General features: G+C 31.0%; 3 protein-coding genes across 4 annotated transcripts; 1 reads left to right on the forward strand and 2 right to left on the reverse strand.

Annotated features, from left to right (window-relative positions):
* Positions 1–3,822: 3,822 nt before the first annotated feature.
* Positions 3,823–8,926, reverse strand: LOC139510397 (uncharacterized). Its single transcript, XM_071296978.1, has 8 exons — positions 8,662–8,926; positions 7,469–7,613; positions 6,765–6,862; positions 6,258–6,387; positions 5,724–5,809; positions 5,192–5,334; positions 4,798–4,936; positions 3,823–3,936 (listed from the first exon to the last, which is right to left on the reverse strand). The coding sequence occupies exons 1-8, from the start codon at positions 8,866–8,868 to the stop codon at positions 3,823–3,825; spliced, it is 1,062 nt and encodes a 353-aa protein (XP_071153079.1). The 5' UTR covers positions 8,869–8,926.
* A 213-nt stretch (positions 8,927–9,139) lies between these two features.
* On the forward strand, positions 9,140–24,715 carry LOC139511198 (uncharacterized). The gene is made up of 19 exons (XM_071297775.1): positions 9,140–9,170; positions 10,462–10,640; positions 11,064–11,112; positions 11,456–11,638; positions 12,387–12,505; positions 12,933–13,013; positions 13,447–13,565; positions 14,334–14,464; positions 15,097–15,296; positions 15,790–15,888; positions 16,178–16,296; positions 16,610–16,648; positions 17,549–17,612; positions 18,132–18,281; positions 18,540–18,652; positions 19,195–19,365; positions 20,562–20,687; positions 21,673–21,790; positions 22,646–24,715. Exons 2-19 carry the CDS (start codon positions 10,469–10,471, stop codon positions 22,714–22,716), a joined length of 2,124 nt encoding a protein of 707 aa, XP_071153876.1. The 5' UTR covers positions 9,140–9,170; positions 10,462–10,468; the 3' UTR covers positions 22,717–24,715.
* Positions 24,716–27,466: 2,751 nt separating this feature from the next.
* On the reverse strand, positions 27,467–52,745 carry LOC139511199 (uncharacterized). Of its 2 annotated transcripts, none has more exons than XM_071297777.1 (10): positions 52,668–52,745; positions 52,229–52,422; positions 46,567–47,652; positions 45,411–45,570; positions 43,957–44,104; positions 41,672–41,775; positions 40,962–41,081; positions 38,873–39,013; positions 34,673–34,784; positions 27,467–28,173 (listed from the first exon to the last, which is right to left on the reverse strand). In XM_071297777.1, the coding sequence occupies exons 2-10, from the start codon at positions 52,400–52,402 to the stop codon at positions 27,681–27,683; spliced, it is 2,538 nt and encodes an 845-aa protein (XP_071153878.1). In that variant the 5' UTR covers positions 52,403–52,422; positions 52,668–52,745; the 3' UTR covers positions 27,467–27,680. The 2 variants fall into 2 exon arrangements, with proteins under 2 accessions (XP_071153878.1, XP_071153877.1); XM_071297776.1 differs by having other exon boundaries at positions 52,637–52,745.
* Positions 52,746–60,743: the final 7,998 nt, after the last annotated feature.

The following is a 60,743-nucleotide window of genomic DNA, read 5'->3' on the forward strand; positions in this document are numbered from 1 at the left end:
TTCCTGTTTAGCCTTTCTCATAAGAACATCAGAGTGTATTCGAAATCTACCATCTAATATTTTTCAGGTATTCGAAAGACAAAAGTCTGACATATATCAGTATTTATCGGTATTTCAAAATTTGCGTTACATATTTTCAATAAAACTTCAAACTTCTAAAATATGGTACGATCTGCCAAAACAGCTTAATTTTAAGGTCTTGTAATTAATGTTAATTTAAACATTTGACATGCGTCGTGTGCGCTTGTGCGTTATTTTCGAAACATCAATTGTGTATTGATTCCATGAAAATTTGTGACGTTATCAAATCAAAATGAACGTTGCAAATGCAGTTGCATTAGAATGCCGAATATCTACATCTTTCAAACTGTGCAATGTACACAAAAACATTAATTGTAAGAGCAGGTTAAAACTCTATTGAACATGCGACATTAGAACCAAATATAGACTCATTTACATGTACATAATATATAACAGTTAATTGTGTTAAGAGTTTGTAATTACATACTTTTATATATTTTTTTCAGATATAGTAACAGATATTGATTATCAAATTAACTTTATAGCTATTTCATCTACACAGCAAAAAAAACCCAACATAGACTTGTATTTATATAGGACACACAGGTTAAACACAAACAATAAGATTGGTCTAACAAAGACAAAATAGCACACCCTATCGAAATGAAGTTTTGTCATGCGTTTAGTTAGGAAAAATGAGGCGAAAGATACCATTAAAACCAATAAGTGGTAAATAAAATGACAACACTATATCTATAAACTCCACCAGATTATACCTTCTTCTGACCACTGGTAATGAGTTCTCAACTAAAATTTGTAATTCTCATATGCTAAAAGAGAACTTTTTGACAATTTTTGAATTTTTAAGGTAAAATTATGTTGTATTCTACTAAATTTTTCAATGTCCAGAGAAAATGTTACGGTCATGTTCCATATTCGGAATATTTCTACTATATTGCATTTGTTTAAGTATCAACAAATGTTCATTTTACCAAAAATCATACTGATTCATTTATTTCTATGAATAGTAGATGCTACATAATGGATTTTATTGGGTCTTAAAGATTATGGATGCTCTCTCGATTATATTTAATAACTTTTGTAGTTGTGAATTTTTTTGTATAAAAAGCACTTCTTATTTCTGTACATAGCATAATTCAAAAAAGTGTATGCGGATAATAAAGAAAATGATTAAAATTGCATCTCCACCTTTGATAGATGCTGATGTAATTCTTTTAATTTCATATTGAATACCTCAACGTCTGCATGCTGGCTTCCAATTATTTATAGATTCTGGCATCCCAATATATACGGAAACTGACATCCCAACATATCTGGATGCTGGCATCCCAAAATATCCGGATGCTGGCATCCCAATATAGTCTGGATGCTGGCATCCCAAAATATCCGGATGCTGGCATCCCAAAATATCCGGATGCTTGCATCGCAAAATATCTAGATGCTGGCATCCCAAAATGTCTGGATGCTGGCATCCCCAAATATCCTGATGCTGGCATCCCCAAATATCTGGATGCTGGCATCCCAAAATATCCGGATGCTGGCATCCCCAAATATCTGGATGCTGGCATCCCAAAATGTCTGGATGCTGGCATCCCGGAATGTCTGGATGCTGGCATCCCAAAATGTCTGGATGCTGGCATCCCAAAATATCCGGATGCTGGCATCCCCAAATATCTGGATCCTGGCATCCCAAAATGTCTGGATGCTGGCATCCCGGAATGTCTGGATGCTGGCATCCCAAAATGTCTGGATGCTGGCATCCCAAAATATCCGGATGCTGGAATCCAAAAATGTCTGGATGCTGGCATCCCAAAATGTCTAGATGCTAACATTAAAAAATATCCAGATTCTAGCATTCCAAAATATTGTGATTCTGATTTCACAACTATTCAAACATAGCTTTTCTTCATGATGGCTTACACATTTAAATGCTGTTTTATAATCAACTGTCTTTTAGTATTAGTCCACCAAGATAGCACCAACTACATTTCCTAAGATATTGAATGCACACGAAAACAAACCAGTAAACCAAGAAATGTAAGAAACTACTGATGAATGCCTCTAGAGAATCAGAAATCATTGGTCACAGAGTGAATTGTATACTTAACCAACATACCGATTCTGATTTGAAAGCTAATGCCAACAATTTGATATTATAAAACTATGTCAATGTTCTAACTTTTACAATAAATGGCATATTCTAATGCTATTTTTCTTACTTTGATTACCATTAAGTGAGACATGTATACAGGGAATTGTGGTCTGTAGACTACACATTTATGTATGGTGACAAATTACAATTTTCCAGTCTAACATGCATATTTTTATAGAATCAGAGATAATTGATTAATCGAAGTCATAAATAACAATGATAATTTTACTTTGTTTGCCTATCAGGGTCGAAGAAATTGATCAAGCCTTAAGCACTTCAATGAAATCTGTAGATTTGTTATTTAAAGTGTAATAGGAATATAGGCTAGACAGAATAAAACAAATATGTTTGTCTACATACCAAATTTTATTGGGTTACAAACTGTAGTAATTTTTACTAGCATGGTATTTTTTAATCCTGTGTTTTATTTCACATAGATAATATAATGTTTTACATGCTCAGAAAACAGTACAGCTTTTTTTTAATCTATATTATCCATAAATAACTGAAAGAAAATATTGTGAAACTTCATTATTGGTACAATAACTACACTGACATTTTTTGTTTTACAGTTTATAATTTCTTATTTGATATACATTTTTTTTATAAAAGAAATGCTATCTACAGCACTAGAGATGATACATAAATAAAAAATACACTATTAATAACATAAAGTAACAGTTAATATTTTATAGTAACCATTTAAAAAAAAATAATTAAGTAACCACTTACATTCTTGTGTAATTATAAATAAAATAAAATAAAATTGTGCCTTTTGCTTCATTCATAAACTGGTTATATTTCCAATCTTTTTCATATCTACAAATACTTTAAATTAATGCTACTGTACATTCAAACATATGACTAAATAAAAAAACTAAATTCATATATTGCTAAGATAACTAGTTTACAGATTCATATCTTTGGTATAGTTTTGCAGTGTTTCATTAATCAAAATTGAGAAAGGAAATGGTGAATGTGTCAAAGCGACAACAACCCGACCATAGAGCAGACAACAGCCGAAGACTATTTTTGTTGAAACCACAAAAACAACCTCACTAGCAAGAACATTTCTGATATTTTGGGATTGGGATCTTATATTACAAATTCAACTGCAAAAGTTAAAATTTCACACCAAAAAAATTTATTCAAATGTTCTAAATGTTTAGAGTTTTTTTAAAATTCCATGAGAAATAATTTATTGAAAATTTGTCTGAAATTATGGTTGAATCATTCCAAATAATGATTTGTATCAGAATTTTAAAAGTACATCAATTAAAAAAAAAATATCATGTTTACAATAAAAACTTAATTTGACTTCAAGATAATACAAAAAGTTCAGCTTCATTTAGAATTAGTACTTTTTAACATTATTGTTAAAACTTACGTAACCATTTAATTTGTTGCGGATTTGATATATATTTTATCATATGGTGCAACCAATACTTTGAACAATACTATAAAAAAATGTATATGCATCTACCATATGTTAAGCTGTTAAAAGTGTGCATTCCTTTACAATCTAAAAAATTCCCTATGCAAATTTAAACCTACACTTGTAACTGAGCACACATGAGCACACAAGACTACAATCCCAGTATACATTTTAATAACCAAAAATCAACTTTTCAAGTATGACATATATGTATATATATTTTAATACTTCTCCATTCCTTAATAATATTGACATCGGTAGTTCTCTCAGATGTTTTGGGGTTAAGCTGACGTCTCAGCAATAAAATCTGTAAAAAAAAATAGTATTTAAGGATGTACTAAGGTGAGGTTAAGTAATCTCTGTTCCATGTTGGGACTCCTCTTTTTTTTTCTCCAAAAAATACAAGGAAAATAATTTGCCCCGTAACACCCTTTTATCATTTCATATAATTAAGGAATAACGGTACTGTAGTTGAAGAGTTGCCACCGTCAATTGTAGATTTGACGGTCGCAAATGCAGTTTTACTGGCGACGCGTAGCGGAGTCAGTAAAACGGAGATTTGCGACCGTCAAATCAAAATTGACGGTGGCAACTCTTCAACTACAGTACTGTTATTCCGATTCTAATGCATTACAAAAAGAAATAATACGATAAAACTTGAAAAAAAGGTCTAAATTTGACAAATAAAAAAAGTCCGCGAAACTTCATGAATGATTTTGGCGCAAAGACGTCTAGGCTAAACCTGTACGATTCAAATTCGGATAAAATTACATTAAAACGGCGTATTCGAGGTAGGTGTTGCTTTATTTTCGATTATATAGTAGTAATCGAACATTTTTTGATTCAACAATTCAAAATGGCGGGATCATCCTTAGTTACGCCTGGTCAACTGTGGATTTGACGGCAACTTTTAGCCAATGAAAAAAATTGTTACATACAAATTGCATTAGAATACTTAATAGCTCATCAAAGGTCATTTAACAAAATTTAAACAGAGACTTGATTTTTTCTTTCTTTTTAATTGAGACCCAAATAATAGCAGTGCAAATACCAGGTTTATTGAGGCATTACTAAAGAACAGTTAATGTGATTCCACCAAAATTTGGAATTCATTTGTGTTTTGTTACATGTAACATGCATTATGTTTTCATTGTTAAAAAGTTATTACCAGGTCAAGGTTGGTCATCTTTTTTATAAAATGACCCATGTCATTATACACTCGAGAAACAATTAGGCATTCCTCATCAGTAAGACCTGTGTAGATTTTTGCATCAGCAAATTCTTTACCGCACAACTGATAGGCACTTCTGAAACATTAAATATAAATTCAATAATTTGTCTTTTAATATTAATTAATGATAAAAATTGCAGATTTACTTTATGTTTTTTAAATGAAATGTAGACATCATCCACTTTGTTTATTCTATATATATTGTTTTAAAATGTTGAGCATTCAAAATGACAAGAGTTGCACAAGTAACAGAAGATTTATATGTTCACAATCATAAAATAATTTTATATAAGAAAACTAAAGAATGCAAGTAGATGCATTCCATTGTTACCGTAAATGATTGCCACCAATGCACACATATTTCTCATCATTGACATTGGTTAAATTTCCTGAATGAACATCTAAATTTGACTGGTTGACCAATAGCAAGGCCAATGGTTGAGGTGATGAAAATTCTTTTATATCATTTTTCATCTGAAATATTAATTCGTATAGATTTATGTATAAATAACACATACATTGTAGCTGAGAGGATTTTAGAGTATAATTGTTAACCAAAGAGTACATTGTCAAATGAGTAAAATTTATTACTGAATGTTCAATCATGATTACTCATTGTTAAATTTTAAATCAAAAGCACAAATATGGCATTTTAACCTAAAATATAATAATGTAAATTCTCGATCATATCACCTTCATATTATCAAATAAAAAGTCATGAGTTATTTAGATACCAACCAGTTAATACAATATGCTTTCACATTTAATGAGAGATAACTCAATGATTTGCTCTGACATGTTGCTGAACACACTTTTGTTAATAAATTAGTTATAATTGAATAATACTTAACAAAATGAATTACCTCCTTAACAAACATTTCATCCACATCCTGAAACCTTATTTCATCAGGGGCGTCACTTATTTGGGATAACTTCACTCTGTATGTTCCTACATGTGAATATAAGATAGAAATATATATAGAGAATAATACATGGCAAAATCTGTATCATATGTCGTATCATCCCGAGACACCAATATCAGCCCATATCATTAATTGATTTGACAATTATTTACAATACTACAAAGGTTAATATCTAACCATTTTCAATATATAATGTTTAATTGCAGTTCATGAAATCTGAAATGATAGTTCCTATTCTTAATTTTTTGTTCTGTTATTGATGACCAGATAACTTGATATTTTTTACACATTTTAACATAAAACAAAAATAATCTCAGAAAAGATATGTTATATTTGTCATTGGTTTGGCACGTATTTACAGGTCTATTTGCGATTTTTGAAAGCAGTTTCAATTTCCCAAAATTTATCATCTTAAACTGACAAACATAATTAAAAAAAATGTAAAAGGCAAAATATATTAATTTCTGAAATTACCTTCAAAAACCTTGTTACAAATTTCATTCATTGATTGTTCGTTTTCATGAACATCTACAGAAGTGTTGGCACTAACAGGTAATGACATAATTGGTGGTATATGTATTTTCCTAGTCGACTGTGGTGTCTTCTAAAAAAAATAATAGAAAGAGATATTTCATGATAATAGTTTTTTCATGTTAATAAAATGAGTATGAAAAATAATTAAGCAGACTTAGCCTGTATGTGTTATGGGATTTGCTCATTGCTGAAGCACATACATCGATGTATTAGTTTCTACTTCATTCGGATTCATGTAAAGAGTTTATCCATTGGTCACATTGTCATTATTATATTGTTATAAAATGGGAGATAACTCAAATATTTTGAATCAACTAGCTTTAGTTTGTTTGTTTCTTGTCTTCATTTAGGCACATACAAGGAATATACAATAATTCAGAAATTCAAGGGATATTTAAAAAACAACAGAAAGCCAAGAATAGTGCATAAGAGGTAGTTTAAACTTACTGCACAATGCTGAGTGTCTGGAATCACTTCAGAATCTTCTGTCATCATACATGTACTTATACCAGTATCATCTAAGTCATTTGCATCTGGAATAAGCTCTACAAAGACAGATAAATTCTATTCAGTAAGACAATAAAATAAAAAAATGTCTTTAAAATCATAATTTAAAATGGTGGCATTCTATTAGGAGAGTAGCTTTTTACTTATAATATTTAATTAAAATATTTCCTTGGACCTTATAAAAAGATGTATTGGAATTATCATACCTGTTTAAAAACATTCAAAATATATGCTTAAACAAGAATGTGTCCACAGTACACGGATGCCCCACTCGCACTATCATTTTCTATGTTTACTGGACCGTGAAATTGGAATAAATTCTCTAATTTGGCATTAAAATTAGAATGATCTTATCAAAGGGAACATGTACACTAAGTTTCAAGTTGATTGGACTTCAACTTCATCAAAAACTACCTTGACCAAAAACTTTAACCTGAAGTGTAACAGACGGACAAACGAACAGACGGACGAACGAAAGAACGGACGCACAGACCAGAAAACATAATGCCCCTCTACTATCGTAGGTGGGGCATAAAAATGAAAGATGAATTTTGCAATATACATATATAATAACACTTGCAATGACTTTAATCATAATTTCCTAGAATGACAATACATTTGTAGTATACTGAGATAAATCTTACCTGAATTTGTAGTTGTTAAATCTAAAAATACTTTAAGGAATGTAATGCTCGTCTTTGCATTCTTGAATTCTTCTGTAAATTCCCCTTTTGTAGACCTGAAGTTGCTTACTTTCAGTATTACTTGTTTTTGGTCTGCAAACATTATCTAAAAAACAAGAAACAAATAGCATTTTCATTCAGTAACTGAAAGTGTTTGAAGACCTTGACTGTGTATACAACTAATTCTTCTAATTTAAGGATTTAATCATGTTTATGGGTGTTGCTTGTATTCTGATTGGCTGACAGTGCTTTAATAATCAGCTCATAGACATATTGTATTGATGTGAATGGAATTCAAGAAATAACAGTAACATATTTTTTGTGCACTTTTTTAAATAACCTGCTAAACGAGTTACAATGTATTCAGTGAGCACCATATTTCTTGTGATATTTTTTTTATTGTCCTGTGATCACATCTGAAGACGCAGTGTGTCTTTCACTTATACTTACAAGTAATAGTCATTTGAAATAATAATAATAAAAATAAGAAGAACTGAGCAAAAACAATAAGTCTCCAAACTTTGTTTGGGAGATTTAATAAAATTTAAAAAAAAAAACCACACTTGGTTCCAGTTATATATTATATATAATAGCCCAATTGTGATATCATCTATATATATAGCCAATTTTCATGTATCATTACTTTCATTGGTATGAATGCACTTTCATTTTACAAAATTTTGACCAAGTAAGTGCAGAAACAGTAACTTATCAATTGATAACATTGTTGTTTTATTTTAGAAAAATAATTTCTTTGATCATTACACTTTTTTTTAAGCCGTGTATTCATGAACATGGTTTAATAAAATGAAAAAAGGGAAGTAACTCTTACTAAATTTGAACAATGTTCAGAGTATTTCATGATTACTGATTACTTCAAACTTGGAACAGTATTTCTACGTACTAAACTAGTTAATGTTATTATGAAGAAATGTTGTTTGATAAGGAATACAAAGAATGCCTGTTTCAAAACCTTTTCACTGTCAAAATTAATCAAAAAAAGTAAACGCATATTTGATAAAAACCGTACAACTGAAACACCGTCGACTGGCTTGAAATATTGAATTGAAATGATTATTTCTTATCAATTTCCTTTAACAGTTGTTACATGCAATTATAATTTTTTTTTGCAATAGATGTGAGTAAAAACTTACATAAATCGCGTCACTAATGGGTATTTCCAGTGAAGTTTCCTGCAGTTGCTCCTCCGTTACCAGTTCAAGACTAATCACTCGCGGAAAAGTATATCCGTTCACTTCCATTTTTTTGCCAAATCTAAAAACAAAAACATTGTTATCTTCGTCTGAAATAAAAGTCCAACACGGTCCTTTTGCTTTCTTACTGTATGATAATGATGCCATGTCTAAGCAGAGAAGTTCAAAGATGCCGCTGATGACGCAAGAACTGTCAGTTGCAGGTAAAAATTACTCCGCTTTATTTATGTTCTGTGGATTTTACAATTAAAAGCTGGGAAATAATAAATCCCAACAGATAAATACTTTAAAAAATATAACCAAAAAAACAAACATAAGATAACCTGCATTTATTCGTATTTAACCGCACTCTCAAATGTACATTTTTCTCTCGGAGGTTCACGTGACGCCCTTTTACACAACAACCGTTGAAATTTCACTTCCGGCTGTCAAAATCAGCTGTTTCAACTGTACACATCTATGCCGAAGATTTAAGAAATAGTTTAGACAAATGGATATGTTGATTTACAGTGGAAATAATTATAACTGTAAGTTGTAACAAAATAATGCATATCAAAAGTTTAATTATGATTTGCTAAAAAGTATTTAATCAAAAGATCCTTTAAATTATTAGATGATGATTTAAAAGGGGGGGGGATAGACGGAATTTAATTAAAAATCTTTAACTTAAAAATATGAAGTTTTCACAGTAGTAGAACTTTAATTTCACCTTTTAAAACGTTGTTTATTGACCACAAAAGAAAAAAGCTTGTGAATGAAGTGAACAACTTGGGAACACCTGCATATTTGGGGGGGGGGGGGGGGGGGGGGGGGGAGTGTAGGTACATTGTACATGTAGGAGGGGTCCTTAATCCTAAATTACGTGCTTTAAATAACAAAAACCCGAGCTCCTAAATTTAAATCAATTAAAATTCTGACATCCCAAAATTCGAAAAAAGAATTCCCAGATCCAGAAAGGGTCAATCCCCAAAATCCTGGGCTAAAAACACCCGATCCCGAAGTCCTGATAAAGGTCCGATCCCCCCCTATATACTATTAAAGTACTTATTATGAAATTTGCTGTAATTTTCAATTTATAGTTTTATGTATCTTTTGAAATCTTTGTTTTAATAATACATTCAATAATTGCATTATTGTTTTTTATTCTTAATGTTAAAAGTAGATTTCTCAATTACAAATAGATAACATACATGCATCATACATTTAGTAGTCATGTAAATAAAAAAAAAAGGAGTTATTTATTTTAATAATTAAGTGCAATAATCTACATATACATCCTAACGTGTGTATTTGTTATTTATAGTGGTAATGAATATTGTTAAATTTTCTTAAATTGTTGGAAATGCTTGATTAACAATTGTCAATAATAGAATTGATTTTTAATTTGTATCAGATAATGCATATCTTTTAATTGCACCACAGCAACTCAAACCTTTAGATTTGCCTTTAATACAGTGGCGGATCTAGAATTTTTCATAAGTGGGGGCCCACTGACTGCTCTAAGAGGAGGCCCGCTTCAGTCACGCTTCAGTGATTCCCTATATAAGCAACCAAATTTTTTTCCAAAAAAAGGGGCCCTGGGCCCCCCCCCCCTAAATCCGCCTCTGACATGTACCTTAATTATATCCTGCTTGGGTCTGGAACATAATAGAAATACATGTGCATTATAAGAATGTGTTGTATTGTAAGATATGGAAAAAAAAACAGTATTACTTACTAAAATTCTGGTTTGCTTTACAGAAACACTATGGAAGAAGACAAGGAAAAAATAATCTTCCCAGATGAAGATTCTTATTTCCCCCACGATAATGAATTGGAAGATGGTATTTTTTTCCCTGATGAAAATGCTATTTATTTCCCTGATGAAAATGGTATTTTTTTCCCTGATGCAAACTTATCATCAGATGAAGAATGTTATGGTAAGACATATTCTAAACACAAGCAGTAATAGTGAAGGTGCTATTTGTTTTTATCAATTTGGTTTTCAAAATTTGTAATATGCCATGTGATCGCATGCTTTAAAGAAAAATCAAGTGCATCAGTCAAAGGATATTTGTGCTCAAAGATAACACTTTATAATGTAAATGGTTTATTACAATTGTCTTATGTTCAGTAATGTATAATTAGATTCTGTAATTTATATAAGCAGAACAATCTTTGTATCATGACATGGGTTACATGTTCATGTATGGCCATACATGTAGACAATTAATGGGCTATATATCTACAATTTATGTTGATTAATTATGACCTTACATGTATGTTTTTAAAAAAAATTATAACATATTGCAATGAATGGTGGCACTTTGATAAAAAAAAATTACCTATGTATTTTATTTCAGATGAGGACAATTTTTGTTGCTCAAATATGTGCTCTTTGAAATTGTCAAAGTAAGTTTATACAAACTATTCTTAGCTATGAAGATATATGATTATTTTTTAATTTTAAAGAAAAAAGTTTGAAATTTATATATCAAGATTTTTGAATTACTCAAATATTCTTATAAGAAAGTACTAAAGATGTAATAAGAATTGATTATGCATGTTATTTGATATTTCAATTGTTAACTCAGGCGGGATTATTATTTTTTAAACTTTGCATGGTGATAAGATATATCAAAATTTGCATAAATATCTTGAATTGAATTGTTCAATGTATATCAATTAAGAAAGTACTGGGGATGAAATAAGGCTTGAATTTGCATAATATTTAAAATTCCAATTTATAATTTAGGCATGATATCAGAACTGCAAAAGGGAGTTACCCAGCAGACAGTGTGTCACAAGCTAACTGGATAGTACAGTATCTGAATATGCATTCTACCGTTTCTAATGAAGTTTCAGAAGGCAAAGTGGTGATGAAATTCAAGAATAGCTTTTTTATATGTGGAAAAGTAGTATGTGAAAAAAACTGGAGGTAAATTACTTTTACTGCTAAAATTATTTTGTTCATACATTGTATTTTAATCAAATAATTATTATTTACAAAGACATTTCTTTTTCAAAAAAATGGGTTTTTTTGGTAGTTAAATGAAATTGTAATTGATGCAACATTCATTTTTATAGTTTCCAGAGACAATAACTTTAAGTGAATTGATATCAAAGAAATTTCAAGTTAATGTTTGAAACCACAAAAAAGAAGGTTGCAATAATGTCCAGGATAGTTTGATCTTATAATAAGTCTTAAAGAGTTATTGCCCTTTATAGTAAATTTTTAACAATTTGCATTAATTTGGTAACTTATTGTAAATACTTTTCTCTGTATCTAAAGGGCCAAGTTTATATAGATAGAGGAAATTGTAAGTAGCAAGAATGTTTAGTAACATTAAGATCTACAAACACATCACCATCACCAAAACCCAATATTGTCATAAATCCATCTGTGTCCTTTGTTTAATATGCACATATACCATTGTGAGCGGCACAGGCTCCAAAGCACAGGCTCTTTGGAGCCTCTAGTTTTAGTTTCTGGACAATAACTTGTGTGAAAGTGAAAGAATCCTTTCTGAAATTGTAACACAAGGTTTTAAATTATACCAGAAAAGGAAGGTTGGGATTGATTTTTGGGGTTATGGCCCAAACTGTGTATGAATTAGGGGCAAAAGTGAGTACTAGTATATAAGTATTATAAACAGTATTTATAAACATTTCTTTTTTTTTCTCAGAGAAATATATGGTATTTCCGATTTTCGATTCAAAAAGTACAGACAGATGTGTATAAGTGGACAAACCCATGTAATCCATGGTAACAGTAGTACATTTAAATTACAACCAAATTCTTCAGGTAAGAATTAATGAAAATAAAAATTCAAGGAGGGATAAAAAGTAAACTGGCTTAGGCAGAGATCCTTTGTTTAAGATAGGAGAACTATTTGGCCCTGTTGTTGTAAAAAATAAATATCTGGACAGCAATTGGATTTGAAACAAAATTCTGGAGCAGTTTTGTTAATTTTTAAAAAAATAAATATTTTTCCAAAATTGAATATTTAGGGAAAAAATCTACAGCCATACACACAGTTCAAGTTATTTAATAATCACAACAAAACTGTAATTTTAAGGAAAAAGTAGTTTTATAAACGATGATATTGTGATAATATTGTTATAATCAAACTTTTGTAAGTCCAATCAATTAAAAATAAAAACAAATTGCTATATAAAAATTGCATTTGAATTATTCATTTTTATTAATGTTAAATATTTTTAAATTACAGAATGTCTGGGATGGTTGCTTAATTATGTCTCCTCCATTGGGGAACATTTGCCAAACGAAAACAAGATAGAATTGCCTGCAGGTAAAGACTTTCTTTAATTGATCTTAAGATAAAAAACATATGGCTAACTTAGTTTTTTGGTAATCTTTTCAAAGCATTGTCTAAAAGCTATCTTTCATATTTTGTTTTACAATTCTATCATGTAAAACCCCATAATTGTACATGTATTTGTGTATAATTCCCTACAAAATGTGTCAGTTTGTAACAACCTGTAGCAGGAGAAAATGCTGCTATCAGTGGCGGATCTATAACTTTTCCTCTCCAGTCATGCTTCAATGATTCCCTATATGATCAACCTAATTTTTCCCTATATGATCAACAAAATTTTTCCCTATATATATATGATCAACAAAAATTTTCCCACAAAAGAGGGGGCCCAGCCCCCCCCCCCCCCCTATCCGCCTATGGCTATACAAGCACATAAACATTATTAATTTTTGTTCAATTTTAACAGGAATGACCAAAAGAGATGTTTTCGAGGCCATGGACAAAGAATTGGGAATAGCATCTGTGCCAGAAAAGTCTAAATACAGACTTTGGAATAAGTTTTGTTCAAATGTGAAAACAACAAAGGTATACTTATACATTACTTAAGAAATAATTCATGGGGGCTTGAATATATCTTGATTTTACCACAGATGTGAAGTAGCTCATTCTTAAAAAAAAATATGACGTTGGATTACGATCAGAACAGCACAAACAATATATTCATATTTTATCACAGGTGTGTACTCGAAGCGTTTGAAGAACGTCATGTTAGAATTATTTATGTACAACTGTTATATCAAATAATTAATTTTTAGGATATAAGAAGTTGATTCAGTTTTGTCTTTATATGCCCCACCTAAGATAGTAGAGGGGCATTATGTTTTCTGGTCTGTGCCTCCGTTCGTCCGTTCGTTCGTTCGTCCACTCGTCCGTTCGTTCGTCCTGCTTCAGGTTTAAGTTTTTGGTCGAGGTAGTTTTTGATGAAGTTGAAGTCCAATCAATTTGAAACTTAGTACACATGTTCCCTATGATACGATCTTTCTAATTTTAATGTCAAATTAAAGTATTGACCCCAATTTCATGGTCCACTGAACAAAGAAAAAGATAGTGTGAAGCTCAGGTTAAAGTTTTTGGTCAAGGTAGTTTTTGATGAAGTTGAAGTCCAATCAACTTGAAACTTAGTACACATGTTAACTATGATATGATCTTTCTAATTTTAATGCCAAATTAAAGTATTGACCCCAATTTCACGGTCCAGTGAACATGTAAAATGATAGTGCGAGTGGGGCATCCGTGTACTATGGACACATTCTTGTTCTCTATACATTTGAGACATTTTTTTCTTTCTTGTAGGGATCAACCTTTTCGAAATGCCATTTGTGCATAACCATGAATGACCAACTTCTAAAATCTGTGTTGATTAAAGATCACCTAAAGACAGATCTTTTGAGGGCTCAAAGACAGGAACATTGGAATGATATAAGGTAAAAAAAGATTAAAGATATATAATACTAGTACACATGTATTGATGTAATAAAAAGTGATATGATTGCCAATAAGACAAATTTCCATAAGTGAAAAATATGGATAATAAAAGAAGTAATAGGCCACAATTTACAACAATTAAGGGAGTACCTAACACTTTTTTGCCGACAGTGCAAGGGCTGTATAGCCAGTCAAGGTTGTTAAAAACTTCCATTTGTTGTGATTAAACGTTAGGTTCAATTTTTTTGAAATTTTTATATTTTTGTCAAAGGGTCAAAGTAAATCCTTTGTCAAAATTTAAAGATAATTAAACGAGCTAAATTAATTTTAGTTCAGGTGTTGTGTACCACCTTAACAAGCAAAAAAAACAAGTTGTTGAAAGCAGTTGCCTAACATCAATGCATATGGAAAAAAAAAAGGCAATTACTGTATTTTTTAGATTAAATTTTCAACCATAACTTTTCCATTTGAGTTTTCTCTTAGTCTATTGTGCTTCTTCCTTTATCAATATGTAATTTAAATAAAGACCTCTTTATTGGTTTAAAGGATTTTTCAAAAACTGAATGCCATTGTTTTTTCTCACAAAGAGATCATTTTAATATTAAAATCGGTATGCTACTTGTTTTGTTAGAGCAGAGAGAATAGAGTACTACAAAAGAAGAGATTTTTCAAGACAGGATCCCTCTGAGATGATGTGCATCATTATTGATGCCATGGATCAGTGCAAGACAGCATTACCAATATTGAGACGAAGGGTGTCTAAAGACATCAACAGCAGAGTGGTTCAACCAATAAAGACTTACCTTACAGGGGCATTAATTCATAGGCAAGGTATGAAATCATGTAGTTTTTAGGCTCCTACCTTAAAGTCGAAGGGGATTTTAAATTTGCACTCATCTGTGTGTCTGGTTAACCGTCAGTATTGCAAATAATTGGTAAATTGTTTTATCCATAAAATGTACACATCATGAGTAAGCATTTTGTTCCAGTACAATTACTTTTTTAACCAGTAGATGACTTTGTATTCGCATGCAATACTCTCATAATGCTTCTTGTTTTAATTGTTCATTTATATAATATCAATTCAGGTAAATAAAAATGTTATTTATTAAGGCAAATTAATTTCTTTATATCAATTAGATCTCCTATATCTGAAAGTTATATAATGTATAATTTCATTTGTAACATAGTGAAGGTACTCTAGATCTGAAACAGGGAGATAACTCTTTAAATAATAGCTTTAAAAATAAGTTTATACTTATTTCAATGAAAACAATATATATCATTAATTAGTAAATTATGTATTCATTATTATTAATTTTAGGTAACAGTAATAATAAAGTTGGACATTGTTATTTTGACTTTACTCAGTATTGCCATGATACTAATTTGAATATAAGTGTTTTGATGGAAATATTAAGAGGTAAGTTGAAATATTTTGATTACTGGTAATAAAAAAAATGAAATTTAATCTGGATAAATAACTTTGTGGAGTATATATTAAATGGTTTCTTAACATTTTTATAAATGACTTTAATAAATACTCAGCATATATATTCAATTTAATAGATTAATTCATGATAGAAACTTCTGAATTGAAAATCAACCGGAGACTGAATACATTTAAGCAATATATAAATGGTAAGGGCATTAGTCTAAGTTATTTACTAGAAAGTTGTACATATCTATTTAATTAAACAAACTAATTACAGATTACAAGAATGAATTGGGGAATCAATTACACCTTCAGATGGACAGTGCTTCCAATAATAAAAACAGTTTGATGATAGCATTTGGTGGGATGCTTGTTCATATGAAGATATTTAAAGAGGTATTTATTTTTTAAGAACTGTTAGTTAATGTTATTGTAGCAAGTTAATGCAACTGTTTTTTATTCTTAAATGATTGTTGTTATAAAACGTCAACATAGTCATTTTTTAATGTATTAATCACCGCTTCTAAATAGAATTCATTTAAGATAATACTTTCAATGCTTACATCAAAACGTTGTGATTGGTAAAATATTTTTTTTTTAAAACACTTGATTTACAACTAACAATGTAATGTTACTTTCTTTTTGGTGTACGAAAATTGAATAGTTTAATGATTGTTTTTATGCAAATAAATGTTATTCAATATTTCAGGTCTACTTCCATATGCTACCAGTTGGACATACACATGAGGTAGATATATATTCATATGTTCTTTCATGTTGTTACCGTAAGATCAATTCTATCTTATATTATAAAGTATTGAATTTCTCTAATTAAATAAGCTTTCATTAGCAAGAAATGTCTGGTTCAAACATGATCATTTAGCACATAAAGAGCCAATTTTTGTCCTTGCATCAATGTCTGTCTTGAGAAGTCTGAGTTCTATGTCAAGATGTTAAGAAACAAAATAAACAAAATTACAATAATACATAAATCACAACAGACTATTAACAGTTAACATGACATGGCAGCTACAGACCTCGGTTAAACTTATTAAAAGATTATGTCTTCAATATATAATACTAATGCAACAATGCTTGTAACATTCATTTTGATTGGATAACGTCATTTATTTACATGGCATCAATTGACAATTGATGCTATGGGACATTGGCGCAAGCGCAGACGGCATATGACAAATTTTAAATACATGTTTTAACGTTGATTTCTGTCAGTTTCATTAGAATGGAGATAACAATATTGTATTTTAAGCTCCAACGGCATCAATTGGGGATTTGAAAGTCGCAAATACCCGTTTACTGTCTCCGCTAACGCATCGCCAGTAAAATTAATTTGCGACCATCAAATCCCCAATTGATGCTGTCGGAGGTTAAAATACAATGCAATACAGTTTTCTCCTAAATATCAGGCACAATCCCTCCTGTTAGGGGTTTAGTATCATACCATCATAAAATATATGAGAACATAACCCGTGTCATGCGATTTCCATCATGTTTGTGTTCTCATGAGTTGTTGGAATTGCAGATTTTAAAACTTTTTGAGACTGTGCAATTTGTGTAGTTTTTAAAACATGTAGTTCTTTATATTATGTTGTATTAAATTTTATGCAGTTTTATATTTTTTTTATAGGATGTTGATGCAATGTTCCACAATATTGCTGATGTTTTGAAAGTAGATGTTTTTACTTTCCCAGGTAAATAAAATAAATAGTTTTTAAAATCTTAAGAATTCAATCACTGCTCTATTTGAAAATATATACTATTAGTTTTCTAATTTGAATTGTTTTACATTGTCATATTGGGGCCTTTTATAGCTGACTATGCGGTACAGGCTTTGCTTACTGTTGAAGGCCATGCGGTGACATATAGTTGTTAATGTCTGTGTCATGTTGGTCTATTGTGGACAGTTGTCTCATTGGCAATCATACCACATCTTCTTTTTTATGTTATTACCATATTTCATTTTGATTTAAAAAGAATGGATTTGAAGATTAATTAACTGTAAGGATCAATTAAAATCACCTTTTATTATGTTTTGTCTTTTTTATTATAAGTTATTGCTGCACAATAATTGAATACAATTTATTAGTATATATATGACAAACTGAGATAAAAAAAAATAATATAATTATTGTATTCTAAATAAATATAAACTGGTAGTAATAAGTTGGTGCTTAAGTACAACACAGAATGTTGTTTTTATTTTTTTACAGATCTGAAATCACAGATTGAAAGTATATCCTTCATAGAAAAAGTAAAGCAGATAAGAAATATATGGGATGTGAAAAAGTGGTTGGAACCTTTTATAGTTGGAAGCCACAGTTTCAATGATTGTTTCCACATTCATGTTCACTATAATAAAGGTAAACTAATTGTTTCATTTATCAATAGATTTTTGTATTGAGAAGTAATAAGAATTGTTTCCCCTTTAAAAGTAATTAAATTACAGTAATATTTATACATGAATTGAGAAATATTACATGGGAATTTGAATTTATACAGATTTGACCACTGGTAATTAAGTCCTTTGTGATTAATATTTTATCGTGAGCGATAACTTCCATATTCATTATGTAATAGTTTTGTTTAACTTAATGTAATATAAATTATATTTTTTTTAGGAAAAATAGTTTGGCATTACAAGAAATGGAGCAAAAGTCCTTGGTTTCCAGATACCAATAACTCTAATAGTTATTTAGACGAGAAGGATAAGGATGGATTAGTAATATTTAAGGTACAAAATAATTTTTATTTAAGGTGGTACCTAACACTACAGGGAGATAACTCTGTAATATCAGCTATACGTTTTAATTACGTTGCGTTGTGAAGGCAATATAAAGCTTCTCAATGATCAAAATTAGTGTTTGTCAAACTGCTTTATAACCAGTGTAATATATCTGATAAAACGCTTGGTTCAAATTTGTTGATTTTTTTATATTTTTGTTAAAGGGTCAAAGTAAATACTTGGTTAAAATTTTATGAAAATTAAAGGAGCAAAATTAATTTAAGTGAAAGTGTTGGGTACCACCTTAATAAGCATATGTTTTATGTTTTAATCTCAATAATTGTTGCTACTAATAATGATCAATCAATTTTAGTGAATAAGATTCTCCCAAATAACAACATGCATTAATTAATTGGTATTTATATTGTTTTTTCGAATTTAAAAAATGATTTTATACCCTAAAAACTATTTGACAAAAAATTTGAAAATGAAAGACTGGGCAATGTTAAAAATTAAAGAAATATTTACTGATATATCATTATATGAAACAGGGATTTCCAGAAGACATGCCAAGACCAGTTCCTCCATCCTGGAATTCTGATCTGGTAAGGCAGCTCGATTTTGTTGGAAAGAAACTGATTAAAAGTGGGCTGTTAACAGTAGAAGAAGAAAAATGGTGGAGCGATTTGTCTGTGGCTAAAATACAGGGTGGTGATTATGAGGTATATATAGATATTAAGTTTGACAGTTTAACTAATATTTGTAGGAAGGAATATTGTTCTTCAATAGTCATAAATAGATGAAGAGTTAACATGTTGGGGCAAAAAAATAAATAAGTTGGAACTTATCAGATCTTATCAGAATCAAGAAGAACAACATAAACACAAAATTGTAACTAATGTGCACAACAAACTGAATTACATAACACTCTCTGGTAGCAGCTGCCATATTCCTGGTAAAGTTTTAATGCACATTCTATATGGCTGATTTATTTTGAAAAAAAAATTAAACAACAAAATCTATGCTGAATGATTTTTCTATTAAAAGTGCTGACCATATTTTTTTTCTTCTTCAAAATTACGGTCAGGTTAAAAAAAGCGACATCAATTGCTTGTCTGTTGTTAAGCTTTATTCAGGTATACAGGTGATCTACAATTTGTTTATGGTTATAGAATGATTGTAAAGGGTCTATATTTGTCTTTGAAATTTCATCAGAATCCAACTATATTTTCAAGAAACATTTGTCAATGTTTTTTTTTTAATTCTATAATTTGGCATTTATTAGAATACTATATATAGATAGTAGAACTAAATTTAGATTATTGAACGCTTTTTTTGTGTCTATCTTGCATGTGACATTTGACCTTATTTTAATGGTTCATTGATTAATATTATATACTTGTTTTATTCAACCTTGATGCATGATACTATATGTCCTTAAGTATGTTTGCGGTGTGTAAAACCATATATTATGGTGCTAGTAGGTCAAGTTTATGGTAGTCAAATATATTTTGCTTTTTTTTAGTATAATTTTGTGATTAGGTCCTTTTATGGTAAGCCACTACTTGTTGATCAATAATAATTAGCATGCAGTTGTATTAGCATTGGCACATCTCATTACCTTGGACATTTTTTTTTATCCTGTTCCCCTCATAAATGCTTTATTGACTGACATTTTGCTAAGATATATGTATTATAGTTTGTGTTTAGATTAGTTGACATTGAACTTATGATAAGTCAATGGTTTTTGGTATGCAGTTGTATTAGTATTGGCACATCTCATTGCCATGGTTCATTGACTGGATATTTGCAAAACTTTCATGTTTAAGTGGCGCTGTTGTATTTTCAACATTTTAATTATTGAAATTACTAATTTTTACAACTTGCAATTGATACCATGCAGATTTATTTTTTTTAGAATGAGATAGCCCAATGCCCATTGTTGGAAATAATTGAGACTGTGGCAGCAAGAATTAGTCCAGAAGAAATTTTAATACCAGAAGAAATCCAGAATTTGCAGAATCAGCAAAAAAGAGTAAATGTGGTAGGTTTTATTGATAATTTTACAGGAACATTTAAGGTGGTGCCCAACACTTGCACTAAAATTAATTTGGCTCGTTTAATTTTCATAAAATTTTGTGAAAGTACTCATTTTGACCCTTTAACAAAAATATGAAAATTTCTAAAATTTTGAACCAATCGTTTGTCAGAAAAATTACACTGGTTATATATCAGTTTGACAAACACCAATTTTGATCATTAAGAAGCTTAATATTCCTTTTACAACACAACGTAATTAATACGTTTAGCTGATTTTACAGAGTTATCTCCCTGTAGTGTTAGGTACCACCTTTTTAGGAATGTCTGTAATCTTTTTTCTGTCTATGAAGAAATAACATAAAAAATTTGGTGCACACTGAATAACGCGTGTAGCGGGTTATTTAACAGTGTGCACCACATTTTTTATGTTATTTCGAATAGACAAACAAAATATTACAGTCATTTCTTATAATTTAATTCTGAATTCCATTTTAAACTGTAGAAAACCATGAAAAAACGTTGATGACGTCACGGTTACATGACTGAATTATGTCTATGGGCTCATAAAAAAATTATGTCAGTCAATCAGAAGACGCGTTACATCCAAAATTAAGTTATTATAGATTGTTCATCATGGTCCACATCTTGCTCAGAAAAGTTTCAACTGACCTCATTATTCAAGCTGTTTTAAGGCATTTAAAATAATATTTAACTCATGCTGAATCCAACTTCTAATAACATACTTCCTCTTTATAGGTTTGAAGAATTTTTTTTTACATGTTTTCCCAGACTCTAATAAATTACAAATGATCAAATTACTACATGTATGTTTCCTGTTACAACCTAGAAATACACTGCATTTTTACTTGTGTCAATCATCATGTGATTTTATTTGTACAATATTGTTAGTGCCAGCTTTCCTTTGTGTTTTAAGCATACACATTAAAAGGGATCATTCATTTATTTGCTTTAAATATTACAACTTGCAGGCATATTCTGGGAAATATATTAATCCTGCCAAAAGAGCAAAAAAGAATCAAGAGGACATTATGGATAACACATTGGACCTTAATACAGAAACTGATGTGTATGTCTCTACTGAAGCAGGTAATAGGCATAAATTTATACAATTTCTTAACCCTTTCCTCCAGGTTTTTTTTATTTTTACATATTTAATTTATAAGGAATTTATTCAATGTAAACAATTATCAGGTTTAAAGTCTTGATGAATTGCGAAAACAAATATTTCATAAATGCAATTCAAGTCGGATGTTCTTATGAATATAATTTTAAATAAGTGACAAATATTTATAAAGTCTGATACAGAATTTTTGTTTGAGAACTTTTCAAATCAGGTGCTACATAGGCGTCAAAAATCATCATAATGGAGTAAAGGGGGCGCATCAAAGGCATCATTATGGAGGAAATGGGTTAAAAAACTGAAATATTTAATTCCAAGATAAATTTAAAACAGAAAGTCTGTTAATGAATGGAAAAATCAATTGATACAACACATCAAACATTCAATTGAATGGACAACAACTGTCATATTCCTGACTTGGCACAGACGTTTTCAAATGTAGAAAATAGTGGATGAGTTCCATCTGTACCAATCAACTGTAGTCTGCTCTACGGTTGGGTTGTTGTATCTTTCACACATTTCACATTTCAGTTCTCAAATTAATGAATGAAATTATATTTTAATGGTATTGTAATTTATTATTATGTGTAATATGTCTAAGTGATAACAATACACTTGGTACTGATCCACATAGAACAAAAATAGTATTTCATGATTATTTTTTTTGTTAAAATCCAAGTTCTTAGTAAAAATTTAAATTATGGATTTAAAACTGAATGAGAAGCACTTTCAATGCTGCTTATTCATAGATATGCTCAGATTTAAATATAATATTGAACAAAAAAATCAATAACAAGTAAAATCAATATATTGTTTTACAGAAATGGCTTACCAGTTTCCAGTAACAACAAAAAGTGGACGAAAGGCTACAAGATTTGTAACATGCACTTGAAAAGAATTTATCAATAATATTACTGCATATATATTTATATACCCCTGATGCAGGTAGTACTAAAGGACAATGTATATGTAATGAGATGGGTTTTTTTGTGTTTTTTTTTAAGTTTAGATAGTGAAATTTTTATAATGATAAAAAGATAATGGACAAATATACTAAAGTAGTAATGAAATTGTGAAAATATTTAAATAAAACTGTTTGTTATAAATTATTTCTATTTAGAAACAGATGTTTTCTATAATAACATTAGAAATAATGAAATGTTTGGCTATATTAAATTCGTACAAAATAATTTACTTCTTTTGAGATTTTTTTTTATACTTAAATTAAAAAAGAAATATGCATTGGTCTGGTCAACTTCCTCATACAGATGCAGGTTTCATGTCATTGAGACAGATTTTTGTGATTATAAGTATTGTATTCAATTTTCATAACATTGGATTTAGGAAAACTAGGAGAACAGAAATAACAGATTTAGCATGTTTCCATTTATAAACGACTGAAATCAAGAACAGTAAAAATAACACCACCTAATTCCTGTGTATTGTTGTTAATAGCATTGTGTATAAGTTTTTTTTTCAAATTTGGTTAGGGGAAACTGAGGTTAAATGAAAGTAAATAACAAATTAACGAATTGGTTTTTTTAAAGGGGCATAACTCTTGAAAGGTAAAAGCGTTGCAACCAATTTTTTAAATTGAGTTGTGTTTTTGTGAACAAGTCATGTGAATAAGATTGGTAACATTTGATTGAGGCAGAGTTAGGTAGATAACAGAAATCAATTTCAGGATTGACTGAGAGTTTCGATCATAACACTAAATGCCCTTGATGACTAGTTGCAGGTGCATTATTAAAAAGAAAAGAATCATATACTATCAAGTGCAATTTTAAAGCAAACATTTAGTATCAATTGTTCTGACAGAATGACAGTTAGCATAAAATTCTAAATCTACTTGTCTGTAACTAAGGAAGCCGACATTTTGAATTGCTGAATGTCTTGACATGTTATTTCTACAATAATAAGCAACAAAAAAAACTCACATTTTGCACCTGAAAATTATTGTAGGTTACTATAAAGTTTGATTTTTATATGCCATAGAATATTTCTCTTTTTTTGTTGAACTACATATCTAATGCTATAAATTATGTTGTATGTAAATAATAATATCAACAGTTTTTTTATTTATAAATACTGAACATTTTTCATTAATGTCATCTTTTGTAAAGTTGGGCATATCTTCTTCCAAATATACTTGAGATGTAATAAATAATCTGCCTAGTCACGTAGAATTGTTAACAATTGTTACTTGTTACAACACAAAAATAGTTACAGGAGACTCAGGCTCAGCTCTGGCTGGACTAAGTCTGAAATGAAAATTAAAAAACATATAATTGGCATACATGTATGTACTGAAAGAAAATTTTGTACCGGGTTATATGTTTTAATTGAATATGACTAATTTGTAAATAAACAATTGTTAGACAAATTCATATCATTTTTAAGATTTTATTGCTGGAAGTTGAAACCAGAAATTGATGAACAGTGTAACTCCAAAACAGATCAACATTTTTGGTTAATGACTGCTATTTAAAAAAAACAAATTAGGTTGGAGTACATTAAACAATGTTGATATCTACCCTCCACCTAAAAAATATATATGAACTAAAATTTCTAATTCATATTCTTCTTTCAAATTGACTCATAAGGATATACATGATTTTTTTACCTTGTGGAAATGGAAACCAAACATATGACTTGTTTTGGTTGTATCTAAGTTAACTTATTGTTAGTGTTTTCAGTAATTAAGTATGTGTTTGAAACTATATGGCCTTTTCTTGCAGTAATATTTATTATTGAGGTTATACATGATTGAATATATACCTGTTTATTTTACATGTCTGTAACTTTAAAGAGAAGATACACACGAATGTTCAACTATCAGAGTTATAGCTATGTTGTATCTTCAATAATAAAAAAAAAAATGATTACCTTTATATTGGAATATTGCCTTTTTATTAGATTTGCTACAATTTTGCTAGAAAAAAGGACAACTGTTAAAGAGATGTTAAGGTTAAACAATAGTACACAAAAATAAGAGGTAGTTTATAGAATTATCAAATGATAGAAACACAATAGAAACTTCAAAATCAGCCAGTCTGGTTTCTTTCGTTTAAAAAAAACAACCACCTGATGGTATGATTGAACAAACCCTGTGACATTAGGAAGGACAGGTACAAACTTGTTAGCTGTTATAAGCTCCTTGATAGAACATCACAAATTACATTACATATAATTACTAGTACATGACAATCAGAGAGAGTACAAAATGGACTGCTACAGTAAAACATTTAAATAAAGGTAGTGGTCAGACATGGTTGCTTTCCAAAAGTAACATTTACTGTTACTGATATAAAAGGATTCTTCTTTCATCAAATGCTAGATATTTACCAAATCTTAAATTTGAGTATTCAGAATTACTTCCTGTTATCGAGAATTGTATATGAGATGAATGCCTAAACTTCAAAAATATGGACACATACAAAAGTTTAAGTTAAAAATTCAGAATTTGATGAATCATGCATACTTGTATGTTAAAAATGAAGCATATTGAAGAGTTCGGATTCATATCTTTAAAGGTATTCATACATTCACACAGAAACAACAAAAAAGGGTATGAATATAGTTGCTAATTTCAGTAATTGTAAAATATAAACATGTAGCACAAAGATGAAAGTCTGCAGAAATTAAACTATAATGAGAAGGAGGCATCTCAATAAAGCAGGATGTCATAAAAAATGATGGGATGCCAGCATCCCAATATAGCAGGATGCCAGCATCCCAAAATAACAGGATGCCAGCATCTCGTCATAACAGGATGCCAACATCCCGATATAAAAGGATGCCAGCATCCCAATATAGCAGGATGCCAGCATCCCAAAATTACGGGATGCTGGCATCCCAATATAGCAGGATGCCAGCATCCCAATATTACGGGATGCTGGCATCCAAATACAGCAGGATGTCAGCATCCCAATATAGCAGGATGCCAGCATCCAAAAATTACGGGATGCTGGCATCCCAAATATAGCAGGATGCCAGCATCCCAATATTACGGGGTGCTGGCATCCCAATATAGCAGGATGCTAGCATCCCAATATTACGGATGCTGGCATCCCAATACAGCAGGATGCCAGCATCCCAATATAGCAGGATGCCAGCATCCAAATATGACGGGATGCCAACATTCCAATATACAGGAAATCCAGCATCCAAAACAAAATACAAAATATTAAAAAAAAATAAAAGGCAAAACTAGCATTCCAGTAAAAGTAAGATGCTGAGGTATATAATTATTTTGACAACAGCATCTACATTTAATTTTAATGCTGGTAGCATATAAAATCAAACAAACAGCATATGTACTATAAAAAGATGCTACCTTATACAAAAAATGAAAGCAGTTAATAAATTGAAAAATACTTGAACAAATAATTTAAAATTAGCATCTTTTCATTGAAATATGCCATTTCCTAGTTTTTTCACAGAATATATGAAAAAAACGGTACATGAGAATTTAAAATTTTAGTTGAGAACCCGTTTGGTACACTGTCTCTCAATCCACCATTTTCTACATTTGAAAATCAGTCAGGAGTGTGACAGTTGTTGTCCATCCATTTGATGTGTTTTTTCCTTTGATTTTTCCATTTGATTTGGGACTTTTCGTTTTGAGTTCAGTATTTTTGTGACTTTACTTTTACACAATTCGCCTGTATGTTGCAACGGAGGAAACCATCCTTTTTAGTTTGTCTGACCAGTAATTTGACATTAACAGCGGGTTTGAAATACAGAGCAATTACTGTCTGTAAGTTTACTTGACATATGCTTAGAAATAGACTGATATTTATTATTTTGTTACAACTTTACTATCATATCAATTCTGTTATTTCAAATCTCATTTCTATAACCGACATTATTAAAAAGAAATGATTTACTATTATTTGCAAATACCATGAACACGAAGTATAATCAATTTGCAGCTGCATTATCCCCTGCGCGTTCGTGAATCAGCTCTAATTTCGAGACGTGTTACCGTCTAATAGTTATTAAACAAGAACGCGTGATCACAATACACGAAATATTTAAATGTATAAGGATTATCATCTACTCATCTCTTTAATATAATTCCTATATACTACTTTTAGCATACACGCTCTTTGAATTTATATTTATATCTAAAGACATATCTACCTATGTGTAATGACAACTGCAAATTATACTTTTCCATTGGATTTGATATAAGCAAAAAACGCATTTGCTTTTATTTATAGATAACACTAGAAAATCCAACTGGCATGGTAGGATTAGACCTTTAAACATATTGAAAAACTGCAGAAGAACAAATTTGCTCTAATTTGAGATCTTTCTAATAGAATAAACTCATAATAGATACCAGGGTAGAAGCAATAGTCTGACCAACAAATATTTTGATAAACGTTCATACCAATATGTTCATCTAATTAAAATATTTTGAGTGGTAATGTTATCATAGAAATATCAAAGACTTTTTTAGCGGATTATAGTATATTTAATTGTATTTTCCAATGTAGCAATTTTTTCGATAGTATGATTTATGGTGGAACAATAGCATAGTATGGGATATATGTGCTAAATATTACCAGTTTGTATCATACGTTATTTTTTTTTTTTTTTTTTTTTTATCTTAAAACAACAAATTATGGGGTTGATGATGTTATATAATTTTATCCTCTTCTTGTTTTAGATGCCAAACTATAAAAATACCATTATAATTGTTTCTAGTACAGAACAATAAAGTAATATCACTAAGTGTACAGAGCCATCCTCTGGTTTTTATAGTTCCTTCCTTTCTCGCAATTTGTACGAGAAGCCTCACCACCATTTATAATTGATTAAGCTGTATCATTCAAACATCTCCAGTGGTCATGGCAGCAAATCAACATTTATCAGGGGACATAATTTACAGTTTTTTCTTACAAGTTCTTGACATTTAATTTTGTGTATATCTTTTGTATCTACCCTCTTACTAGTAAAAAGATGTGATATTTCATTTATCTTCTTACACAAATGCAAATATTTGTCGAAATCGTTACATTTAAACGCCAAATCTCTGAGTCGACGCACTTCAACCTGCAACTCGTTATATGCATTGTCCCATTCATCGTCGTCATTCAGGAACAGCGCGTGAAATAAGATATGCATCGTCTGCTCGCCACGTTCTGTGTTCTGACTATAACGTTTCCTATCGATCATCATCATCCTGAAATCGTCTTTGGCGGCTTCCAAGTCTTTAGAAGGTAAATGGCAATGGAACCGAAGAAATATAATCTCATTTAAAAAGAAATGTCTCGGTGTACATTCCATACATATTTTAAAGGCTTCGTCACATAATTGAATGGCTGATGTCTGCTTTCCTCTGAAATGATAAGTGTAACAGTATACTGATTATATGTATGAATGAAATAACGAAGTCATTTTGTTTTTACCATAGAACAGTTTTGAATAGTTCACTTTTAAACATTTTTTGGACAGTCCTTAACTAGAACAGCTAATTACAGTTGAACTCCGTAACAGTTTCGGACACTTCTACTTCACAATTTATTCGAACAGTTCTAACCAAGAACAAGTTCTGACAGATCTATCTCTAAAACAGTTTTGGACAGCTCTATCTGTTATGTATTTCTTAAGTTTTTTATTACAAAAAATATTAATTCATTTGATCTAAATATCTTCCTACTGATTTTATCTTTTTTTGTGTTCATATTTTCAATTTTGTTTCTATTTCACTAGTTATTTAATGTTGTAAATTTTATCTAAAACATAAGAAACCGGATGTCATTGTTATCATTCATTATTTATTATTTTATATTGTTTATCCTTTTTTAATTGTATTCTTTTTTGTTTGTTTCTTTACGAACTTTATATATATCAAACCACGTATGTTTCGTTATAGAGGGCTGAATAATGATATCGGGTAATAATAGATAGATAGACACATAGATATGAAATGAATATTAATCAAATGTACTGTAAGTAAAAGGTTCGTCTTTATTTATCATCATCATTAACCCCAAAACTGAACGTTGAGCATCAACGTAATTTAGAGGCGACTGATATGAAAGTGTATTCAAGCAATTTAGAAATAGTTTATCATAACTCATCACATAACTAAAGCCCTGACTACGGAGCTGATGTGAGAACCAAGAGTTTAAAATTTAGTAAGTCTGGTATACTAGGTTGAATCAATCATTTCAGTTTTTGACTTATCTAAAATTCTTGATTAGAAAGATTATTATTGAAGGACAGTAACTTAATTGTGGAATCATTAGATGATTTACGTCAAATTCATAAAACGTGTGTTTTTTCTAATATTTCTGCTATGACACATCGTATTTCTATTCTAGCTCTCATGATGGATTTGTATGAAACAAATCACCTTTTTGGACTGAAATACCGCATGGTTTCCATTTGATATATATACCTAAAGTCGTATGCAACTTCAAATTTTAAATACTTGAATCCCTTAGTTTTACTACCAAACAAGTGTATTTAAGTGTACGGGAACTTTCTTGTAAAAGACAATTCTTTATAATGTCACGATGTTCATAAATGTACTGCGATTATAGGATGATCTTTTCGTTCACTAATTCGCCTACATTTTCCCGTATGCAATGACCTTAAATACAAGGTCATTCGATAGACATTCGGCCACCGAAAAAGCGCAAGTTTGAGGGGGGACCCGTGATGAAAGAAATGTAAACACCCATGCTCTTGGAGGTAAGTAATAATAACTGATTTTTAAAGAACAAATTGTATACAACAATTCATTAAACTTCTGTTTAGGAAAAGTTTTATTAACAAATGGCAACGCATGACAAATTGAAAAAAATATCATGGCTATATCCATTCACTATTTTTCCATGTGCTTCACGTGCTCGGTTTTGATTTATTATCAATGCCACGAGCTGGTAAATAAAGGCAACAGTAGTATACCGATGTTTAAACGTCCACATAAACGTGAAAGCTTTTGAGCTTGCGATCAACAATTACTGAAGTACACAGTATTTGTTGATGCAAGTTATATATTCGTAATAAATATAAAATAAAGACATAATAGTTATCAAAGGTACCTGGATTATAATTTAATACGTCAGACTCGCGTTTCTTCTACACAAGACTCATCATTGACGCCCAGATCAAAATAGTTATAAAGCCAAACAAGTAAAAAGTGTAAGAGCATTGAGGACCAAAAAATTCCCAAAAAATGGTGCCAAATACGGCTAAGATAATCTATTCCTGGGACACAACAACGTGCATACATTTATTAACTTAGTATATAAGCGTGCATTAGTATAATATTTTCGATAACATTAAAATTCCGAGAAAGTCGTTGCATACGACTTATATTAGAACTATTTGTAAAGTGTATTTAATAATCAACGATTGTATAGCATTTTTTTCTGAAGTTATTCAAACTTTATTTTGAAACGAAAGACATACTGAAGGTGTAATACGACCAAATCATGGTACGTCACATCCGGTTGTATACGAAAATAGGTCGAAAAAAATATTCCCTTAAATTTGACAGTTGTAGGTAATTAATCCTACATTTTATTGCAGTAAAACATTTCTGTGTCATCAACATATGTCTTGGTATTAAAGCACCATTATTTTTTGTTTGGGATTTTTATAGAATATTTTGTAATCTTGAGGTTACATGGTTACTAAACCTTGTACACAGATAAAATAAGGGGAGACATTTGATTGATTAACTTCTAGTGATGGTTATTTTCTTATATACAATAAATGTTATGTGAATTTTTTTCTATAGTACAACTGGACTTGATAAAACGTCACTCATGCCAAGTATTTCTTTATTGGAAACAAAGATAAATTCTGCACATTTTTTTGAAAAGTGCTAATTTAACAAAGACTGATAGGGAAAATCAATGGTGGTATTACACCTACTATGGGAAGCTGTACATGCACCTTTGACCTTGTGAGTAATCTCATGTGTTAAAATTTCTTGCTATTTAAGTGAAATATTACAAAAATGAAATACTCTGAGTGGCTTGAGTCTCCAAAACACATTTTTATGAGAACATTTTCTTGAAATAGGACGCGATCATGAATATTCAGTTGACAGAACAAGCCAAATTAAGTGGATTTTTTTAGGCGGGGGGGGGGGGGGGGGGCTTTTTCTCCTTATCTCTTATATTCTGCTATGATAGAAATTTTTCCTATGAAGCACTTTAATAGATATGAAGTCGTAAGGACTTGTTGAAACCTCCTTGGACTTGGAGACAGTAAACTTTTATATGGATTGTTCATTCTGCTGTAATTACTCATTTCTTATAACATTTGTATCATAAATGAGTGAAAGTTACCCCATTATTTTTATATATTGGCCTGAAAAGTTGATATTTTGATGAAACGAGAGGTATAAATTGACCAAAAGAGATCTTCTAAAGAAGAAAAGAGGTCCCTTAGTGGTATTTGTCTTCCTAAAATCATCTTGTGTATCAAATTCAACTGTTTGTAGGCAGATAAGATAAATATTTGATCAATTATAGGTCCACACTATATTCTATCTTGATACGGCTTGGTTTGGATTTGTCGAAGAAATTTTGATCGAATCGCTGTAAATGTCGTCTTTCGTTACACTAGATTTTTCTCAAACTATTGAACTAATTATGACAGAACTTGACAGAAATGCTTGAAATTACCAGTATTACAAAGGGAAAAAGTCACATTTATTTTATTAAACACTAATGTCTTCTGAAGTCTCATATAATTAATTTTACAAGGTCATAACACGGTCATTACCTTATAAAATTCACATTCAACTTGAGTCTTTTTTTGTAAAAAGTACATTTGCAGCATATATCTTGTAAATTAGTTGCTAAAAGGAGGCTTATCATAGATAAATTATGATTGGTCATTGGATAGATTTTGCCCCGATATTTTCATTAGAACAAAAAAGTCAGTTTAAAGTTTCTATCCACCAGTTCATATTACCTAATTTAATAATACAAATGCGTCATCAAACACACGTTTTGCCTTAAACTTTTCTTTTTATACAACAGTAAATTTGGAAGTGCCGATCAAACAAACACGCCCTCGATTCTCATCGTGTACATTTAAGTGGTAAATTATTTTAACTATTTGATACGTTTTACACAACGCGTATTCAGACGACTATCTATGTATATTTCAGATTTAAATTAACATTTGTTAATACATATATACAGCGCAATTTATTATTTCTAAATTCAACGTAAATGTAAAATCTGTTCTTTTTCTACCTGGTACTAGAATATTTAATTTTAGCTCTATAAAATAAAATAAAGTTGGCAAAGTAGATCCAGTTTAGTAATTCTTTTTGTGTTTTGATAATATAGCTCATAACTTTAATCCTTGGCTTTCAATTGTTTTGGTTTGAGTGTTCCTACTGAAGATCAATCACAAAAAGATATTTAAACACATGTATTTAAATGTATCAAGGGTTATATCATTCCAGTCAAATAGGAATTCTTTTCTATAGTTCAATGTCGATTATTTCTGCTTTTAAATTTCCAATATTTCTGGTAATGTTCAAGGGGAATCGTGTTCTTACAACTACCACATGTGTCACTTGATAAATAATTGCTGGTCTTCTTGCATAAAGTGTCATCCGATAATCAAAGGATTATTGAATATTGTTGCTTTTTAATGAAATCCGTTTTTTAATATGATTGCATAGACGAAACTGTTGCGTCAACAAACCCATTGTATCAAATTTTTCACCAACATTTCATTTTATAATGATTAAAAGTTTCTACCCACTAGCTAGTATTATCTAATTTTGACACACAATTCATTTTACAATGCAAATGCATGATCAGATACACGTGTGTTTTTACAGGTTTTTTTGTATGTACATAAAAGTAATGGGAAAGTGCTCTGAAGACTTGTTTGCCTACACAAGTTGATTTCTTCAAAAACTAGATGATTTTAGTTAAAAATTAATCACAATGTGTAGAGTTTAAACTGTAAAATCTTTAAAAAAAATATATTATTATAAACGGCAATGATTTACGATTTAAAACATGTGGTAAAAAGTAGAATAACAAAAACAGCGAACACCGAGGAAAATTCTAAACGGAAATCCTAGATTAATGGCTAAAAGTTCAAACAAATCAAACAAATGGAAGAAAAATTTCATATACCTTGTATAATAGCTTTCTAAACCTCTCACTTGTATAACAATCGAATAAAGTTTCATTATATTGACAAAGATGTGTTATCGACACAAACATACAAACTAGGTTTGAATGCCACAAATATTGGGATATAGTAGTCGGTATTGGATCATAATCTTATTTAGTTTAAGGGTACTTGAATATGTGGGTAAAATATAATGAAAATAAAAAGAGGGGTTTATTGCTCTCAATTGAATTTATTGTGACTCAATGGGTAAAAAACTTTTCATTTTAGTTGGCATTTTCTAAACTAAAAAACTGACATGATTTGAAATCTGAAATCTACAGTTCAAATTTAAGTATAACATTAGGCCAAATATTAAAACACTTCCCTTTGCTAGCTCTGATCAGATAAATCTGATTCTGGTTTTTATGAGTATTGCCCAGCCCAGTGGGAAATACTGAAAAACCCGGGTTTTACTGGGTTTTAGAGGGTAATATTGGGCAATACTGGGTAATATAAAATACTGGTCTGAATTTCATAGAGTATTCAGTGCATTGTGAAAGGATTAGTTTGTTAAAAATAGTATGAGTAGGTGGATTAGAATCTTTAATATCTCATTTTGCATTGAAAGAGGATTTAAACTTTAAAAAAAAAATTAAAAAATATTCAAAAAGGTTACTTGAAAACGGCAAATTGATTGGAATTTGCTTAACTTTAATTTTAGACAAAAATTGAAACAGTTATATTTTACATTACGTTAAATGAAGCAATTGTGTATTTCACCGTTTTGTTCATACAATTAATTCCAAACTCTTCAATTACTCAGTGAAAAATCTAGTTACTTGTCTTTTTAGTCATATTATGTTTTTGCCCTTTAATGATTAAGGTTTGCATGGTAGGTCTTTAAAAAAAAAGACAATCCTGCTTAAGTTGTGCCTAGGTGACATAGTGGCGATTTAGAGGTTGAAAATGCGGATACATGTTTTTTTTTTTATTGAAATTGAATGTTATAAAATGTTGTATATTATATAAAATTAAGGAATGTGTTTCCGTTTTTCATAGCTCCGTTACCGTGGCATGGTTAATTATACTTTTGTTTTGTTAAGGATTCATCAGCTCTTTAATGTTTGTATTAAATATTTATGGTTCACGCATCACTGAGGAGACAACGCATTTCAATTGCGCATCTGTGTTGATAGGATAACTTCCAATTAGATAACTATGGGCGTGCACTGTTATTCCCCGAGGTTTTAATTGATGTGCTAATATGAAAATACAGATATTACTTTATTGAGATTTACAAAATTGTGTAAATCCTTTAAAATCAAGGAAACTCCCTTATGCAAGGCCCCGAATCCTCGTTCGGATTGGATTTTCTTTTGATACGTATTGGTTTAATCATCTCCTCAACTTTTGTATTAAATTTATTAGTTACAAATTAATGTTTGGTTTGTGCATCACTGAACAATTATCTATTGTCGAACGCCGATCTTGTGCAGTAACTAATTTTACCGTTAACGCTATCAACTTTTCCAAATGATCATTTTAAGATTTATGCTTTCTTAAAAGTGGACATTGCTCACCTCTCATAGCAATTACATTCTATGGATAAGTCATTTTTTAAAGTTATGATTGTATTACATTTGAGATAACCCTTAGTGTGTAAAGGAGGTTATTTTGATCTCAGATATTTTGTTTTATTCATAAAAGAATACGTTAAAAAAACATACTGTACTAGGAATATTTCTGCTTTCTGTCGTAAGGTTAGGCCTGTGTAATAATCATTCCATCCACATTTTCTTCTAATGTTTAACGCCTCTTCTGTAAGTTTAAGTGCATAACCTGAAACCAAAAAATTATCTTAAAATATCACAAACTGTACAAAAAATGCATTGGACAAAAAAGACTTTCCATTCATAACTGGATTTGTCATGAATGTCAACCCAAGAGACAAACTTCTACTGAAAAAAATACAATTTCTTCTCTTGGATAATACATTTATATTGAAACCCTTTCAAATCACTAATTTTCAGTATTCGTTTTCACTAGAATATAAAATGGAAATTAGGAGTGCGACTAGTAATCTTACATTGTTTAGAAAACAAAACCGATGCAAAAATGAAAAAGTTAAAGTTTTATCTGCATGTCGCTGCACGAAATGCGAAAAAAAGAACTGAATGCATTCACGATTCATTGTAATTCTCATAAACATGTTCTAAACATTTTCAAAGAGGCCAATTGACTGTTATATTGAAGGGCTGGTAGTATTGATTTATTGTAATATTGTTTTAAAATTTTACTAAAATGATATTCAAACTCGTCTTTCATTTGGATTCTTACTGGGTTGATTCAAACAACACTGTGTCTTGAGTTTTATAAAAATTCTTTTAGCTGTATTCTTATTTTCATCTCAACCTTATCAATGTTTGTTATTTCATGATGAACATCTTGTATTACACATTTCAATAAGGTGTGAAAAGGTTTATACTATTCTGCATTATAGGTATCGATGTACCAAATGAAAATCCATGGGCGCAACCATCTTGGTGAAGGGAACATGACATAGAGAAGAAAAATGGTAAGTCTTTGTGATTGGTTGTTACATTAAATAGATATTTTTTTTCTGGAAAGCCTCTTTAGTATGACTACAGTTGAGCATAGTTTTCTTGTAAAATAATTTACATAGGAATTATTATAATTTTTTTTACTAGTTGAGGTGAAGTGCTAAAAATCAGAGACATTTTTCTGCGGGATTGTCATGCGTTCTTGACAACCCCAAAATTCACCCGTAAAAGCCATGGGACCATATATTTTTGTGTGTTGTATTTTGATGACAATTAATTGTTCTTTCTTTTGATATCACTTTCAACCACAAAATTTCTTTTATTTAGAAGTAATTAAACAAAAGGCTAACATTGTCGGCAATGGAAAACTATTTAGTACTTTGTATTCTAAAGTATCATTGCACATTATATATGATAATCTGATACTGATAACATGTACAATGTGACAACAGAATATTTTATCACAATGTATAATCTGCTTTTAATTGTCTAGAAGGAAATTATTGTACTTAACTTAAAATTCGAAAGACATATTAGAGTACATACAATATAAAAAGTAAAAACACAAAAATACTGAACTCCGAGGAAAATTCAAAAAGGAAAATCAAAAATCAAAAGGCAAAATCAAAAGTCCAAGCACATCAAACGAAGTCTCTTTTCTTTTGCAATAGTATGAAAGCACTTAACTACTCTACTCGCTACACGGAGACTGATTGGTGAGTGACTCACCCATTCATAACTTAAAGACAGATTAAAAGAATTTGTTTAAAGTTGTTCAATTAAATAACATGGCCAACTCATATTTTTTTGTTTAAGGAAGGAAGAAATTGTAATTTTTTAAAACGAAAACTGTCTAGTTGAAACATTAATGTTTCTGCTTACGATGATACTATTAAACCTAACGTACTAAATGGCAAAATTGAATGCATCGAACGTTTCATCGACGCCATTGAATTTGGTTGACCGTTATACAATAGATATTTGTACGAATCTATTGTGTGATACTTTAAATGTAGTGTCAATGACCAAAAAGACCGACAAAATCTTGAGTTTGCTTTTAATTTTATTACTCAACTATTTACACTTTCAATTGAATTATCAACAGAGTTTTGGCCGTTTTCGGTGACAGTTTTTGATTATGTCTGTGTATTTTAAAAACAGTTTCTCGTTTAACAAGATGTATACCCCAAGTTTTGAATGGTGCTAACAATTTATGAGATGAAAGTTAGAAATGTTTAGAGTTGGTTCTATAGCAAAGCATTTTAAGTGTCATATAATTTTCTACTCGTTCCTTTTTTTAATAATTTTTTATTTTGCCAGTTTTGTTGACTTTCCTTTTTTGAATTCATCTACTTGATCAGTATTTTTGTTTTTCTTTTTTCAACGTTTAGTGAAATCTCTCCACAATGGTTATTTCTAATGAGACATTTTATTGCATTTCAATAAATACAGAAAAATCTATATCTGCATGAGATATGCAATAAAACACAGAGTACCATGAACCGACCAAAAACTCATGTTGTAATCTGAAGTACTCAAGAGATTAAATATTTAAATATATACTAGCTAAGGACATTTTTACCACATGGTAGATTGTTGTTTGTCATTATGTCGTCTAATCTTTTAATTACCACACGTGACTTATTCACGATTGTGACTGTTTTGCTGAGTGTGAATTCGCATTACTATAAGACGTGTTACGGTACTTGTCTATCCCAAATTCATGTATTTAGTTTAAATGTTTAATGTTATATTTGTAATTCTCATCGGATTTTGTCAAATGTGTTGATGTCTTTTCTATTATATTTATGTGTTATGGTAAATAATATTAAGCACCGCATTCATTTATTAGATTTCATTTTGTTCAACGTAATCAGTACGATATTTTACGTTTGAAGTCAAATTCAAAACAAACCGGACATAGCTTTATAATATAGTTAATTGCTACCTTAGTTTGCTAATAATAAATATTAAAATGTGCATTGTTATTAAATGCAATATCAGTATTTAGTTCAAATACAATTTTAAATCGATCCTAATTCTATCTTATTCATTCAAATGACGTCATTTTTCATTTTTTGATGATCTGTTTTACAAATTCAAATGACGTCATCATTTTTTTGTCATTTTTTACAATTTCAAATATGACGTCACTTGGCGTTGGGGTTTGGGCTTGTTCGGATGTGTCTACATTTTGTGTTGCAAATGTCTGGTTATGTAATGTATTTCAGTTGTTTCCTGTAATTAGTTGATATTTCAGTTCTATCATGTACAGCTTCTGTTTAATGATTATATAAATTTACTGTTTGCAAAAGTATAAATTATTCTAAATAATAAGGATGTTCTGGTAACTAACAGAAAACCCTGGCCGTTTTTGGCACAACTTTTTTTATCTTTTGGTCCTCGATGCTGTTCGACTTTGTGCTTGTTTCGGCTTTCAAACTTTTGTATCTGGGCGTCACTGGTGGATCTTGTGTGGATAAAATGCACTTCTGACGTATTAAAATTTTCAACTTGTTGCCTTTTGTTGGCTGTTGTTCGTGTGTTTCTTTGTCAATTGTATTCTCCAATTTATTTATATTGTAGTCCTATGGTGTTGAGTTGTCATTTTAATGTTATATTTCACATGGCTTTGAAAGGGGAGGTTTGGAATGCCACAAAACCGGGTTCAATCCGCCATTTTTTTCTTTAAAAATGTCCTGTACCAAGTCAGGAATATGGCCATTGTTATATTATAGTTCGTTTCAATGGGTGTTACATTTTAACGTTGCGTCGTATGTTTTCTCTTAATTTTGAGTGTAAATTCACATTGCGATATAACGTGTCACGGTACTCGTCTATCCCAAATTCATGTATTTGGTTTTGATGTTATATTTGTTTTTCTCGTGGGATTTTGTCTGATGCTTGGTCCGTTTCTGTGTGTGTTACATTGTAGTGTTGTGTCGTTGTTCTCCTCTTATATTTAATGCGTTTCCCTCAGTTTTAGTTTGTTACCCCGATTTTGTTTTTTGTCCATGGATTTATGAGTTTGAACAGCGGTATACTACTGTTGCCTTTATTTATATGCAAATGATGTTTAATACAATAAATAAAGACAACAGTAGTGTACCATAAATCGATAGAGAAAAAACAAATCTTGGTTACAAACTAAAACTGAGGGAAACGTATCAAATATAAGAGAACTACGACATAACAGACCTACAGCATTGAAATGTAACACACACAGAAACGAACTATAATATAACAATGGCCATTTGCCTTACTTGGTACAGGGCATTTTAAGACAAAAAAGGTAGTGGGTTGAATCTGGTTTTGTGGCATGCCAAACCTTCCGCTTTAATGGTAATATTAATTATAAACACGTACCATTATTCCCTCTTTTGACACTCTGATTTGCTATGTTGTTAAGTGGTGCGACAAGTATTTCTGGTGATATATCAGCAAACTTCCGCCTCTCCTCGAGAGATGATTTGTACCACTGTAGAGCCTTGTCGTCATCTCGCCCAGCTACAAAACAATTAATCTTTTGTTTTCCATTGTATTCTTATCCTGGCAATTTATGTGGCAATCAGCCATTTTTATTTGGGTGCCACTGTGTCAGATAAAGACGAAAAGCAGGACTTGTGACTCAATAGTTATCAAAGGTGCCAATCAAATTATAAGTCTTTAATGAAGTTTACCATTCAGTTTCATATATTTGAATAGTTGCCTTTGTTTGTTTTAAGAGTAAAAATGTACAGGTAAAATAAAGTATATGAGACTTCCCGATATCTTTTAAGATGGCCTTCAGAATATAGAATAGCATTAACGCTATCAATTTTATGACAAAATATGTTTCTTGGGTATATGTTTCTAGACCAAAATCGTAAACTTATCTAAAGTCGAAGAAATTACATATAACAAAAGGCAGAAACATAGCCAAAGCCGGGAAAGTTTGACAAGTGGGAGAAATATTTTGCAATTTACATGTTTTATATATACTTTATGCGAATACCGAAGTACTGGTTACTAGTCTGAAGAAAACAATTGGGACTAACAGTCCTTCAGCAGAACAATTTGGACGAGGTATATACGCTCTCCTTACTTTAGCTGTATTTGGCAAAACTTTTAGGAATTTTGGGTCCCCAGTGTTCTTCAAAAACAATTTTAGATTCGATCGTCACTGATGGGTCTTTTGTAGACGAAACGCGCGTCTGGCGTAAATATGAAATTTTAATCCTTGTATCTATGATGAGTTTATTCATAAGAAATTTCAATTTCTAAAGAATAACACTGATTCCAAACGCAATTATACTGATGATATTATTCTATTTTGTTTATCAACAACACATATGTTGAGTTTGGCTATTCTTATAAGTCGGTATTCCAATTGGTACTTATTGTGCACCCCTACTGGTAATCTTGTTTTAGTACTCGTATGAAACAAACCTTTTAATAAATCTTATCAAAGTCGAAAAGAAAAAACAATTTGCAAAATTCTTTCATTTTAGATAATTATATGAAGGATGTCATATTTTTCATATTCATATGTACCCCCCGAAAGCTTAAGTCTAGGGATACTATCAAAAGTAGTAGGTCTGCTTCAAATCGTCGTGATATTTTTCTCGATTGTGACACAGATGTACGATTCCAAACTAAAATAAAATGACAAACGGGATGCTTGCAGTTTTCTAATTGTAAACTTGCCGTTTCCCAGCAATAACAAACCCTATTATCCGTCGTATGGCAATAGTATTGACAGCTTATACTTTACTGACCGAATCAGACCGTTTTAATAATAACCTGAGCAACACGACAGATGCCACATCTGGAACAGGTTCTGCCGACCCTTCTAGAACACCTGAGATCATCCCAGTTTTTGGTAGGGTTCGTGTTACTTAGTCTTTAGTTTTCGATGTTATGTCTTGAGTACTATTATTTGTCTGTCGGTCTGTGTTTTTAGCAATGGCGTTGTTATTTTGATTTTCGATCTATGAGTTTGACTGTCCCTCTGTTATTGTTACTCCCTCTCTGATATCTGTACATGTTCACACTGGCCTGTCGACAAACCATAGCCTTACTACACCCTCTCTCGTGTTCTTTTTTTTTCTTGCATGTCTCTCAATTTTTATTTCAATGCTTATCACGTTGTTCCCGAGATGCAAGTTTAGTATTTAAGACTATAATCACTGAGGCTCGAATCCAAACAGTCGAAAGGAACATTTATATACAAACTATACGAACATTTGTCGTAAATTTGAAGTAATTGATAAGAGACCGATGTTGATTTTGTAATAGGTAAGCTCTAGATCTTATAGTGACCTTGAAGGTTTCACCTGTTTATCTTTGCACAGGGAATGGTAAATTACAAGACCTTTCCGTGTCCATGTTAAAGGCGAGAAGATAAACCACCGGATTTAATTAATTACTGTGATTCTAACAGAATTGGCTCTTGTATTAGTATTTGTGAACTTACATCTGTCCATGATGAGTCCAAATGTATTAAAAATGATAGCTATTGCTGAATGGTACGGAGCCTCTTTCTGAGCTAGGTCCAGTGCTTCATTTAAGGCTTCTTCTGCTGCATCGTAATTTTCTAATCGACAAATTGAAAAATTGAAAAAAAAATATTGTATTATTAGGGAACAAAGTCCTCAATATATAGTAGTAAAAATTTCCAAAAAATAATTCGAAAAGAACGATTATTGCAGATATTGTTTAAAATATAACATTTTGCGAACATTTTCTATTTTTGTAAATGTCCTCTTAAAGGTTCCTGCTCAGTATAACAACTATATAACTGTGATCATTAATATAAAGAACACAGAGATTTTACCACTGAATAGGATGTTTTGCGGTACATTTTAACTGGAGAAAGATAAATTGTCAAATTAGATATGGCTTGTTGAACGTTTTGTATGATTAAAGGTAATTGTCGAATGGGGAGAAACGTCATATTACTCGAAATCCGGAGGTTGAATCTGCTGCTTTCCTACGGATTTTGAGACAATATGTAAAACAAACTTGACCAAATGGTCTGCAAACGATATTCTTTTTATGTAGCTTCAGCAGACGTTGTTGTATTAAATTAAGAGGAAAGCAAACACATTTGATGTCATATTTTGAAATATCAATGATAAAGACGTTATCAACTGTTAAAATTTAACTATGGGATAACATGCATACCTCTAAATACTTCTGCTAAAGCTTTCTGAACGAGGAATTCAATGAGCCTTCTGTGTACTCTTGTATTCCCATCTACCTTCATCTTAATAGCGGACTGTATAAACCTGAAATAATAATATAAATTAAAACTAAATGTTAAGTGATTATATCAACTTTTTAAATTGAAGTATAAATACTCCGAAATAAGGCTTATACAAGTTCTGCTAAAAAATGTTATCAAGAAAGTACCTGCTATGATGTAGATGGATTGTATATACATTTTACCTTGATTATGGTAAATATATAACTGACCAGACGTTGATTGTACATCATACTTTAACCTAAAATAAGATCAAATACTTGCTATTCCTTGCAAATTATTAAATCTATCATTTTGCATTTACCATGATACAAGGGAATAACTAAAACACGCTGGCGGGTAAACATCCTCTTATATATGGCATACTATGTACAATAGGAATATAAAAAAAAGTTTAAAACATTTGACCTTAAACAAATGTTACTTAATTGATATTGCTAAATCATACAAGTACGACAAAAATTTAAATAATCTTTAGTATTATAAATATACTCACGCTTCTAATATTTAATGCTCATAATAAAAGTTTCAACATAATACAGAAGGAAGATATAGTATAATTACATGTTGGCAAAACCATTTAGGGGAAATTAGATTTCGCATGAAAATTAATTCTAACTCTATTTGGTAGCGATTCGATTTTAAAAGTTTGAAAATATTGCGTCAATCATTTTACTCATGTGATTTTACAGATTTTGCGTCGCGTGTCTATTTAATTGGTCTGTAAAGAGTGTACTAATTGTTTGTCGATTAGAATGAAAAAAAAATGTATTCAATTATTTAACATGTGATTGTTATTAATATTTATTTCCTGTATCGTGTCTAAATAATTATTATGACTTAATGTAATAATGTTTAATAAACATATATTGAGTTTAGGGGAAGTCATTGATTTTATGAATTTCCCAAAGTTTTACTCTCGTTAGTATTTAATTTAAACACAGTTGTGATTACTCTGTGAGATACCTAACATTTTCTATTGTACCAATATGTTCCTAAGATCATAAAAAGGCATTCTATATAGAAATAGGAAGATGTGGTATGAGTGCTAATTAGACAACTCTCCATCCAAATAACAATTTATAAAAGTAAACCATTATAGGTCAAGGTATGGCCTTCATAACGACGCCTTAGCTCACACCGAACAACAAGCTTGTTTATTATGTGTGTTACTATGAAGAAAGTAAAAATACTGCACTTCGAGGAAAATTAACAACAACAATTCCCCAATCAAAAGGCGAAATCACAATTCCAAAAACATCAAACGAATGGACAACAATCATTCACAATACTCTTAAATAGTACGATTATTCATTGATTATAAAGCTCTGTTTTGATTGCTGATATACCAACATTAGTAATTTAGAATCAGATTGCGTACAACAATTGACACATTCACCCATATAATTGAGAATGGAAATGGGGAATGTGTCAAAGAGACAACAACCCGACCAAAAAAAAAAACAACAGCAGAGGGTCACCAACAGGTCTTCAATGTAGCGAGAAATTCCCGCACCCGGAGACGTCCTTCAGCTGGCCCCTAAACAAATATATACTAGTTCAGTGATAATGAACGCCATACTAATTTCCAAATTGTACACAAGAAACTAAAACTAAAATAATACAAGACTAACAAAGGCCAGAGGCTCCTGACTTGGGACAGGCGCAAAAATGCGGCGGAGTTAAACATGTTTGTGAGATCTCAACCCTCCCCCTATACCTCTAACCAATGTAGAAAAGTAAACGCATAACAATACGCACATTAAAATTCAGTTCAAGAGAACTGATGTCAGAAGATGTAACCAAAGAAAATAAACAAAATGACAATAATACATAAATAATAACAGACTACTAGCAGTTAACTGACATGCAAGCTCCAGACTTCAATTAAACTGACTGAAAGATTATGATTTCATCATATGAACATCAGGCACAATCCTTCCCGTTAGGGGTTAAGTATCATACCATCATAACATATATTGCTTTCAACGCAATGTCATTTACAAATTGTGTCATCCTGAAGAACCTTGTTTGCTTTGCGTTTGAAAATTTGAAGGTAAAAACTCTTGTGTCTATAAATGTCGTTCCTTATATGTTTTATTAGTCATATTAGGATAATCAATAATATCATTAAATGTTTGCCTGTTATATCACTATCATTTATTTCTATCTGTTTTGATATAGTTGATTCTTCAGAATAATTTACCTTAGTCCTTTTTGATATTTTCCCTGTCGTATTATAAATCTTCCCAGAAATCCAAGTAAGGTCATGTGATGATACCCTGGATGGTCCCATGACAAAGATCTGAATGCTTCCTGAAATAACTGGGTTACTTCCTGTCTATTTGTATCCACTGTGAAAGAAAATAAGCGTATCTCTTGTTAACAAAATGCTCGGTCGTACGACGGGGAAAGACAGTCATTAGAGAGGGGATACTTATAGCCATACTTTCAGTACACACACTTTTACCATCCCTTTGCAATTTGTGGGCTAGAAAACTATTTCAGCTTTATCAATGCGCTTTTACAATAGTCCTTCATTTGATAAGATATGCGACAAAAACAGAAAAATCACGTAGCACTAGTATAACCTTTGATATCGTTTGAAACCCGATTCTAACTTCATAATTACAGTTGGTATTTATTCGTTTGATGTGTTTGGCATTTTGATATTGCCATTTGATTCAGGACTTTCCGTTTTAAATTTTCATCAGAGTTCGGTATATTGTAAATATGTCGTGCTATCGAAAATAGTTCTCTTAATTTTATAAGGAACATATTCATTGTTTCGAAATGTTGTTTTCACTTATATATATTATATTCATAAGATTTGTATACAATTATAATTTGCTAAAGTTTAATGTTTGTTTTATAGCAAAATATGAATATATACAAAAAGTGAAGATAGGATGTCCCTCTGGTATCTTTCGCCCCTCTTTTATACAAAGAAGAGGAGAGTGTTTTTACAACGCACGGCCTACAACAATAAATGCATTTTTTAAAATATTATAGGATTTGACATAAAACTTTATTTCAGACATTAGTCAAGAAATAATGACACCGATGAACTGAAACGTTCTAGGTAATAAATTGTTGAAGTAAAATACTTTTACCGAATTTAAAGCTCCTTTGAGATTGTGTCATTCACATTATTTCCTTTAACCAAGATCACGTGATTCTGACTTGCTGAAAAACATGCTACTGAATTTCGAATTGACATTTTTGTGAGACGCACATAAATCTTGAAAACCTTCTTTCATAGTAACGTACAAATAATGTATTAGACCGAGTAAACAAATATGACAAAGCTGTATGCTGCATAAGAAATATTAATTAAGCAAATGTACTTAATTCAACTTATTTTGGTGTGGTAAGTGTTGCCCAGACTTAAGTTTTGTATGTCGTTTTTTGTATATTGTGTTTGTCTGTTGTGTGATTGTTTTGATTGATTTATTCTATGGCATTGTCAGTTTGTTTTTGAATTATGGTTTTGTAATATCCCTTTTGTATCGTTTTACTCTACAGCAGTATTGTTGAAATGTGCAAAACCGATGTCTACGTCTTATGAACGATAATATGATGTGCAGAGTAAAATAATTGCGTTCGTGTGTCGAAATATGTAATACCCGGTAACCATAACATACAAAACATTAAATTAACCTTTCATCTGTGTCATTGCTTGGGCCAGAAACATTTTGAGTACGGCAATTTCCTCAGGTTTCCCGTATTGTTTTGCTGCATTTATAAGATGATTGTAAAAATCTTTGACTTGCTCTACAGGAAAACATTTTATGAAAAGCTCTTCAGCTTCACTGACTGCCTAATGAAAAATAACAACATTTATCAGAAGGGAATAGGTTTTCCTTTATTTTTATAAATATACCTCATTACTCCAGGGAATAAGTCTTTAAAACTATTATTTCCATAATTAGATATATGATTTTTCGAATGTACATTTAAAGGGGCACTAGCTGTCAAATTCATGGTCACCGATTTGACTCCAATTCTCATGTATGATTTATAACATATAAAACATTTATCCAAACCATCAAAAGTCTAAAATAAACAGTGTACAGAGCATGGGGTAGATCATATATAGTTTCGTTTCGTGTGTAATTTAGTGCAGATGCCATCTAATTAAATATCGATTTAACCTCAGATGAACATATAAGCGATGTAAACATAAATAAAGATATGAATAGATTAAACCAACACATGCAATTGGATTGGTCTGTTTGATTTTATTTTATAGATTAAAAATATATGTTTCTCATTGTTTTTAACCGTATAAGAATGATTTTATATGCATCGAATTAGTAATCAAATGATTTACCGTAGTTTCACTTTCATTGATGACATTCTTTTTCTTTATATAACCAGTACACGTACAATGCATGCGTTGTCAATTTCTAGCTAGGTGTTAAATTGAAGTTGAAATTAAAGAGGTCGACTCTATTATCAATGTTTCTTAACGTAATTTGACGAAATTGAACCTTTTTAGCTGCAAAAAGCGAATTTTTATTTCACTATTTCACTTTCATTATTGATTGAACAGAAAAAAATCAAACTTCAGATTTTTTATATATCTCGTAGCTAGTGCCCCTTTAAAGTAAAGAAAACTGATAAGTCATTCAACAATTTTAGCATTAAGCTATTGTTGGTAACATCTTCGAACACAATGTTAAAAAATGAAATTTTATAGCTTTATGATAGCATGCGTGAATTAATAATAACATACTAGACTGAATATTATCAGGACTTACATTGCTAGGGGACATGGTGATGGGATCATAATTCACTGCAGATAATTACTTACTTTCATCAGGACTGTAAAGATATCCTCTGTACAGTGTATAGCTTGCTGTAATAGCTGCTTCATATTGGCATAATCATGGTGGAAATACTCTACCACACTTTTATGAGAATCTCTGTACAATTTATTGTCTACAGTTACCATGAGATCAACAAAAAACTTTACAAATCTCAATCTCACAAGATCAGACGTTGAGAAATTCGGACTTTCATTAATACAAGCTCTGAGTAAAGGATTCAGCGAAAATAAATTAGTTTCTTTATCAAACTCTAGGACGGATGAGTCTCTCAGAGGTATAATTTGAAGAGTTGTTTCGTGTGACTGTTTATGACCAAAGACAGCTTGTAATGCCTCTGTTGAAAAAGACCCCTGGAGTAACATTAAATCATTAACTGATGATTGCAGACTTGTTGGAAGTCTTTCCAGAAGCTTTTGTATTTTCACTCTCAAGTGTTCGTTCTGAGCTACTAAATTAGATGAGAACAAATCTAATACGCTTTTTGGGTCGCAGAGTAAGTTAGCTAAGAATTTAGGCTTGATAATGCCGTCTGGGTGCATTAAAATACTGGCTACTTCTAATACCAAACCAGGAGTACAGTGACACCCATTCACTATTTCTCTTTCCGTATCTTCGAAATCGGTATCTGGAGCTGCGTTACGCAATAACGATGTAGCCTCCGATTCTGATAATCTTAGAAGGGATACATACCGTATTTTATAACCCACATTTATATTCAAACGAATTCCACTACTTAACAACAAGAAGATATTCGAAGAGCACCGTAAGATTTTTGAACACAAATCCGAAAACTTTCCCAATGCTGCGTTAATATCTTTATCAAATATAAAATTATCAAGCTTTGTAAACGTCAAAAGCACATAATTGTTCGATTTTGTGTGAGATTTGATAACTCGGATGATTTGGTTTTCACTGAGTTTTGCGGATTCAGAAAAAACATATTCGGGCAGTGAATCCATTACATGTTCTAAAAGGTTATCCCATGTCCGTATATATTTACATGATACTTGTCCAATATGAAGATTACTATTTTTTTCATTTTCATTTTCGTCGTCTAGTTCTTCACAAATCTAAAAAATAAATAATAAAGATATATTTAATGATAAAACAATCAATAAATACTAATATTAAATATTGATAAAACTTAAATAGGTTTTTCTATATGAATGGAATTTTGAATAAATAAGCATATTCACCGCAAGTCACGTCGCGTGCTTTAACGTGCATAGTTTTGGTACGTTTGATGTACATTTGGTTTTGGTAAATAATTGCCATTACATACATTTCTTTCGAAATATGAAATAAAACAATTACTGTCTTTTGTTTCGGTAAATTTGTGATTTAATTGACTTTTTGATCTGAGCGTCACTGATGACGTTTGGATCTGAGCGTCACTGATGAGTCTTATGTAGACGAAACGCGCGTCTGGCGTATAAAATTATAATCCTGGTACTTTTGATAACTATTGGCCTCATTGAATATCAGTTTTTCAAAATTCAATAAAACTACATATTTACCTCTTCAAAAGACAATAATTGTATAATATCCTTTACAAACATACATGTTGACAATGCACAAGGTCATGCTTTTCTCTGACTGTTAATGTTGTATTAACATTGAATCTATTGGATGTGAACTGATAAAATTGTTAGTCTAATTACAAAGGGTTCATTTATTTGTTAGAATTCTCATTCTGAAAATGAGGCAAAAGAAACAAGAGGGACACTGTAACTCATAAGTATAATATAACCTGACAACCGAACGCCATTGCCAAAGAAGAGAAAAACCAACAGACCATCAATAGTACACAATACAACAACCAAGTAAACGAAAGACTGAGCAATACGAATCCAACCAGAAACTGGGGGTAAAATCAGGTGATCTGGAAAGCTGAAAATGATGTCTCGTCTTTTTTTAATTTTTTTTTTAGTCTTTAGAAATATTTGAATCTGTCACTGTGATAGTGATATATGAAAGAAAAGCCGGGACAGATAGTCATCATCGGTTTTCCCTCAACAAGGATCATTTGTATGACAAGATAGGCATGCTTTGGTTCGAGTATTAGTTGTTGTATCCCTATGTGTATCAAATTCGTATCAGCAAATATCATAAGCACTTTTCTTTGAAAAAATGTATGTACCAAGTAAGGAATATCGCAGGTGTTTTTAAAATTGTTCCGTTGATTGATAGCGTTTGATACTGTAAGAATTTAAGGACTGCCCTTTTTGTAATTGCTTTAGTATTCAGATATTTTGTTATATGTCATTAGTTAAGTGAATGCCTAGTACATGCTTGTGCTTGAATGTCCTTAATCGGGTCATATAGCATGATAAATATTTATCTGCTCAATGTGCATGCATTTAGATTCAGATTTCTCTTTATAATGTGCCATTATACTATATATAATACAGCTTTTCTCGACTTAAATTTCCACATATCGGAATTTAAGATACACGATCTGTTATATGAATGACAAAGGCTTAACCAGATAAAGATTAGTGAAAATAGGTTACTATAAATTATAAGGACTCGAAGAAGAGCAAACAAGATGATACATCCGTACCGAAGTCTTTGGTTAGGACAGGGGAAAACCCGAAATAATTACATTAGATGTATAAGAGACGGAGGTAAGATACCGAAGGGACAGTCAAACTCATAAATCGAAAACAAACTGAAAGCGCCATGGCTAAAAACGAAAAAGACAAACAGACAAACAATAGCACACATGACACAACATAGAAAACTAAAGAATTAACAACACGAATCCAACCAAAAACTAGGGGAGATCTCAGGTGCGCCGGAAGGGTAAGCAGATCCTGCTCCACATGTGGGACCAGTCGTGTTGCTTATGTGATAACAAATCCGGTAAATAGTCTAATTCGGTAGGTCACATTTATGAAAGGGAAGGGGATTGTAGTAACGACGTAAGGAACATATCCGATATCATTTGTGAAACGGTTATTTCATAACGGTCAACCAACTCGTGATGGCGTCCGTAAAATTTACGAAGGAATGATTTCAACTTCACCATTTGGAACTCTTGGTTTAATAGCTTCCTTGTGAGCAGCAACCCTCTATCAAGAAAATCATATATGTTTCGTTATAATACGTTATTATAATTGTTTACACTACAATCTCGCGTTATTCCTTAATCAACTTCATTACACAATAAAATTTATCATTTATGATGACACGAGGTCCTACAACAAAGTGCACATGTAAATTAAATAAATACTTGATAAAAATCGTGTTTTCATTATCCTAGTTAAAATGTAATTAATATAAGTATTGAATGTTTCTTTTTGTAACTTCATAGGGTTGTAGAAGCGTTGACCGTGCGCACGTTTTTAGAATGAAGAGCTTCCGCGCTTCATACAAAATGTACTTCGGTCAACGCTTTTACACCACAATGAAGTTACAAAAAGAAGCATTCAATTCTTAAAATAAACGCGAAGACAAAATAAATCGTGTTATATTTGTTGACGAGTTCGTGGGCAGATAAAGAGAAACCCTAAAATAATTCTGATTAAAAAACAAAATAGGAGTTGTACAGTAGCATTATATGGCGCGGAACCCATGCTTTGGTAAATGGAAACCCTAAAGTAATTCTAATCTAAATCAAAACAGGAGGTGTACAATAGTTTTGTAACCTAATAAGAATTCAAAATCAAAATGAAAGGTGTACAATTGCATTATATGGTGTAAAATCCATGCTTATGTAAATTATGATAAAAACAATCAAGGGTGTACATGAGTATTATATGGGTACGGTTGAGATATAAAATATATACCCTTAAATAAAGAAATTGAAAAGTTCATTCTTTTATTAGGGTAAATCCGAAACACATTTGGACGAAAAACTATTAGTAAATAGGAATGACATATTTAGTTAAGATTCTGTTGAATTAAAATTGAATTCAAAGGATGCAGATACATTTTTTTCTATAGTATGCAAATATGTTGAATTCCGTATCCTTGTTGCACAAGGGTAACCCCCAAAATTATTTCGATGAATAAGAGATGGAAACTAAATCATGTGAGTAGGATTGTGTAAGAGTGTCAAATGGTTCATGATCATTTGGAGATATAAAAATCAGACAGAAGAGACGAAGCGGACACTCCAAATTCACTATACTGCATGCTCTCGAAATCAGGGATATTAGTACTCTTAGATGAGAGTCCTGGAAATTTCCTTTTTCGATAATATATTGAGATACAAACAATTTCTACGTACTTTACTCAATGATCATGCTATTAGTTTCAGATTTCTATTTGCATAGTGCCATAATACTAAAAATAAGCTATTTCTTAGAATAAATCTTCACACATTACGATCGGAATTTGATATACAAGATCCGTTTTGTGAAATGAAAAGACTAGAAAAGATAAGTGCACATTTGTTGGTCTACTTGTACTGCTAAATAAACATAAACAAATAAGATACCCTGTCTTTGCAAAGAACATGCACTGGAAAGGGAAAAACTAAAACAGTTCGGATAACAACTGTTTCGGTTGGGTGTGTGTCGTGTTATTTTTTATTTATTTTATTTGTATTGCGTTTTTAAGACTGTTGTCTAAATGTTGTTCTTTTGTTTGTGTTTTCTTTTTGTTTGGTGCTAGTGTTATCTGTCTCAATTTCTCATCGACATATATGTTGTCTGCTCTATGGTTGGGTTGTTTTCTCTTTGACACATTCCCCATTTCCATTCTTTTTCTCTTTGACACATTCCCCATTTCCATTCTCAAATTTATTTGTTTCCTCTGATTCTTTTTTCAAAAATTGGTTTCTCTGCATTTTATATATCTGCTGCTTTCAACTTTCGTTATTCATTATCGGGATACAATATGGATCTGCTGTATCTTTATTTTTCAACATTTTTACCAATATGTCTGTTTGTTTTGTTCACACATCGTTGTCAATTTGATGGGATTTTATGCGACTGTCTTACAAGTGAGAGTTTTAGCTAGCTATAAAACCATGTTTAATTTATCATGTTCTACATAACAGTTGTTATGATCCGCTCGTCTGATGTGTTTGAGCTTGGTTTTGTTATTTGATTGTGGACTTTCCGTTTTTAAATTGGTCCACGGAATTCAGTATTTTTGTGATTTCTATACTTATAGTACTTAATATATTTGTCATAGATAAATAACACACTTGCAGGACACTATTCATGATTATAATTGGTTTGATTTTGAATAGTGAAAACCAGATATTTAGAAAATAATGAAACACAAATTGGGCAAAAGGAAACCCTTTAGATCACGTTATGACAGACAACATCATGGACAAATGGCAGAAAAACAAAAGTTCACTCAACAATCTACTTCTCGATAATTAGATAAAGAGTAACACGAATCCTACCGACAACTTGGGCTGATCCCCACCAGTGACACCAGTCACGTTACTTACTTTCAAATTATCTGAAAACACGACATTAAATAACATAACATTGCAATAGGTCATACTGATGTCATATTGAGTGGAAAACAAGACTTCCAATTAAGTATGACGCACCAGTGACACCATACAGTCACGTTACTAACTTTCAAACTATCTGGAGACACGACATTAAATAACATAACATTACAATAGGTCATACTGATGTCATAGTGAGTGGAGACTTCCAATTAAGTATGACGCACCTGTTGGATAAGTCTCTGTTTACCAATACATGGAGCACCGGATATCTGTACAATACGGTTTTTCCTTTTCCTGAAGCATGTCTTTATTTCCTCGCGTTCCCGGAATCTTCCAATAAAAGGTAGTCTTCCATCATCCTCGCTGCCAGGTTCGCCAATGTCCTCTGTTATAAACATGTCACTAATTCATGAATGATCTGTAAACAAATTGTTTTCAAAGTATTTCATGTATATTTTTCATCAAAAATACTATTTTAAGGTTTCAGTTTTCTATTTGAAATTAACTGCTGGTTAATAGTAGGCATGTACATCGAGGGGTCAAAAATTGAAAAACGAACATGATTCTAACAGTTTTAATATCATTTTTATGATATATTATTTAATAATAAATCATTAAGCAAATTAACTTACCTACGTTATTCACACCAAGCTTCACACTTACATGAGTAAAATGAGTACATATAGGTCAACACCGTTCTGAGCCACAAAGGACATGTCCTATATTTGAAAACCCAATATGTAAGAAAAACATGGGTCAATTTACAGTGGAACCATAATTCTTAAATAATATGAAATAAATGAAATAAAAAAATACAAAACCGTTTTTTAAGTTTATAAGAAGGGTACTAATTGACGCCGAATAGAAAAGTAGTCAATTATACATTCATATGAGTCAATCAAAATAACCAGGTATCAGCGAGAGAACTAATGCCGAATGTGAATTTTTACACGAGATTGGATCAGATCGCAATGAATTTTGTGTATCCTTGCTTATCTTCCATTCCCTTTAGTCCCATAGTAAATTGGTTGTTAAAAATGAATAACCAAAATAAATATCGAATGATAATTTGTTGACATAACAGTTCATTTTGAGATACTCTTCGAGGTCTGCCCTTAAACTATGTCAATTTCTTTGAAAAGTAAGAGACAATGGTTTTGGACTTAAACTAGACAATATATATTGACTATAATACTAGTAGTCCCAGATTTTAATAACTGAAGCTTCAAGTGCCGGGTGTAAACTTCATAATATAAACAATATTTGTACATTTCATTTGTTGTTTATCAAAACTGGAACAAAGGGAAAATGTAAGCATTTCTCGACAATTATTGTTCAAAAGAATATCTCTCCAGAACAGTAGTTTGATTGGAACTGAACGTCGCAACGTGTATTCAGTAATGATGATGATCCCTTTAATGTCTAATATAATTGATTAGCAATATCATTTCTTTTGTACATTAATTGATTGATTGTCTGTAGTAAACTTTGCCTGGACATAATGATGAGGTAAAAAAGGGAAAATGAGAGATCCAAATCCGATTTCAAAATTGGACTTCTTTTATTCTTATCAAGCACAAACATGTGCTGAAGGGAAATCTTGTACAATTTATGTAAATGGAATAGCCATGTTTAATTGGACCTTTTCTAAGTTTCCTTTCCCTGTCATTTATAATGTATTTATAAAGACTATATACACTGACCCAACTCTAACAATAACGTACAAAACAATATATCTAAATATCTCCTTCCGAATTTGTATGTTCATTTGTATATGTAACATCTCCTACTTGACGTTACACAGTCATGAACCAATGAAACTAGTCTGTCTTCTTTTATTTAGCCATAAAAAGAGAAAATGCATGTCTGATATTAATAAGATACCGGCTTGATTCGTTAGAACATATTTACCTGAATCAATCAATCTAAATTATTTGTATCGAATACGTCAGTTAATATGATTACTTTGAAATAAATATATTTATCAATGTAGATGATAATACCGTGTGCCTATATTGACCTCTTGAACTAGTTATGTTGTAAGGTTGGTTGGTGTTTAATCGACATAAACCCACATTTATCCATTCCTTCACGTGTAAATAAAAATGCCAATACCTTCACGTGTATATAAAGATTCCCATTCTGAATTTGAAAACCAATCAACGTACAAAAGGCTACAGTTTATAGATTGATTAATCGTAAATATGATAAATAAAATCCTTACCTGCATTGAGTTTACAAACATTAAAAACACACTTACATAGTCACAAGAGTGTAAATTTTAACTTCCGCATTATACATTAAAACAGGTTTATTAGGTTTTTAAATTTTCGATTTTAAATTATTGAACTTAAAAATAAGTTAACCCCGTTCTGGTATATGCATCCAACGAATTAACCGTTCTTAAGAAACAAAATGCGATGCACCCTAACAGTAGTATAAGACGTACGTTTTACGAGAGTTAGCTTTTGTTCATAGAGCTTCCCAACTCTCAGCGGGCTCATAAGGGGGAGGAGAGGAGGGTTACTTTATGTATATTTCGAAAAATATTACTTGTAGTTCTGTTTCGATACTACAAAGGGCTTAATCTATATATATCACTACCCAAATGTCCATGTATTTCTTATGGAAATCAAAAGTCTTCCATTTGTCTCATTCCTTTACTCTTCCCCAAACCTATCCCATTATGTGGTGGCCGTTTTCAACATAAAAGGTGCAGGATAATCTATTGCCTTAAAACCCAATATAGACAGAAGAGATGACATGGGTGGAAATTCTCAAAATGTTAAGATCTACTTCAGTACTTTACATCAAAACTTTTAGTTGGCTCTTCGTAGGAGTATATGTTTTACCATTTAAGAAAAAGAAAACAATGTAAGGAAAATATAAATAAGGAACAAAAACGTTTGGGTCAAATTTCCAAAAACTTTTGGTATGACATTACTGGCTATTTAAAGTAATCAGAGAGAGAGAGAGAGAGAGAGAGAGAGAGAGAGAGAGAGAGAGAGAGAGAGAGAGAGAGAGAGAGAGAGAGAGAGAGAGAGATGTCAATGGTTTCACATAAAACTTAAGACTTGAGCGTTCATCTCAAGCGATTTGCCAAAAAAAACAGTTTAGTTTTGTCTGTCAAGACTCATTGTAAAATAACTTAAAATGGGTTAATGTATTTCAAATTGCTTTCTGACGTACAAAGGTATAACTGGGTAGATCTAGTTATTACTTTTTTATAAGCACACGTTTCAGATAAAATTGTTTCATATGAAATCAAATCTCATTCACTTCTTTAATAATAAACTGGCTCGATTTCATCTATATGGCTGAATTACTTGCATAACCTTTGGTACCAATTATATTATATCTAAATCTTACATATATGGATATTTATAGATATGTTAAACTATGAAATGGTCGTTTTATGACCAATGCCGATTACGATCTCGTTTAATGCTATTCACAAGGCATGCAAATGTACTGATACTTTGTACTGTAATTATTTACTTCAGTACACATTTTCAAATTTTATTATTCTTCCTCAGAAAATTCTCATATCACTTTAAATGACTTACCATAAATATTCAAGTTTTATAGTTTTACGTCAAACTTATTATTACGTTTGGAAATATACGCAGTATGAAACGAAATGGAATATTTTATTGCAATATGTGTAATAACAACAATATCGGAATTTAAGTTTAAAAGAATTTAAAACTATCAAACTGAATGGTTTCATAAATATTTCATTAGTTTAAGTTTTACGTCAATATCACGTTTGAAAATATACGAAGTAGTAAACGAATGTGAATATTTTATTGCAAAATGTGTTATAAGATCGTTCACGTTACCGAATTCTAAGTTTACAAGATGTACTTAATTTCGGGTATATTTTACTATTAAACTGAATTGTCTCCAATCAGTGTTATGAGATCTGTCTTCAAATAACTTTCTGACGTCAAATATTTTACTTTGTGATGCAACATTTTGTAGGGATTTGTGAGACTTTAAGTGATGGTAGATACATTTGAATACACGTTGAAAACACGTCTGGTACAAAATTTTAATCCTGGTATCTATAACGAGTTTATCTATTAACTTAACTTAATGTTGATTTTTTTAGCATATCAGATAAGATGTCATGCATAGATATAGGAAGATGTGGTGTGAGTGCCAATGAGACAACTCTCCATACAAATAACAATTTAAAAAGTAAACCATTATAGGTTAAAGTACGGCCTTCAACACGGAGCCTTGGCTCACACCGAACAACAAGCTATAAAGGGCCCCAAAATTACTAGTGTAAAACCATTCAAACGGGAAAACCAACGGTCTAATCTATATAAACAAAACGAGAAACGAGAAACACGTATATATTACATAAACAAACGACAACTACTGTACATCAGATTCCTGACTTAGGACAGGTGCAAACATTTGCAGCGGGATTAAACGTTTTAATGTCCGTATTTAGATTCATATTAAGAACTAGTTGATAATGGTTTGTGCATATGCCAGGAAAATTATCCCAATGTGTTTTATAATACATCAATGTCATGTTAGGAAAATAAGCTAATAGTATATATTTGTCGTCATCTATAATTAATATATATTTTTACAAATACTTATATTTACGATACTTTTAATACACGATTCATATCGCATGTAAAAAGTTAAATCACAAAAATACTGAACTCAGAGGAAAATCTAATCGGAAAATCTAATCGGAAAATCCATAATCACATGGAAAAATCAAATGACAAAACACATAAAAAACGAATGGACTAGAACTGTTATATTCCTGACTAGATACAGGTTTTCAAATGTAGAAAATGGTGGATTAAACCTGGTTTTAAAGCGCTAATCCTCTCACTTTGATGACAGTCTCATCAAATTCCGTTATATATAAAATGATGCGTGAACTAAACAGACATAATAAATAAAATAGTTAAAATATGGGTACAGCAGTCATCATCGTGTAACAATTTCAAAAGGAAAAATTTAACAGAACACACAAACATTTTTTTCGCTTGTCTGGCGTCAGAAAATGTTATATCTCATAAGTGTTGAGTAATTGTACTATGTATGTTGTAAAGCTGTGACCTTGTGCGCACTTTCGGGTATTAATTCACCATTGTCTACACAAGGAAATGCCTGTACCAAGGCAGAATATAACATTTGGTTTCCATTCGTTTGATGTGTTTACGTTTTTGATTGAGCCATCTGATAAGGACTTTCCGGTTTTAATTTTCTTTTGTTTTCGGTAGTTTTGTTATTTTACTTTAGTATTCATACTTTTTAAATTCTGCGTTGTTATGAGTTAATTTACAGCATTGTCACCACTGTGGCATTTAGGTGCATATATAGAGTTGCGTTTCCTCCTATGAATTCACCAACCAAAATACGAATGCATAAGACAAAATGTCACACTCGGGAGTTATCTGTAGTTCATAGGGGGATGAGAGATGTCAGAACTTACTGAAATATGGGTATATTTTTTTTAAATGCGGCCGTTGGCTAATCGTCTGAATGGTTTCCCATTTTGTCATACAGGATACTTTTATAGGTGATTATACGATATGGATTTTGCTCATTGCTGATGAATGTCGGGTGACCTTATATTTGCTTACATCCACGCCATTTGTATTCTGTTGAATTTTTGTCTTATTTGCAATCATTTTACATTTCCTATTTTTAAATGGTACTTTTAACCGTACTAGCCAATAACGTTTTTTTTTTCCTATATAATGTGATTATTGTTTGTTCCACATTTAAGGAATTATGGTAAATTGTTATCAAAGTTACCATGCTTATTATTTGATTTTTTCTTAATGGTATGTATTACCATTCTTTATTAAATATCCAGACATAATCAGATTCAGTTTCATATTTAGAATGAAACTGATGTTACTCTGTACAAAAAAAAACAATGTGTATATAGATATCATGTTTGGACTATAATCGTAATTAGTATTCATAGTTTTATGTGTCTTATGTATCCCGCATATTTTGTAATAGATTTTATATAGTTCAATTCTGTACTAACACATATATTAACAGTCGATTATTTTGTTGTAATGTTTATGAACTTTTAGTTGCTATGCTCTTAAACAAATCTATCGGAGTTCAGTATTTCTGTGATTTTACTTTTTGATACATTATTTTCTCTCCAAGATTTCAAAGCAGTGAAGTTGAAATTATCTCTTTTTTACGAACAGCATGACGAGGATATTTTCCAATTGTAACCACTTTTCACAGAATTCGACTTACCGAATCGAACATATAAACGGATTAGTTTTTACATGAGCAACCCGACAGGGGTTAAATTTGGAACTGAATCTCCTTATACTTTCAGAGCAACTGGTGTCTCTATCGACTTTGGTGTGATTAGTGTTGCTCGGTCTTTAGTTTTCTGTGTTGTGTTTTGTATACTGTTGTTTGTATTTTGATCCTTTTCTTCATTTGTTTGGTTGAATTGACATTGCCAGTTTATTTTCTTTTTAATGTGAATGTGAATGTCTTCTCGACATGTCTCGCCTCCATTTTAGTTTGATTTTCTTTTAAATGCAAAACTGTTTATTCAACTGGTATAATTTCTATTAAAATGTAATCTTATTTATTAGTTTGTCCATAAATCGAACATGATTCATAGATATACATACAGAAGTCTATTATTAAAGGAGTGCATTTGGTGCCCATTTGAATCCCTTAAACCGGTCGATAAACTTGCTGAAATGTACATAGATTTCATCGAGGAGAAATTTACATCTCGTCGCTTATTATAAGGTTTGTATTTTCCAATATTTTGGCCTTGTGCATCTGGTGTCAATTTTATCATCACAGTTTCCGCAACTATAAATACATCTAGTATATTTCCCCTTTTGCATTACAGAGGAAGGCTTTAGATTAGTTGCAACACCACATTTTTCAACCAGATTTATAAAAGGACCATTTAATCTTATAAGAAAACCTCTGTTTATTATAATTATGCAGTAGTATATTGACTCTTCAAAAATAGCCCCATTGTTTTATATACTTTATTATTATTATAAAAGTTCAAAAAAAATTCTTTAATAGAAGTAAGGAACCATAAAACAAGATGCAATTGAAAATTTTCAATTCAAGTCATATAGACTCTCACGTTATTAGGTCTTTTGTTTAAATGCCTTTTTTTCTCCGTTGTTACATGTGTTATGTTTATAGTGATTACGATTATAACACAATGGTGGCTGCTCTACCTCAATTTTTGACATTTTCACCTATTATGTCTGTTTGTTTTGTTTGCACATTATTGTCCATATAATGGAACTGTATGCGACTGTCATACAAGACTAAGAAAGGGGTTAATCTAGTTATAAAACTAAGGTTAAATTCACAGTTTTCTGCATAAGAAAATTGTTGTGACATGTCAGGAATATTACAGTTGATTTCCCTTTGTTTGATGTCCCTTTGATGTGTTTGGGCCTTTGATTTTACCTTTTGATAAGGGACTGTTTTGTTCATACATTTGATAAAGGACTTTCCGCTTTGAATTTGCCTTGAGTTCGGGTTATTGATATTTTGCTTTCTTTGAATATCTTATAATGATTACATGTCTTTTTAAAGGAATTTATTGGTGTATAAACTCGACCAATTAACTCACAAACAAATAAAAGTCCGAAGAATATGTTTGTGAGTGACTTGTATACAGTTTATACATCAATACATTCCTTTAAAAAGGCGTGTAATCCTAATATAAGTCTTTAATATTTGAGATAAGGAATAAGTTTTTCCACACTCGTATTAACTTCTATCACACGTAAATCATATATTTGAGTCATTGAAAAGGCCTGGCGCATGAATATATAATTATTTGTTGGTTAACGCAAATATATGTTCTCCATGCAATTTGCTTTCCGTCTGATAAAAAAATAAACTACAAAAACTCATCATTTATACTAATGTTTTTGTTTTTATAATTTAATTTTACGATTAACGTGCAGTGATAATATACTTTGTTAACGTCGGTGTTGTTATCGCCGCCATCTTGTTTACATTGTTTACGATAAGAAGTTTGATGAACGTCGTCTACTCTCGAAAAATAAACAACGTCAAAATCAACTTTCGGAAGGCCTCGCGACCGATCATATCAACGTAAATGTGCTAATATGCAAATCAGAAAATTTAATTTTATAATTTAATAAGGAAACCCATGCAATCTCATTTGCCGATTCAAGTTAAATAATCAAATTGAAATAAGGAATTTGAGCTATTTTGTTATCAATTTGTATCGAGAGTTATTAATGTTTCGCTCTGAATAGCAAGATGTGGTGTAAGCTTTGAATGTGAAGTATGTTCAGTTGGCCTAGGCTTTTGCAAAACAGGGACGAAAGATACCAGAGGGACAGTCAAACTTATAAATCGAAAACAAACTGACAACGCCATGGCTAAAAATGAAAAAGACAAACAATAGTACACATGACACAACATAGAAAACTGAAGAATAAGCAACACGAACCCCACCAAAAAACATGGGGTAATCTCAGGTGCTCCGGAAGCCCGGTTATATTGACCATAAATGTTCAGCCCTACTGCTACCTATATGTTCAACCATGATATTATTGTGAAACTAAATCAGAACTTCACTGACGTCAATAGCTAAAGAAGAGGAGAATACCAAAGGGATATTTAAACTATAGATTTCAAAAGATGACCTTCACGTGACACCAAGTCTTCAACTCTGTACGAAAAAGTACTTATTTGTTATTC

The sequence above is a fragment of the Mytilus edulis genome, chromosome 2, assembly GCF_963676685.1.
Source record: "Mytilus edulis chromosome 2, xbMytEdul2.2, whole genome shotgun sequence".
In the NCBI taxonomy this organism is placed as follows: domain Eukaryota; kingdom Metazoa; phylum Mollusca; class Bivalvia; order Mytilida; family Mytilidae; genus Mytilus; species Mytilus edulis.

Bases quoted from the DNA above. Each gene is read 5' to 3' on its own strand.
- LOC139510397 (XM_071296978.1), bottom strand. From the start codon at position 8,868: ATGGCATCATTATCATACAGTAAGAAAGCAAAAGGACCGTGTTGGACT. The intron at 5,335-5,723 runs GTAATTCATTTT...TTAATATTTCAG, and splicing joins ATGAAATGTTTGTTAAGGAG to ATGAAAAATGATATAAAAGA. The intron at 3,937-4,797 runs GTAATAACTTTT...TTTTTTTTACAG, and splicing joins AGATGACCAACCTTGACCTG to ATTTTATTGCTGAGACGTCA.
- LOC139511198 (XM_071297775.1), top strand. From the start codon at position 10,469: ATGGAAGAAGACAAGGAAAAAATAATCTTCCCAGATGAAGATTCTTAT. The intron at 13,566-14,333 runs GTATACTTATAC...TCTTTCTTGTAG, and splicing joins CAAATGTGAAAACAACAAAG to GGATCAACCTTTTCGAAATG. The intron at 18,653-19,194 runs GTACAAAATAAT...TATATGAAACAG, and splicing joins ATGGATTAGTAATATTTAAG to GGATTTCCAGAAGACATGCC.
- LOC139511199 (XM_071297777.1), bottom strand. From the start codon at position 52,402: ATGTTTATAACAGAGGACATTGGCGAACCTGGCAGCGAGGATGATGGA. The intron at 45,571-46,566 runs GTAAGTAATTAT...ATTTTTCATTAG, and splicing joins TCTTTACAGTCCTGATGAAA to GCAGTCAGTGAAGCTGAAGA. The intron at 41,776-43,956 runs GTAAATTATTCT...TTATTATTTCAG, and splicing joins AAATATCAAAAAGGACTAAG to GTTTATACAGTCCGCTATTA.